The sequence below is a fragment of the Augochlora pura genome, chromosome 7, assembly GCF_028453695.1.
Source record: "Augochlora pura isolate Apur16 chromosome 7, APUR_v2.2.1, whole genome shotgun sequence".
Classification (NCBI taxonomy): Eukaryota; Metazoa; Arthropoda; class Insecta; order Hymenoptera; family Halictidae; genus Augochlora; species Augochlora pura.
The window spans coordinates 29649866-29712995 of record NC_135778.1 but is presented as its reverse complement, the minus strand read 5'-3'; the positions used below and the strand labels follow the sequence as shown (position 1 = coordinate 29712995).

General features: G+C 38.2%; 11 protein-coding genes and 1 pseudogene across 17 annotated transcripts; 5 read left to right on the top strand and 7 right to left on the bottom strand.

Annotated features, from left to right (window-relative positions):
- Positions 1-6298: 6298 nt before the first annotated feature.
- LOC144473842 (larval cuticle protein LCP-17) lies at positions 6299-8323 on the bottom strand. Its single transcript, XM_078188132.1, has 3 exons — positions 8246-8323; positions 7124-7262; positions 6299-6679 (listed from the first exon to the last, which is right to left on the bottom strand). The coding sequence occupies exons 2-3, from the start codon at positions 7133-7135 to the stop codon at positions 6299-6301; spliced, it is 393 nt and encodes a 130-aa protein (XP_078044258.1). The 5' UTR covers positions 7136-7262; positions 8246-8323.
- A 1430-nt stretch (positions 8324-9753) lies between these two features.
- On the bottom strand, positions 9754-10854 carry LOC144472607 (AA10 family lytic polysaccharide monooxygenase CBP21 pseudogene; annotated as a pseudogene).
- Positions 10855-12411: 1557 nt separating this feature from the next.
- On the top strand, positions 12412-16796 carry LOC144472754 (putative ATP-dependent RNA helicase TDRD12). Its single transcript, XM_078186088.1, has 18 exons — positions 12412-12515; positions 12586-12773; positions 12887-13155; positions 13229-13428; positions 13496-13631; positions 13704-13854; positions 13916-14080; positions 14187-14339; positions 14409-14561; positions 14634-14874; positions 14942-15088; positions 15161-15342; positions 15414-15539; positions 15617-15765; positions 15838-16008; positions 16079-16241; positions 16321-16500; positions 16564-16796. Exons 1-18 carry the CDS (start codon positions 12491-12493, stop codon positions 16780-16782), a joined length of 3018 nt encoding a protein of 1005 aa, XP_078042214.1. The 5' UTR covers positions 12412-12490; the 3' UTR covers positions 16783-16796.
- Positions 16797-17052: 256 nt separating this feature from the next.
- LOC144472755 (uncharacterized) lies at positions 17053-21576 on the bottom strand. 2 transcript variants are annotated; one of them, XM_078186090.1, is made up of 13 exons: positions 21207-21576; positions 20455-20725; positions 20253-20374; positions 20048-20169; positions 19835-19977; positions 19606-19747; positions 19118-19535; positions 18714-19051; positions 18305-18651; positions 17938-18240; positions 17684-17856; positions 17351-17623; positions 17053-17238 (listed from the first exon to the last, which is right to left on the bottom strand). In XM_078186090.1, the coding sequence occupies exons 1-13, from the start codon at positions 21342-21344 to the stop codon at positions 17053-17055; spliced, it is 2976 nt and encodes a 991-aa protein (XP_078042216.1). In that variant the 5' UTR covers positions 21345-21576. The 2 variants fall into 2 exon arrangements, with proteins under 2 accessions (XP_078042216.1, XP_078042215.1); XM_078186089.1 differs by having other exon boundaries at positions 19606-19774; positions 21207-21575.
- A 123-nt stretch (positions 21577-21699) lies between these two features.
- Positions 21700-23330, top strand: Ntmt (N-terminal methyltransferase). The gene is made up of 4 exons (XM_078186571.1): positions 21700-22115; positions 22186-22372; positions 22437-22545; positions 22606-23330. Exons 1-4 carry the CDS (start codon positions 21948-21950, stop codon positions 22826-22828), a joined length of 687 nt encoding a protein of 228 aa, XP_078042697.1. The 5' UTR covers positions 21700-21947; the 3' UTR covers positions 22829-23330.
- On the bottom strand, positions 22917-24766 carry LOC144473031 (heparin sulfate O-sulfotransferase). 4 transcript variants are annotated; one of them, XM_078186568.1, is made up of 8 exons: positions 24626-24760; positions 24312-24525; positions 23984-24213; positions 23824-23909; positions 23611-23749; positions 23443-23540; positions 23215-23372; positions 22917-23147 (listed from the first exon to the last, which is right to left on the bottom strand). In XM_078186568.1, the coding sequence occupies exons 2-8, from the start codon at positions 24442-24444 to the stop codon at positions 22936-22938; spliced, it is 1056 nt and encodes a 351-aa protein (XP_078042694.1). In that variant the 5' UTR covers positions 24445-24525; positions 24626-24760; the 3' UTR covers positions 22917-22935. The 4 variants fall into 4 exon arrangements, with proteins under 4 accessions (XP_078042694.1, XP_078042696.1, XP_078042693.1 ...); XM_078186570.1 differs by lacking the exon at positions 24312-24525 and having other exon boundaries at positions 24701-24766; XM_078186567.1 differs by having other exon boundaries at positions 24312-24760.
- Positions 24767-25316: 550 nt separating this feature from the next.
- Ap-2sigma (adaptor protein complex 2, sigma subunit) lies at positions 25317-26153 on the bottom strand. Of its 2 annotated transcripts, none has more exons than XM_078185591.1 (4): positions 26034-26153; positions 25732-25881; positions 25499-25672; positions 25317-25432 (listed from the first exon to the last, which is right to left on the bottom strand). In XM_078185591.1, the coding sequence occupies exons 1-4, from the start codon at positions 26034-26036 to the stop codon at positions 25331-25333; spliced, it is 429 nt and encodes a 142-aa protein (XP_078041717.1). In that variant the 5' UTR covers positions 26037-26153; the 3' UTR covers positions 25317-25330. The 2 variants fall into 2 exon arrangements, with proteins under 2 accessions (XP_078041717.1, XP_078041718.1); XM_078185592.1 differs by having other exon boundaries at positions 25732-25855; positions 26034-26134.
- Positions 26154-26493: 340 nt separating this feature from the next.
- On the top strand, positions 26494-33476 carry LOC144473111 (cilia- and flagella-associated protein 44). The gene is made up of 24 exons (XM_078186707.1): positions 26494-26689; positions 26755-26917; positions 26987-27126; positions 27211-27505; positions 27583-27727; positions 27810-28012; positions 28074-28316; positions 28382-28702; positions 28771-29044; positions 29123-29363; positions 29432-29702; positions 29773-29933; positions 30007-30219; positions 30296-30406; positions 30464-30644; positions 30703-30888; positions 30947-31144; positions 31221-31757; positions 31815-31986; positions 32067-32362; positions 32446-32642; positions 32701-32918; positions 32998-33140; positions 33217-33476. The coding sequence occupies exons 1-24, from the start codon at positions 26499-26501 to the stop codon at positions 33382-33384; spliced, it is 5268 nt and encodes a 1755-aa protein (XP_078042833.1). The 5' UTR covers positions 26494-26498; the 3' UTR covers positions 33385-33476.
- Positions 33477-33671: 195 nt separating this feature from the next.
- Positions 33672-35297, top strand: Tbp (TATA binding protein). Its single transcript, XM_078186505.1, has 5 exons — positions 33672-34305; positions 34379-34509; positions 34576-34819; positions 34896-35094; positions 35157-35297. The coding sequence occupies exons 1-5, from the start codon at positions 34021-34023 to the stop codon at positions 35231-35233; spliced, it is 936 nt and encodes a 311-aa protein (XP_078042631.1). The 5' UTR covers positions 33672-34020; the 3' UTR covers positions 35234-35297.
- A 461-nt stretch (positions 35298-35758) lies between these two features.
- Positions 35759-36929, bottom strand: LOC144472997 (exosome complex component MTR3). Its single transcript, XM_078186507.1, has 4 exons — positions 36704-36929; positions 36358-36611; positions 36123-36269; positions 35759-36057 (listed from the first exon to the last, which is right to left on the bottom strand). Exons 1-4 carry the CDS (start codon positions 36849-36851, stop codon positions 35785-35787), a joined length of 822 nt encoding a protein of 273 aa, XP_078042633.1. The 5' UTR covers positions 36852-36929; the 3' UTR covers positions 35759-35784.
- Positions 36930-37281: 352 nt separating this feature from the next.
- Positions 37282-38350, top strand: Nd-18 (NADH:ubiquinone oxidoreductase subunit 18). The gene is made up of 3 exons (XM_078188126.1): positions 37282-37486; positions 37627-37959; positions 38022-38350. The coding sequence occupies exons 1-3, from the start codon at positions 37431-37433 to the stop codon at positions 38197-38199; spliced, it is 567 nt and encodes a 188-aa protein (XP_078044252.1). The 5' UTR covers positions 37282-37430; the 3' UTR covers positions 38200-38350.
- Positions 38351-38438: 88 nt separating this feature from the next.
- LOC144473836 (sodium channel protein 60E) lies at positions 38439-62686 on the bottom strand. 2 transcript variants are annotated; one of them, XM_078188124.1, is made up of 21 exons: positions 60752-62686; positions 57412-57620; positions 55757-55977; positions 55223-55403; positions 54675-54752; positions 54448-54589; positions 53936-54070; positions 53145-53374; positions 52354-52907; positions 52134-52222; positions 50519-51909; positions 49667-49982; positions 48084-48200; positions 47844-48002; positions 47301-47597; positions 46320-46474; positions 45618-46104; positions 45081-45400; positions 44635-44994; positions 43921-44301; positions 38439-43309 (listed from the first exon to the last, which is right to left on the bottom strand). In XM_078188124.1, the coding sequence occupies exons 1-21, from the start codon at positions 61892-61894 to the stop codon at positions 42916-42918; spliced, it is 7359 nt and encodes a 2452-aa protein (XP_078044250.1). In that variant the 5' UTR covers positions 61895-62686; the 3' UTR covers positions 38439-42915. The 2 variants fall into 2 exon arrangements, with proteins under 2 accessions (XP_078044250.1, XP_078044251.1); XM_078188125.1 differs by having other exon boundaries at positions 52354-52904.
- Between the last annotated feature and the right edge of the window lie 444 nt (positions 62687-63130).

Sequence of the window (63130 nt, the reverse complement as noted above, 5' to 3'; positions counted from 1 at the left end):
TTTTTTAATAAAGCATCGCACGATGATCTACCTCAGCTCATTTGAAAGAGCGAAATCTCTTCTTTGAAATACCCTAAACGATTTTTATTTAAAAAATTTTTTACGCCCGGAATTCGGTCAAGCGTCAACGTCTATTTTTCCTTCGTCGAAGATTTATGAAATCCGATGTATTATAGAATTCAACGTGCTGCAACTTTATGAAGCAAAATTGAACGGCGATTAATGCCAGTTTATTATAAAGGGCGAAGTCTCTGCTATATTGCAGTGTATCTCTAAAGTCCTTGAGCTAATTTTTATAACAGAAATCAGACTAGAAAGCGAAGACGATCCACCGTCTCGAAAGATCATCGATGCCACAATATTGATAAAATTAGCGCTATTATCGCTTCGTTAAAAAACGTCCCGTTCGATCAACTGTAGCTCATTTTAAAGGTTGAAATCTGTTCTTCAAACGTCCCTAAAGCAATTTTCATTAAAAAATTGTCTTCGTACAGAATTCTATCAGAGTCAAACATGATTTCTCTATCGTCGAAAAATGGAACCGTAGCTTTACAAAACTCAATACGCGGTAACTTTTTTGCAAAACATGGAACTACGAGCTACCTAAGCCGATTTTAAAGCGTCGACCGTCGCGTTCAAAATAATCCCAGGTGCACCGGTTTTCCGATCATTGTTTCCGGAGCTACGATAAGACAAACGTTAGCATTATTGCAGAACGAAGTCTTCGAAATTCTCGAAGTCGTGAACAACCATCCTCGTTTAATTATTATTGCTGCGCTGTAATAAATAGAGGTTAGAGTCGTTAAGACACGAGGTCGGCTGAATCCTACCCCTCGGTTCTTTCCACAAAGATGGTACAACGGGAACACCGCGAACTTTTCGGCCTGGATTTCGTGATCTTTCCGCTCGATCCGTTCGTCCAGGGATCGCCGCACAATTCATTAAACTATCAAACGATTGTTACAGTGAACTATGCACAGCTGCACGGTGGAATCGGTGATTTAAATAAATGGCTGGCTGGATTTCATTTACGGCGGGAATATACATACCGCGGTTTCGTAATAATCGACGCGTCGCGGACGCGAATGAAAAATGTTCGATCCCATAGAATTATAATCCGCGTGCCAGTTATGACAGGCCGCGTTACTTAAGAACACCACGGTATCCGCCCTCGGATTTTCCATTCGTCTCTTCTGCCTATTATGAGGAACTATTACGGATCATCTTTCATATCTTTCACCTGAAACCATTATACACACGCTCGAGACGGTATGCACCGCATACCAGCGGCACCGTTTTATGCATATTTCTCGTGACACGATCGCAGCCTGCCATTTGCGTAGGAACAATCGTTTACGTGTTCATCTATCAATTAGCTTCAATGATTAACCCGTTCGTCGCGCGCCCGCGAAATTCGACGCGATACAACCGCATCCCACTTTCGAAAGTTCGACCAGCGTCGCACGGAAGCTGGTCTTGCTAAAAACGCGGCCAGAATCCAAGTAATTTGGTTAACCCTTTTACTCGCCTTTTGTTCATTTATTTATCCTTCTTTTACACCCATCAATTGCCACGATCCCCATTTGAGGATTTATTGTAATTAAATATCACACAGATACCTCTAAACTCATGCCGTATTTTACAGTTTTGAAAATACTAAATATAGTGTTTTGATTATCAAGATTTTATTTCGAGCAACACCCGCAATCCTACGATGTCAAGATTATGGTCGAAAAATGCAACGGGGGCGTACTAGACTTAACAATTTGTTAATAATGTTGCCTCTGTTTCTTTCGATCCCCCATCTTTCTTTTCAATTTTTATTCCAGTTTCGTGATTATTTACATAAAACCTCCCTTCAGTCCAAATCGAAAGAATCTGTATATCTTGGCCATGTTTTAATAGAAATTCGCCCGCCGCGTGTCGCGACGATTTTCACTTTCAGTCTCGTCCTCGGGATAATATAATATTCAACGATTCGATTTCGCCCGGATCCGATGTCGATTAAACGGCGCTCGAACCTTGGACGACGTGTATTGTGAGTACCGCGAGATCTTCTTCAGCGATTTTTCAAGGAGTATGCAAAAGGTTTCCCGAGGATCCAACACAATGGACGAACATACCGATCGTTCGCGGTATAATTGCGATTGTTAAAAATATAATAGATTCTGTATGAAAGCATCGTTTCTTCGAGATTCTGTTTTTTTTTTTTCATTATGCTATGCAAACGGCGTTACGAAACGGATCGAAGCGATTCGCGGCATTATCGATAGTCCGCATTGTTCGTCGAATGAAGATGGGTGGGTCGGCCAGCCACAAATCTCGAGTCGAGGCGTAGCATGACCTCTCAGTTATGCTGCGCGGGATTACCTAAGAAGAGCACCGTTGTCATAATCCGCCCTCGGATCGATGATCGTCGTCGAACAAGCGGTGCCCGATCGATGATCGATCGACAACCCACGAGTCGATTTAAACGGTCCTTGAACCTCGAACGAAATTCTTCGAATTCATTGTGCTTCAGCTTCGCGGAGAATAATCGAGCGATGATGTAGTTAGGCTAGTTTTAAAGCGGGAAATTTCCTCTTTCGATGGTCCTAATGTACTGCATCTTGTCACGAGGTGCAATTGCATAATGCATTTTTCTCAGAAATAGAAACTGGATCCAGTTTAATCCTGGGTAAAAAATTTGCAATGTTCAAGCTACTTGAACTTCGCGAAAGATAATCGAATAGTGGTGTAGTTAGGCTAGTTTTAAAGCGGAGAATGTTCTCTTTCGATGGCCCTATTACGATTTACTTTGTCACTAACGGGTTCAATAGTATAATACATTTTGGTCGATGGACAAAATTGGGTTCTGTTTAAATCCGAGTAAAAAGTCTCCGATATTCAAGCTGCTATAACTGTGGCAAAAAAAAATCGAAGGACAATGTAGTTAGGTTAATTTTTAAGCGTGCAATTTCTACTTTCGATATCTCTAAGCATAGCTATCTTTTATAGCGCGTTTGCGATAACGATCGAACGTTCAAGCGCATAGCGTACAAACAGATTGAATTTGTAACATGTTATCGGTGATAATATCGATCTTATCGATTACTATAGCATTACTCTTATGACGCCGAAAGGCGTTAGCGTGAATCCGATCCATCAGTTAGCCGAAGGATTGCAGAATAACACAGGAGATGACGAGGTGGAGATAATCTGACGTTTTCTCGTGACGTCTCAGATTCTAGAAAAAGGAGGTGGAAATCATCCATTCAGATTTTTATCCAACTATCTCTATTCTTTTGTTTACACGGAGCACGAGCGCAGACGCCGATCAGTAGAGCGTAGTGGTCTATCGTAAAAAACGTAATGACGAGTTCCACGACGGTGAATCTCGAAATTAGGCGCGGAGAGTTGCCGATTTTTATAACTCTTTCATGCTTCTAATTCTCATAATTCTATATTCAACAATTTTCAAAATATTTAAGTTTTATCAAAATATTTAATTATCAGATTTCTTGACTGAACAATTTTTAAATATTTAAATTATCCAATTTCCTGACTGCACAATTTTCGAATACTTAATGTGGGGATCTAGCTAAACCGTCCTTGGAAGCTCTAAAAAAAAGCAACGGCCACGGCCATTGTATCGACCTACGGCCGTTGGATCGACCCGTGTCCGTTAGGTCGTTACGCGTTTGTCCTCTGATCGAAATATCAACGGCGAAATGTCTGTACATACATATATGTACATATAAAGCGTTAGATACGGCAGTGCAGGCAGTGTAAAAACAACGGATGAACAAGGACATCGAAACGACGAAACAGCGAGACAGCGAAACGAATACAAACCAGAGTTTTTTCTTTGTATCTGGGCGGCCGAGTAAGCGACTTGTAATTCATTTTACATCTTCTGCTCAATAAACGGATATTCTATATTCTAAACCTAATTGCACCTAGCAACCATAAAGGTTAAATTCAATACATTCCCACATTAATTTATCAAATTACTTGATTTACTAATTGTTGCATCCTGAAATGTTTAAATTTTCCAGTTTCTCAGTTCAACCATTTCCGCAAATTAAAATCGTACAATTCCCTAAGGTTTAAATTATTGGATATCTATCTTGTCAAATTCATGTTATCTTCGTATCAGAATCCATTATATAGAAATTAACATAATAAATTAACATAATTCGATGATAACATAAAATAGATAACCTTAATTATTTACAACCGCCACAAACCTAAGACAAATGTACATGTATATGCTTCCCAATTATTTAAATATATTATTTCAAGGGATCCGTATAACATAAGTATAGCCTAAAATATTAAGAAACCAAAAATGAAAAATGTATTACTGCAAGAAGCATACCGCTACCCTAATTAACTTGGCGAGGAGATAATCCTCAACTGTAAATATGACTCAGATCACATTATTTACACTACCGCGTTCGGGCGCAGCGGTTGTATATTCGATATTCTCCGTCTTTACTCAAATTCGGAGAACTATTTCCTCGCAATATTTACTCGGTACATATAATCATTGGCATTTTCGGTCATTTGGTTATTCGGTCAGTATACCAATCGGTAATTTGGCCATTCGGTTATTTAATCAATCGATTATTTGATCACACGATTATTTGGTTATTCGAACATTTGGCTATTCGGCCATTTTGCAAAACGATTATTTGATCATTCGGTCATTTCGTTAATCGATTATTTGGTAATTCGATCATTTTACAAATCGATAATTTGGTCACTCGATCATTGTGCTAATCGGTCATTTGATCATTCGATCATTATACCAATCGGTAATTTGGCCATTCGGTTATTTGGTCAATCGATTATTTGGTTATTCGGCCATTGTGCTAATCGATTATTTTTTCAATCGCTTATTTGGCGGTTCGGTCATTTCGCTAATCATTCATTTATTTAATAGAATAATTGGCTAATTGGTTGTTTGTCTAGTCGATCATTTGGTTATTTACTCATTCTTCTGATCGGTTATTTGGCTATTGACACATTTCACCAGTCGATTATTTATTTAATTTGTCTATTGGCTAATCAATCATTTGCCTATTCGGTCATTTCTTTAATCAATCGTTTGAAATTAATTATGGGCTTGAGATACCAGAGTGTCCACGATGGACCGCTATTATCCGCGAGTAAGTCAATATTTACAGAAATTATTTTTCCTATTACTAAGTTCGTAATAATACTTAGTTACTGAGTTATTTGTTAAAGTGTTAGTAAGTAAACGAAATGCATTTGTTGGAAACGGAACCATAACGAATTCTGGTTTCGTTCTGACTCCCTCACGAGTTTCCACTCCAGCAACCTCCACGTGGTGAGACCTGGGCAGTCGATGTTATTTTCGATTTCCAATCAGCTGTAAATTCGTTTGCATTTAATTCGAAATCGACGATCAGATGGAGCTAATGGCTGTGAAGTGGCGACGTGTTCTTTTAAATATTAAGTAGAGAATATCAATTGGCTAAATATTTAAAGTTTGCGACTATTATTACACATTGGTAGGCAGCATACGTCAAGTAGTTACAGGCGGGCGTTTGAAATCGTTAGTATTGCCGCGTAAACCTCGGGTCGCGATTCTAAACGTATATGTATACCTAAAACTGATGGCCAGATCCGGGCCTCGCAGCTTATGAGAGCAATCAACATCTCCGTGTAAAAATGACGGCATTCCTCCCGAACTGGGTAAGTCCAGAGCGGCCGTCTCAATGAGTGGTTACTCTGCGGGTGGACTCTCAGGGTTTCACGCCGTCGTTGGGCTATCGACAAAAAATAGTATTGCGAAATAAACTAAAATCGTCGATTGTGGATAGGCTTTGCAAAAGGGTTTTTTTTTTAAACGAAATAGTGAGAGGTACTGGGCCTTGTTAGCATAAGGCTGTGAAACACCATCTCTGTGTAAAAAAAGACAGCGTTACTAGACCTCGGTCTCTATCCAGTGTGGATCCGACGCAATCAGATTTTAATATTTGTTCGCGAGTAGAAAACTCCGCCCTGGACTCAGATGCGCATCCGTCTAACTTCATCAGACGGGTAGATAGTGTGTAGCTTAGGAACCCAGCGTGGGTTTCAAAGGACTGGGACAGCCCTTGTCGCTAGACTATCTTCAAAAATATAGTCAAGCCTTTCTCATCTTAATTAAAAAAGAAAGATTTGAATTCTCGTCTTCGAAAATGAAAGTCTCATGAAAATATCTCACAGATATTTATTAGCGAACAATGCGGTAAACGTATGTACAGGTATCGACCATAAACGAACACAGGGGGTTGCGTGGATTATCTTAGAATGCTTGAGTCTCGGGTTTAGGTGGGTGAGCCCTGATATACTCGAGGGCTCTTTGAATGAGCGGCGAAACGGCTGGGATGTGCGCGCCCTGCGGTTGGTATCCATTATGATCGGCAACGTAGGAAACCGCGATCGGTGTACCATCGGGCGCTGTGTACTGGTATTGCCCCTGGCTGACGACAACCGGCGGGTTGGTTGGGTCCACGACAACAGGGTTTCCGCTTTCAGCATGGTAGATACCGTTCTCGGTTTCATAGGCGTAGGAGTAGGCACCATCCGACGATAAATCCTGCGATTGCTTCAGAATGGCCGTGGGATGTTGAACGATGGTCGATACGTCTCCTGCGACTACGGCCACCATGGCGAAACAGACGATCTGGGTGGGGGAAAAAAATTGTTTAAGCGTCTAGAAAAATTTGTCAAAATTATTTCAAGTAATTGCGAATTTTTCTTCTTTCATTTCAGGGGATAGGAAATTAATTACAATGTTGAAGACTGGCTGGACATGTTAAAAGAGAAGCTGTGCATTTGGAGAGAAAAGAACTAGACTTCCGGTAAATTATCTTCTTAAATTGTCGCCAGACTTTGAAACAAATAAATAAGAAGAGGAAATAAATAGAGTAAGTAAGAAATAATAACAAGTAAGAAATAATAATTAGGAAATAATAATAAGTAAAAAGTATTCATGATTAGAAGGTGATAAATAAATCCCGTTTTCATGTTCGTAACAATTGTATACTGTAATTTCACTTATTCAGAAGTATCGCAGACGAATATACTTGTAGAAATCCGAGATAAAAGTAGTATAATGAAGACTCACGACGAATTTCATTTTGGATTCGAGGTGGTTACTGTTGGTCAAGTCCAATGGAGGAAGCTGCTATGCCGAATATGATTCATTTGGGATCGTGATGCGCTTTTATACGGGCGCCGGAGACGCTACTTTCCCCAAATACGTCCTAAGTTATTCACGAAAAGATGAAATCAGAATTCGACGGAAGAAAGGGAAAAGAGAGAGAGAGAGCGAGAGAGAGGGGAGAGGAAGATGGTCCGGTCAAAAATTCGCCACTTTGACATTTCCACGTGGCCTAAATCAGTAGGTTGCATAACACGGTGCCAGCCTATAGATACGTATATTATGAGCATGCTAACGAAGATCGTTCCCCCGGTTATTTTCATATTAATTCCTCTCCGCGTTGATTATGCAATGCGCAACGCCTTGCGAAAATAGCCAAGTTTTTTTTCCAACGGACGAAAAGAAGCTTCATCGAATGTTTTTACGCACGGTTACCGGCGGCGTGCACCTAAACACGCACAACTGCGCCGAAGAACGACCACGTTGTAAAAGAGTACGCTAATTTACCCGTACCATAACCCAGGTAATAACAAAGAATAATATATAATAATATAATATAATAGTCTAGCTAATAATAAAAAATAATAGATAATTTCCACATAATATAACGCGAATGTTCGATGAAACTTTGCGTATTCAAATGCTAAGTTATGAAAGCCGGACTTGGGTCTGCATGGACCCCGAGACCGTCGCCTACGGCTATAAAGCGAAAACGTTCGCCGTGCGAGGTATACGAAATAAAATAAAACCCGGGACTCATCCTCCGCAGTTCTCGTCCATTTAAAATTGATCTTCACAGTCTCCGTAGCGGAGCCCTCGAATTTCAAGTTCAATTTTAAATGGCACCGCCTTGGAGCCCAGTGTGCAAAAGGTAAAATTTGTTACGAAGTTAAAATGCTGAAGTTTGTCCAACAAGAATGGTGAAATAAATCGAATCCAATCTTTGTTATAAATTTGATATACGAAGAATAAAAACAAAAATTGTTTTGCAGCGTCGATGTAGGATTGTAATTTGTGGACGAGATTCAAGATGCAAATGCTGTGGGATTTCATGGCTACATTACGACATCGGCCTCGTCTGTATACCTGGGAGATGAATCTGCGGAAGGTCGACCGTTTCCTCAGGTGAAAATAGTGAACTGTTACTGGCGTCTTTCGTCCTCGATATATGTATTATTTCTGTTGCATTTACTTTTGTATTCCGCTATTACACTGCGCTATCGAAAAAGCAATCCGCTGCAACGAAATGTCACTCGAGTTCGATTATATTGTTTCTGTAATGATAATGATAAAAAGAAAGGCTTTCGTAAATAGATTAGATAAACGATGCCGCTAATTGTTAGTATCGTCGGTTATGTCAGGTTATATTCAGGTCATTATTTTGTTTAACGGATCAGTCAGATCGAAAGAGAAATCGGAAAGAGAAGTTAACAAATTATGAGATCGGTGCAATTTCTATATTTTGTAATTCTTTGATCATTGCAACTTGCTGTTTATGCATGCCTTCGTAAGAAGACAATAACTGATAATTAAAATGCGTGATCCACTAATTGAGGCCTTCGGAGACACTCTTGGTCAAGTATTTCCGATCTTATCGCTCAAATAATTTCGCCGCTCAACAATGTCGACACGTTGTTCAATTTCAATTATCACCTATTTATCTTATCCCTTATCTGTTGACTCCTGCCATTTCTTTCTTCGAACCTTAACACGCAATCATAATTTTTAATCACAGAGATTAGTCTGTCAGTCAAGGTTAAGGAAATGCACCGTGTTAATCATTTTTTTAATCATCACAATTTTAATTAATGTCACTAGGAAATCATTTTTATGGATTTCGGAATAACATTCTTCCATCTGTGAGAATAAATTGAAAATAGCATTCTTATTATTTAATTTTTAATTTACTTACTTTATTTATAATTTACTTACTATATTCATTATTTTGAAAACACTGTGCATGTTTGTCGTTATTAATTATTTCCATTACGAAATGATGTCGCGCAATAACTACGGAGGGCTTAATAATATCATTTGCAAAAGAAATTCTCGTAAATATTAAACATCAAGAAGCAAATTTAATTTAAATTAAAATAATTTGAAACTAATAACCCTTTTTTAGCTAGGATTTTCAGATTATTTATTTATATATATATATATTGTGTATATTATTATGTGTATGCATTGCTAATTGGTCACTGTACTTGCTGTAATAGCAACAGTAGTTGTAGTAAAAGTAATAATAGTAATAATAAATAGCAATAAAATAATAATAGTAATAATTCATTTATTATGTGAAAATAATAACTTTTCCTGAAACGTGAAAACATGTACGTATTTGTATTATGGTCATATAGCGAACAAAATGGAAACTAATACAGTGACCTAGATATCGTGACCATCGATGCTGTGATCTTATCAGTCCAAGAGACATAAACAGCTTAGGTTTGACAAATGGTGAATAAATTTTAATCCGAGTTTGTATCATGTAAACATTTAATTAATCACTTAATATCGATGTTATCAATACATTACAAATTAATTTTTCAATACTAACAGAAACCATCATGTATAAATAAATTAATCAGATTGAGTAAGTTCATAAATATTTATTTCTCATTAATATAATAACTACTACAACACATTTTGAATTATCATCCACACAATATGCACGTATAACAATGAAACGATACATTTAAATAAATTTACAATATATAGATACGCAAGGAAATATTTTTCAACCTTACAATTTAGATGTGACGATTTATGCCACTTATTTGCTTCTGCATATTTTACAATTTATTCCCCATCGACCAAGGGCGGTCCCATCATCATTGTATAGCAAACGCTTAGACTCACGCTTAATTAAGAAGGTAGATCCATTACACCTACGACTAGGTTATGATTCAAAAAACGATCTATCAACAATTTCGCTTTAAACAACAGCCGCGTCCACCCTGTCTCTCCTCTGAATGCTATCAAAGGTCACGCTCTCCGGTATCGGCAAAAGGTCAACGACCTGGTAGAATGCGTTCTCAGTGTCATCAATGTCCCAGACGCTCAGCATCAACAGTTCCCGGAGTCTCTTCAGATCCTCGAACTTATCCTTGGATATGGTGCACATCAGAGCCAAATTTCTCGGCGGATATTCCCCGTGGAAATTCACCGTGCAGATCGGATTCAGATCCAGATGTTTCCTCGACAACGGCTCCTCCGTGTTGTAGCGCTCGTTACTGATAAAGATGCGAATAGTGTCGGTAGAATGTGGCGCAGTCATGGTCCAGTTATAGTAGAAGTATACGTTGCTGTCGTCGTAGCGACTCAACGTCGGAAAATCGACGCTGGTCCACCGATTTTTCCCGTATTCGTTCAGTTTAGTGAACCGTTTGTTGTTTCCGTTCGCGATCTTGCCGTCCGGAGGGCTGTTAGGCGAATACGGGAACCCTTTAGGTCCCTCGATGCTCTGCGGCTCGTATATTATCCCACCGCAGTTCTTGTTCACCCGCAATTGACATAATTTCGCTCTGCTCGGCGGCGACAACAAATATCCGTGGAAATTGCTATTCTCGTCCGACCATGGGCCGACCCCCATGCTCCTTACACCGGAAGTGACCGTAATGAGGAGAAGGGTTTTCAGCAGCATTTTCTGCGGCTTTTTGAAACTAGCGTGTGTCGCTGTGCTTCCACAGATAGCTTTCAGGAGACAACTGGACACTTCGTGAACCTGGAATGCATATATAGAGCAAGGAGCATCCCAAAGTCAATGATTTCTAAGAAGTTATCTTATCTGCGGAGAGATTAGGGTTGCGGGAAGACACATTCTCGGTCGAGATTAAAGCAAGGTTGTTCCGGCTCCTTGTGTTATTTATTTTTTTTTTATGAAATAAATAACTTACGTCAGTCAAATGACGGGTCTCACAGTTTTTAATTTTTATATTGTCAAAGATTGAATCTCTTTGTTCGAGCATGAATTGCAATAAAAATGCCGGATGGTTTAAATTTTAATAGTTTTTCCATCCTTATAACGCAAGTTGGATATTTTTAGGTATAGCTCCGTAGGTTTAGCGTTGCTGCGTGATCAAATAAAATCTCCGAAAAATAAATACTCTACATCGATCAGCTGTGAATCTATCGTATTTGTTGTTACGATCATGCATTGTCTGCCGGTAACGTTGCGAAATGTTTCTTCGAAATTTGAACCGAGCTCTTGTGAAGCACACTTGTTGTTCTCCACGATTTTACGGTATACTCTAAATCACTTGGCTTTACTTGCTTACATATTTCCGTACTTTCGGAGAAACAACGACGGGCATCGTGTACTTTGTTTTTTTAATATTGTACGAATCTGGGTGAATCATGTGCAATCAGATAAAAGACGGAATATTAATTTCTAAACCGTGCTTGGTTTCTACATCTTTCCGTGAGACGTTATTAAAATATTATGAATGAATTGTATTTAATGTGAGCTGTTCGTTTCTTTTGATTTTTCACTATTTTTTCAAGTATTTGATATTTGTTGAAACATAATTGAAACGTTTGAATAATGTCAAATAATGTCTCTTAAATCTGTACATAGGTATGAAATAAAAGTGATTGATTCAAATATAATCAGGAATAACGAATCCATCAAGAATTTCTCTTGTATTACTAGATAATTATTTTTGCATTTATTAATTGTTTAATTAGTAATAATAATTGTTGCGAACGGAACTTTTTGCGACGAAATTTGGAAGCTTTTTTCGAGGTCTGTACAGCGCCAATTCGTGCAGTGGCTCAAACGCTCAAACTGTTTGTCAAAATCAACTGTCGGTAATTTGGCTAATAGTTTCAGCGTTTTGCTACTATAATAACGAAAAACATTAATTATGGAAAAATTAGGATAATAACAAATCAGATCGCGGGGATGAAACTGTCCAAGGGAATGTAATGTAATATGCATAAGTATTTTGTAATGATTTATGAAAGCAGTAACACTTTAGAAGTAACCAAATCCCCACGAGCTTATAACGTGGGCGAATTTCTCCTTGTTAGTGTAATAATGAAGATAATGAAGATTCTTATGGAATAATACACTTTTATTTCTTTCTTTTGAAAATCAAATTCAAATACATGTACATACTAGAGAGATGTTCAAAAAAGTGTTAGGGGAACAATAAAGACAAAACTTTAATAACAGGAAAAGACCTATGGAAATACGCCCTCACTCTAGTTCCTAAAATTCCGCCTTTACTTTTGTCAGCTGTTGTAGTAAACAGTCTATACCATAAGATACATGTTGTTTTACCTTACCCATTTTTTAACTTTTTTTTTTTTAACAAAATAAGTAAAACGATGACTGATAGTGTCGGAAGCGATGGTCTAATTTTTGTATTTAACATTTTTCAGAACATGTGCAATAATAATACCATGTATTTTCTTGCTTACAGATGTCATTTTACCATACACTGCAATCACCGTTACGGCAACAAACATTGTTACACCGTATATGATAAGAATTTTCGAAAGAAACGATTACGAGAAAAAATTAAACGCAATTAACAAGAAGTTAATGACATTAGAAAAAAGAAGATTGTTTAAAGTTAACACAGAAGATACCGAACCAAATATTGGAGATGTAAGATTCATAATTAAAAACAGCAGTACAGATTTCTGTATCACAGATTATTATTATTATTTTCTGTTAATTTAGAAAGGTTTAATATTTCCTTAATTTCTTACTTTTCATAGACAGTTATAACACACGACAAACTCGATAAGAATGGTAATCTTCCTGCTTGGTTGTGCCGTGGGATTATTAATAAAATTATAAATACCAGGAGCACAGAGTATCATGTTTTCTTACCTGATTATGGAATTACAGTTAAATTACAGAAATATGATTTCTACATGTATTCAGTTAATTTGATTGAAGAAGGATATTTAACATACACTGTCGGCTTATACAATGTTTTGCCTACTACTTTACAAACTGACTCACAAGGAGATACTTCTCTTTTGTAAGTTTAATTAAAATTGTATAATTATGATTTTATTTTCTAAATATTAGTAATGCTTTTTGTGTGCCTAAAGGATTTTGAAAGAATGGGACAAATTAGCAATCGAGTACACAAAGAAGTTACTAGCTGCATCCAATACAATTTACTACGATCATATAGCATTGGATATAGATGGTAGGAAGTATGGTGAATTTTACCTCAATATCAGGGGCACTATAATAAAATTAAGTGAAGCTTTGTATCTCAATAATGCTGCCACTTATTTATCAAAAGGTATATGCCTTTATTCCCTACATTAATGAATTACAGTCACTAAAATAATTAATTAATTTTTCTATAGATACAATAAAATTTCTACAAAACCCTTTAACCCACGAAAAATTAAAAGAAGAAATAGTTAATGATGAAGTTGTATTCTATATAAACGTTTCAAAGGAGCACATGGAACAGAATAAAGATAATGAAGAGAAGAAAAGGTATTCTAGTATAAAAAAAAGTCAGTATTTTAATTTATTTTTGAATTGTTAGTATTTAATAATTTGTAACAGTTATGTAGAAAGGCTAAGGAAGTTTAAAGCGAAGAATCAGCTACGTGAAAATATAAAAAGGGAAAAGGAGAAAGTACTAATTTATGGAGAAATCAAATATGAACCTTTATGTAGCATTGCTGATCTGAGATTTCCTGCTGAAATACATAAGGTATAATTTTATAATAATGGCACGATTCAATTGTTTAAAAATAATATAAATTATGTTCAAGGCTTGGAAATCGTTAGTTAGATCTTCCTGGCCGAGAAAGATTCAATCTTACATTTTACCTGCAATCAAAAACGGTTTAGATGTGATAGCAATTGGACCAGCACAATCTGGAAAAACTTTTGCTTGTGGACTTGCCGTTTGTGGACTGTTGGCTTCAAAACCAAGTGTAATAATGTTATATCAACATGTTTAAGTACACATAGTTATATTGAAAAATGTATCTATATAATTTGTTTGAACATACTTATTAAATAATTTATAATTTGATACAGCTTCCCCAGGGTGTGTCTCCAGTTGCATTAGTACTATGCTCATCATCCTCTAATGCATTGGATGTTCACTGTTTGTGCACAGAGTTTTTCCAAAACTACAAAACCATAAGATCTGTAGCTGCGTTTAATGGAAAATCAGATAGATCCTTAGCAGTATGCAAAGTTCTAAAGTTCTAATAATGAACAAAGTAATCAGTTAATAATAATCCTTTATTTTTTCAGGCAGAAATGTACAATGGATGTCAGGTTTTGGTGACTACGCCAAGATTTTTGGCTGGCTTCATAGATCGAAACAAAAAATTATTAAACTTCCAAAATTTACAATATTTCATCCTGGAGGACATTGATGTAATTCTGGATAAATACTTTGATTCTGTAAATATTTATTATTCTTTTACAGCAGTAATTCTGTTTGTTCATAGTAATATAAAATTCACATTTCTTTAGATAAGTAAGTTGTTCAAAAAGCACAAAATCATTTACAATAGAGAACTAAGAGATATGAATACAACATTGCAAATCATAGCAACTGCTAAACATTGGACGCCTAAATTAAAAAAATTCGCGTTCGTTTTAATGGATTCTCCATATATATGCATAACATCTTTTATAGAAGCCATAGTTTTCAAGTCTGTGCTTCCGAAAATGTATATAGTCAATACAAAAAGTAAAAATAGTAAAATCTTAGGTAAATTTTTTTTTAAATGTTTCAAATAATTCTGCTTCATGTGGATAATAGAGGATGTGTCTTTCAGATCTGGTTAACACTGCATCTTGCAATTTAAGAACCGTAATAGTTTGTATAGATAGTGACGAAGCCGCAGCACTACAGGAATTTTTGAAATTGAGCAATAAAACCGTTCTTTTAGCACACGAAGATATGAATTTTGTTTCTTTACAAGGTACATAAATGTTTTGATTATGTTATGATGTAGATCCATATAGCATATTTTATCTAAAAAAATTTAATACAGGAATCAAGCAATGTTGGGACGCTTCCATAAGTGGTTCATATCCAATTTTAATATGTACAGACGAAGTTTTGTCAGATCTAAACGTGACGAATGCAGACTGGTTGATACATTATTCTATCGCCCTACGTTTCATGACCAGATTTAACTTCCGGTTTTCAACACTTTATAACAGTTTACAAGAAGTATGCTGCTTTTTAATGGACAGTTAAGTATCGTTATACTATATCCCATTATTTCGTCGAATCTCTTCCAGAAACAGCCGGGATGCAATGTGACCATCATAGTCGATGAAAACAACGATGCACAGTTTTTGAGTATAATAAAATTAATGCAACGCATGAATGTTGTAATTCCTCAGTGTATGATAGAAAACATCGAGGTACGCATAAATAGCAATGGAAATATTTAATTTGCCATTTACGGGTTATTTTAATTAGTATTTTGGACACTTTTCAGCTCATTCGTGCGAGTTTAGAACAAAAAAAGGAAAACTATGCTTTATGTAATAACATAAAGTTGTGGGGATTTTGTTACAATGAGCATTCTTGCATGTTGAGACACACAATTGTTCCAAAAATGGATTTACCAACAATTAATATTGGAATGTAAGTTAAAATGAAAAGTTTTCGACTCAGTTTCGACTATTTTCTATCAATATTTTGTTTCTTTTGCAATAGAAACGACAGAGTGAAGTTTAGATTAATCAGCATACACAACGTCGCCCAGATGTCTGTTAGGATTATATCGTACATTAAATTTGGCACGTCGGAGGTAGTAGAAGTGTCAAACGTGGATTACGTGACAATTACTGCAGAAGTTCAAAAGTATTATTCGTCGATAGACAACAGGTTTGTATATCAGTTCCAAAAATTAATTTTATATCTTTTTATTATTACTATCTACTACGATTATTTTTAGAAGAAGATGCGAATCAGTGAACCTGTCTGACATATGCGGTCTAGAGGAACCAGTAGATAGTTATAAAAGAGTACAAATTTTGAAAATTGAGGGAGAAGAGAAGACTGACCAGTATGCTGACGTAAACTGCATTGACAATGGAGTTATCTTAGAAAAAGTGAAGGTATATCACATATAGAAAATATCACATATAGTAATACATTCAATCAAAAACAGTATAATGAACTTATAACTTGCGACAGTTATATAAATTGCTACACATGCCAGAAGATTTACGGAAATACCCACCGCAAGTGACCGAAGTAATTATAACTGGCATAGCTCCACACGACGATGAATATGTCTGGAATAAGCACGCAACTGATGCTGTGCTCCAGTGGTTCAAAAACAATGTTGACGAAAGATCTTATATTACAGGAACGGTAAATTATATTTTTAAAGTATACATATAGTTCTTCTAAATAAATATAACATTTTGTTTTTAGGTAATTCTGCATTTAAAAAACATAATGTGGGTGAACACTTTGGAAGTTGGAACGGAATTAGTTGACTTTGAAGACGTAATTGGTTCATCCCTAAAAGCGGAATTATTAAAGGACGATTACGTTGTTGAGAATCATGCGCACTTGTTGAAAATATCTGAACTTTGCAAAAGGGCTGGTTTACCGGCAATTAACGACATTTCCATAAATAATCAAGCCTAAATGCACCCTATCAGACAGTTGTACAGTATTATCTCCAGCCAAAAATTACGGCAATTGTTAAAAAACTTAGCTAAAATAAAAAAAAATGTTTTGAAGGCATATGAATTATTGGAAACTTAATCATTTTAAACGAATTAGTTGATTTATTAATTGCTATTTATATTCTACATGCCTTAAAAACAGAAACGTTTTCTTTTACAATTGATTAATCGTATCTGTATGAACGATAATACTTACGAAAAAAGAAATTATATGGTTTTATGCTTTCGTTTATACAATAGTCAGGTATTCAGAGGCTAACTGTATCGGGTCCACGTGATAGGAAGTGACTAAACGAACTTTTTGGCCGTCTTGTGTGGTGAATTCGATTGCTTGCTCGTTTCCAGTGATCCCTGATTGCTCCGATTCTTCCATTTGATTGATTGTTGCGACTGCGTTCGCGTCTGTACTTTCGTCCTATTAATTATATTAATTTAAATATATTTTAATATCCATCTTATTATTAAAAGATACATCGTCATGTTCAAACAAGTCTACAGAATTGAACTTAAACTTTCAATAATATTACCTCTAACGCTTTCACGATTGCTTCCGCATCCGTTTGTACGTTCGAAATATTCTTTATTTTAACTTCCTCCGCGTTCGTAATGTCAACATTCTTCATATCAGAACCTTGATTAACATGAACACTCAGTGGTGCTGTTAAGTCATCTGAGATCACTCCAGGATGAACTCTAATCTCTTGGCTGTTGCTAAGTTGATTAACAAATTGGCTCTGGGATAGAAGTTGTCGGGCATCTTGTATCGAGAGGGGAATTGGATTGCCTTCTTCGTCTGTGATCTGCAAATACACTATATGTAATATTCCGATTTAATGAAATACTTATCGTTATAATCTTACTTGCAATTGAAGATCAGATTCTGAAAGTTCCACATTCATTCGTTCACTTGAATTGCTACCACCATTATTGTGAGCAGGGTTCGACAACATTTCGGTACTTTCTACGTTTATGTTAGGTAACGACTGACTAGCGTTTACCTTTTCCTCTTTGTTCCTTATCATGCCGGCATCAACTAAATTACGAGTAAAATACAGTTGCTATATGTATTAATTTAAAAAAAAAGGTTTCCTTAAATCTTAATGAATGATTCTACCGAAATGTAAAGTCCTAGACTGATTAGGATCATCAGGGTCCTGATACGACACGTAAATGATTTGCTGGATGCCATCACCTGATGCATCATCTGTCGTGATAACTTGAGCCATTTGGTCATTCAGCGATTGTTCATCTGACTCCTGAGAACTAGGCAGAATTTGCCAGACTTCTCCAATTGGTGAGCCTTCGACCTCGCCAATAGTTGAAATTTTACTCTCTCTGTGTACCTTTTTATGTTTCGTGAGATTTGAACAGTCAGCGAAAGCTTTCCCACATACGTTGCAGGAATACGGTTTTTCTCCTGCCAAGTCGATTTCCGATTAATAATGACGCATCATAAAATCGGAATTTAACGCAAAACATACCAGTATGAAGACGAAGATGCTTCTTTAAAGCCCACTGTTCTGTGAACCCACGATTACAGTGAGCGCATTGGAAAGGACGTTCCCCTTTGTGTCTGCGCACATGGCATTTCCAAGTGTCTTTGTGCAAGAAACATTTTGCGCAGAATTCGCACTTCCAAGGCCGCTCCCCAGTGTGTCGCTTGACGTGAAGTTTAAACTGCGAAGAAGTTGTGAATTTTCTTCCGCAGTAATCGCAACAGTACGGTTTCTCGCCTGTGTGTATTCGCATATGCTCTTGCAGGTTTCCATTCTGCGAGAAACTTTTGTGGCACACCTCGCAAGTGTACGGCTTATGACCCGTGTGCCACCTAAATACAAAATTATTTATTTATTTGTATATTATATTATTATTATATATTAAAGACTCTACCTGTAGTGCAACGTGAGACTAGTTTTATGAGCGAACTGTTGTCCACAAATTTCACAAAAGTACTTCTTCTCGCCAGTGTGTGTTGACTGATGGTTGATCAAGTTCGCTTTCGTCTTAAAGCTGGCATTACAAGATTTGCAAATGTATGGACGATCGTCCGAATGCACCAACTGGTGACGTTGCAGTAGTTGCTTGTGCTTGAAACTTTTGCCACACTTGTTGCAAACAAATCGACGGCCATTATTGTGCTCTGCCTCTTTATGGTAGACTACCGAGCTAGGATGATTCAGAACCTTTCCGCAAATGTCGCACGGGTACTCTTTTTCCAATTTATTTCTCTGAGAAACAGCAACTAGTTATCGCGTGCCAGTATAAAAAGAGTATTTAAATGTCGTGTTACTTACTTCGTGTATTAACATGTGGGCCTTTAAAGCAGATTGTTGTGCGAAATTCTTATTACAAACTGTACAAACCAACAATTTCTCGCATTGATGGTCTAATTTTGTGTGCGAGTCGAAATCTTGCATGGATTCGAACGATCTATCGCACTGTTCACATGAGAAAAGCTTTTGAGCATGGTCAGATGTATCTGATAATTTACTTATATTTGGTTCTTCTGGGGAAGGAGATTCAAGAGTATTCTCGACCCCATGAATCTCTTCGGGTGAAGGAGATTTTAATTTTGCCTCTTGAATATTTTGCTCGATATTCTGACTACAACCATCGTGGTGATTCGCTTTCTGGTGCAGACTTAGGTTTTCTTTACTTGTGAATAACTTCTTACAGTCTGAACACTCGTACTTTATACCTTTATGGAAGCTCCTATTCGTAAAAAGTATTTTAGTCATTTAAATCAAGTACTCAAATAATATCTACAAAAGTAATGACTCACTTATGTATAATGTATCTGCTCCGTTGTAAAAAGCCTCGACCGCAAAGCTGACACGTGAATTTGTTTTTTCTACGACGAACTTTAGGTCGACCCCGTCCTCTTCCCCGATTCACTATAATTAACTCCCCTAAATCCTTCCCCTCTTTGGATTCCAAATGACCAATTATCTCTGCATTAGGCGAAAGTTTATTGAATAAATATCTGAATTAAGTGTGCCATCGTTTCTTACCTTCTTGACTATCAGGAACAGACATATTCAGTTGCTCTTCGGAGTCCTCAAAATTATCCGGCTCTTCGTCGTCCTCTTCGTCGATTACTCCCTCTTCCTTGTATATTCTCTCTAATTCTTTGCCCTGAACTGCTTCCATGTATCTAAGCCATTTTATACTCTGTTATAAAAATGGCAGCAGTTACACTGGTTTATCTGGTTTCTGACAAATACCTTTTCGGGACTTTACGCTTCCTACGACGCCTCCCGTCACCGTCGATCTCATCTACCTCCTCTTCTTGTTTATCCTCCTCTTCCTGGCTTCCACCTTCTGCCACGTCCCCTTTTGCTAAATCCTAAATTTAAACTCAAAAACTGCTCGCAATTCATAACAAGAGTGTTTCTTAAAATAGCTGTACATCAACAATATTATACAAACCATGGATATGCTTTCTATATGAGTTTTCGGCGGTCGTCCTCTCTTCCTTTTTGGTTTACTCAATCCCTCCATTTGCAAACTCATTTCATGTTCTGCAGCATACATAGAACCATCTGGCATTACTACAACAAATGGGAATAAAAAAGTAGTTCATAATCTCTTCCACAGTTAAATCAATTAAAATATTATCTGAATATAATACTTTTTATTATAATTTGTTGCTCGAACTGATCCTTCTCATTATATTGTGAAATGCTGTCTAATTCCAACGTATCTGTAACTACTTCTGGAGTATCTTTTCCAGCACGAAATCGTTCCCGTTCAGCTTTGCGCTGTTGTTCTACCTGATGCTTCCACATCTCACGGATTTTCCTTTGACCATCGACCAGTAACTCGAAGAACTGAATCGTTGCCTCCAGTTGTATGTTACAACCAGGGCATATGGTGCGTGGTAATTTGCCATCATCTTGGATCTTAAATATGAAAATAGTTGTAAGTATAACTGAGGAACATTATCTTTTAGCATCATAACCTTAAAATAGAATACTGAAGTTTTATAACTACGCACTTGTGTGCCTACAAGCTCACGAATTTCAGTTTAAATTCCAAAAATTTGTGTACTTCTGTGCAAGTTGTTTTTTAATCAGAACATCGACACAGAAACTCACAACAACGCTAATAAAGATGTTAAAATGATGATGAATAACATAAGCGCTTTAATAATTCATTGATACAAATGAATCGTTCATTATCGCGTAAAACACACTGTTTCCGAGTAAATTCTTTACGGAAACACTGATGAATTTGTTCATAGAGCAACAAATTTTCGTACAACAAACAAATGTATGAAGTTACGCGAAAGTATTAAAAGGAAACATTGAACATTTGATTCGTGTAGTATTTATACAAAAAGCAGGAAGTCAAGTTAAAGACTGATATTTTGAAGACTTATACCTTGAGCGGCAAATACCGATTCACCATGGAACTCAAATCCGGATCGTCGTTGTCTCCTATGTAAAGCAATTCTCCATTCCCATTGTCTTCCGCACACAATCTACAAATTGTTGAATCATAAAGACTCACTTCTGCCATGACTCCAGATGAAGTGGTCGCTAACGACTAACATCGATTTTATCCTAACCAAACTGACGAATGAGTGCGTACATTTATGCCATAGTATAGATTTTCATTATAGCCAAATTGTTTCACTTCAGTATTCTCCGCTTGAATACTGAAATCAGGAACAGCTTTTTCGTTCGTAATTATTGTTCATAGATGCTATTATTTATACATTTTTGTTTAAGATAGGCTCTAGAGGTAATAATCGATTCACCATCGATATCTCGACATAATAGAACATTTAAATATATCGATCGATATTTTAGTATCGAGTTTTTGAAAAATGTCGATAGTGGAAAGCGATTATCGATAAAATGTCGATGATCGATACCAGTATATTTACAATTATGTTTATATTGAAATTTGATATGTGATATAAAGATAATAAAGAAGGGCTTTATTACGAAATTTTCACTCGAATAAAAATTTCATACTGAAATAAATATATTAACAAAAAGAGAATGAAGTTTGTATAGTAATTGTTCTGCTAGTAAAACACATGGCACATTTTCAGTATATTTCATATTATTACCTAGTTAGTAAATTCTTAACTTAATAATAACTATAATAACATTAATGATGGAAAGGGAAGAGAATGGAAATGAAGAAAGTGAATTTTATACTGCGGCTGCCAAATATTGGGAGCATATTCCACCAACTGTAGATGGTATGCTTGGAGGTTTTGGATTCATCTCTCAAACAGATATTAAGGGATCTACAGTGTTTTTGAAGGCTCTATTCGAGGTACGATAGTCTAAACATTGCATAATTATAAGTAGCTCAACAACATAGTAATTGTTTTGTTTAATTTCAGTCAAAGTATGCACCATCAAAAACATATGCATTGGATTGTGGTGCAGGCATAGGAAGGATAACTAAGAATTTATTGTTAAATCATTTCAAATATGTCGATTTAGTGGAACAAAATTCAAAATTTTTAGAGGCTGCTAAAACATATTTGAAAAACCATTCTATGAGAATTGGCAGCTACTACCCCATTGGTAATTTTTAATTGGTGCTGTTAACTATTTAAAAGACATTTAGTTAATTCAATAACATTTGAAGGGCTCCAAAACTTTTGCTTCACCAGCAAGAAATACGATGTCATTTGGTGTCAATGGGTTCTAGGTCATCTGAAAGATGATCATTTAATACAATTCTTTAAAAACTGCTCGTAAGTACTTCATGCTCATTATTCAAATAACCAAGTAACTACTAAATATAATTTTTTTAGGATGGGTTTAAAGTCCAATGGTATAATAGTAGTCAAGGAGAATGTAACCAGCACCAAGCATTTGGAAGTTGATTATAAAGATTCCTCTGTAACACGTCCTCTATCGCAATTATATCATATATTTCAGAAATCGAATTTAGTTTGTGTGAAAGAGGAACAGCAACACAAATTTCCACGTGGATTGTATCCTGTTTATATGTTTGCTTTGAAACCAAATCAATAAACAATTTCATTGTTTGTTTTAAAAAAAAAATTTTTCTTTATTTTAGATAGTTTTATATTTTCATATAAAGAGATGATAGAAAACTCTATTGATTTAAGAAACTAAATTTATTTTGGTCGTATTTTTTCGTACATAAATCGTTGATTCGCATCTTGCGGAGAGGCATTTATCAAACGTTTTTTCACGGCATGGAAATGCGTCAGAGCGAAATTGTACAATTCATTCTCCATTTTCCAGACAACAGATTTTTGTATCTTATCTACTGTTTCAGGCCGTGGATTGATTTTCTGTGTAGTCTGACGCAAATGTGATTTGTTATCTGTAATATTATAAATTGTAAACATTTTACGCAGCAAGCGAGATTTATTGAATAATTTTTTTCTTACTGTGTAAAAAAGAATTGTAGGCTCCTTTGAAAAAACGTGGAAGCACGATCTGTAAAATTTCAATAAATTCCGTTAATTCCTCTGTGACTCCCACAAGGAGATAATGTTTCTGTAAATTTCTTTTTGCTTCTTCCAGTGCCCAACTATTTCCGATTTCCCTGTGAAATAGTATTTATTTAAATATTAGTGGAAAATTATTAGTTACTTTACTATGTTGTTAAATCTTACCAACATGCAGGGTCATGACCACATAAAAAAGGTATTTGTAACCACATGTTGTTTGGATCACAATCTGGTTGACCAGCATCTATACAATCATCGAATGTCTAGAAATAGAACAAAAATATTGCTATTTTTTGTATGTACCTAGTATAATCATAAATGATGCGCACTAACCTTTGTATCTCCGTGTTTTTTCCTAATTAAATGTGGTCTAAAATTGTCTCCATATCTTAAAAAATAATAATAAGAAACAAACCTATCTAAAGGTTTCCTCAGAAGATTTATATACAAAGGCATTTGCTTCACACCAAACCTTAAAATACAATACTGAATTTAAGACAATAAGAAAATATACATCACAAACAACAAATATCTTTCTTTACTCACTTTTCAAAATTTAAAAATGCCACGTGTCCATGATAAAATGCTGGCTTTTTTGCAGTCCATTCACTTATATTATTCGCAAATTGAATCTGTAATTTCAAGTACATACTTTTAATGATTCTGTGCAGAATTAAATAAATAAGATAAAAAAATATAACATTACCTGATTGGGAAGAGTGAGAGTGTGCATATTGTTGGTAATATTAATGTGTAAAACATGATATTTGTTTTGTTTGCACAGATCGTAGACCAAACCTACGAAACTTGTTGATGCTGTTTTTGGTACCCTGTTGTAGATGATGACAACATCATCAAACGACAGTGATTTGTAAGATCGTTGGCTGCTGTCAACTCCAGTTTGAATACTGTTTTGATCTTGCGTGATGGCATTGTCTGGAAGTACGATACGATACCTATGTTATTCCATCACCTTTAACAGAATGAAATATTAAAAGGACAATGCTCTTTACGTTAGAAATTCGTAAAATTACATTCTCTATAATCACGCGTACGCAATAATTTGTAGTGATCCTCCAGCAAATTTAATTTCAACTTTAAGTAAATAATAGTGATTGTGAATATCACCACTAGAATCCATTGTAACAGGAAACTTCTATGTATCATTATTTCTTTATTCAAATAGGTTAATCTATCCGCATTATGTGTACCATGAGAGAAGGAACACTTCACAGATTGTTAACAACGCTAGAGTAATAAAAAATCAATATGAAATAATAAATAGCGATAATAATTTATATAAACACTGTCAACGTGATTCGAATATCTCTGATGGGCAGACACGTACTGAGGCATCTGTCATTGTTTATCGATAATACAAGAACAACTAATTTGAAGTTTATATCGATTGTTAATTATTTACACATAAAATCGAAATTTTTCACCCATCAAAATTATGCACTTCAATAAAGCCTGCGTTGTTATGTACCATATCGCAAATTTCGATAACTCGAATCATCGATTATCTCGACTACATAATTCAAATGTAATTCAACTATCGATTAAGAAATAAGAAAAAATTTCATATGTGAGACATTTAAAAATATTAATCGATCACGAATTATCATAAAAAATAATATACAATTGATTTATCAAGGGTACTTTAACAAACTAGAGCATATGTACATGTAATAATATTATGTTGATTGACGTTTAAGAATCGATCCTTTCAAAAATATCGATAGTGGGGCGTGTTGTAATATCGCAAAACTTGAATCATCGATGAATCGATTGTCGCACTTCGATTAATTGAGATCAAATAATCGATTGATAGATGTGAATAATTTGATATGTCAGTATCTTAAAAATACTGCCAATCGATTTCGAAATTTTAATAACAGATACTGAAAAATTGTTTCTACTTAATTATATAATTAAATAATCATATTCGACGATACGAATGCGAATTCACTAGATATTTAGTCATAATATAGTTTATTTTTTATATTTTTATGATGTGTTCAATTAATGCAACAAAGTAAATGGAATAACTTTATTCTAACGAGTTTAACATCAAAAGCTGCTTCAGTACTTTCGTTTGACTCGTCTCCCTTATCTCCCCTGCTAAAAACATTTCATCTACAACTGTGTATACCTGTAACAAAAATGTTCAGTATGAAGATTATTTGTATTTGTTATAAGATTAAAATGCAAACCGTACCTTATAGAAATTGAAAACCAGATCCAATTCACATACATTGTGGAAGTACTCATTTAATACTTCAACAAAATTATGTATCGCTTCTAAGTAGCATAAATTATTGTCATTCACATCAACGCAAATGCAAAAATATAAACCTGCATATCTTCTATATACAATCTTGAAGTTACGAAACTGAAATGTAAAAAGTTTAGTATCTTACAATATCTTGTAAGCTAATATAAGAATATTACCTCAACAAAGTTGGTGTGTTTGGCATCTCGAACAGTCACTACAGCATGGACATCTTCTATCAATTTTTGTTTCTCGTCGTCGTCAAAGTTCATGTACCATTTAGCTAATCTGGTTTTCCCAGCTCTGTTTTGAATAAGAATGAAGCGAATCTGTGATCAAATTTGGGGTTGTTTTAAAATTTTTGCGACAGCTTTCCGCTAATGGAACTGACAAGTTGTGTCGTGGGGATATAACTTACGGTAATGGAAATGAACAGTGAAAGGAAGCATATTTGATATCAATGTCTCACTAAATTACTCACCATGATTAAATTACTTAGTTACAATTGAGATTCGTATTCACTTGACAGTCGCTTAACAACACGGATACATGAGATTGAATGCCATTTGTTGCCACCCCTGGATTGTCAAGACAATGTTAGTCACATTCTATCTCATATCAAAATTTGTCCTCCGTAGTGTCGCGATTTCGATGTAATCTTTAACGCGCGCCCCTCTATCGTCACGATTTTTCGAATATCTCTATGCAAAGATCGTCCAAACCAATGAGGATTGAGAAAAAATTATCGTCACTGCTTTTTAAGAAGTCTTTCTGTTTTCCGAGCGGCGGGAAATTATGGAAGGAAAATTGTATTTTGCAGAAATTTAACAACCAATTGATATATAAACATTGTTAATTGAATAAAACTCTTTAAAAAACGCTTGTCTTTGACGTTTCGTACATTTCACAATACGTTGATGTTTTGATATTGATTCACAAAAACAACATGGCTGATGGTGGTAAAGATGAATTGAAAAGCTATACAGGAGAAAGTATTGATGATGAAACTAGTTCTAAACATGCAAAGGACGACGAAATTTCTAATGAAATCATTGATCGGGAGTTCATCGAGGCATATTCATCTCTTGCCAGAAAACCTGAACATGGGACAATACCACAAGATTTTCTGGAACTTTTGTATCCTCAATTAAAAAATAAATCCATGATTTATATTAGATGTATAATTTCTTAACATTGAATAGCTATTCTTATGCGTACGATTGTAAAAAGTACTTCAATTTGTGTGTGGTTGATAAAGATACTGTAGCTTTTACATCTGGAAATTTAATTCACTTTTTCAACGTAGTAAAAAATACAATGACATTCAGAAGGAGTACTTTGGGTGGTGGTATTGGCCACATAGCTGTAAGTATATACTTTTTAAAATAAGTATTTATGAACTCGTATGTTTACTAATCTTATAATGACTTATAGAAAAATCCAAAGAAAGAACATTTTGCTGTAGCAGAAAATGGCATAAATCCAGTAATAATTATATACAATTGGCCATCTATGAAAACTGTAACTATTTTGGAAGGAGGGACAACAAAACGTTATTTCCATTTAGCTTACAGGTAGACTATAGCTCACAGGTAGTGCTATAAATATGTAAAAAATTATATATTTTATTTAACTATAATTAAATATTCTAATTACAGTCCTGATGGTTTATTAATGGTTTCCCAAGGTGGTGAACCTGACTATTATATCTCTCTCTGGAATTGGAAAGAGTTAACAATTGTTTTGCAATGTAAATCACATGTACAGGATGTGTACAATGTAACTTTCTCTAAATATGTTCCTGGGCAATTGACATCAAGTGGAACAGGACACATTAAAGTTTGGAAAGTAGCCCGAACATTCACTGGATTAAAATTGAAAGGGCAAACTGGTAAATTTGGAAATACAGAAATTTCTGATGTCATAGCAATTCTTCCAATGCCCAATGAAACAGTGAGAGATCATAATTAGTACTACATATGTATTAAAATAATATAGTATGTTAAGATATGTGATTTTGCAAATTTTAGATAATTTCTGGTTGTGAATGGGGCAATATATTATTATGGGATGAAAATTTGATTAAACTTGAAGCTTCTAGAAAAAATGCAGAGCCAGCACACATGAACTATATTACTCAATTCGAATTCATTGGTGGAGAACTTATATCAGTTGGTAATGTTTAGAAATTTATCTAAATTTAATTAGCAAATTAGTTACAAAGTAAATTTTAATTGTCTGCATTCACCTTTTACAGGATTGGATGGATGGATAAGATTTTGGTTCTATGATACTATTGATCATGCAGATCTCCCTCAAGGAGAACAGTTTCTTGAAATGCAACCAATATATGAATTCCATATTACAGAAGAAGAGGCACATTTTCAAAAAGATGCAATGCTCATGAGTATCCAGAAGCAAGAACCAAATGAACCAGAGAAAACAATGTGGTATGCTCAGGTAAAGATATTGCATGACAAAAGTTTTTATTAGGTCTGTTAACAGAAATTATACTTTGTAGGATGCAAATGGTGGATTATGGCTGCTTGATCTTTCTACAAGTAAAAAAGACCAAATACAAACAAAGATATTTAGATGTCATGCTGGTCCTATAGTTGACATGGCTGTAGCAGACTGGGGACCATTCATTGCCACTATTGATGAAAGTGGCCAATTACATGTTTACAACAACATTGAAAAGAAATTAATAGTTGGTCACAGATTTCGTGATAGTGGTAGTCAAGTAGTTTGGCTTCCATGCAAGGTAAATATTATTCTTCTCACATTCACAATAGTAAAACCATTTCTTAACAGCTATAAAACGTTTAGGTCGAATCAACAGGCTCTACAATCGTGTGCGCTTTTCGAAGTGGTGTTATTAGAATGATAACAATAGCAATAAAGACAGCAGTAGTCGAGAGCAATATAAAAGGAAATTATACAAGACTAATTCAATGTGTAAAAGCACATTCAATGCCAATAACTTTAATGTATTACAATGTTTCGTGCAATTTGCTGGTAACAGGCAGCGAAGATGCTACTGTTTTTGTATTTAATGTGCAATCCACTGATACATATCCACAAATTACACCTATTGGCTATGTAAAGGTTCCTTCACCTGCTACTTGCATGACGTGGAATGCACAAGAAGTAAATATACATACCCAATTAATTAATTTAAATATTGTAAATAATTTTATATCGTTTACTATGACCAGAAAGCAACTTTGTTAGTTGGGTGTCTCGAAGGAGATTTCATGGAAGTACAGTTACCCATCACACCTCAATCGTACACAACTACTTCTTATGAATTAGTTAAGTGCAAATCAGCAAAATTCAAATTTCAATCAGTAAAGTCTTTGATACAGAGAGAAAAGGTAAAAAGAGAGTTCGAAGAAGAGAAACAGAAGAAAATTACAGAAAAAAAGAGAGAACTGGAGCAGTTAATGAAAGAGAACCCCCATATGGTGATTGATGAAGAAACATATCTTTGTAATGATATATTTCTAATTTGATTGAAATCAAATTATTAATTTAATTTGTATTATTATGTCCAATCTTTTATTATAGCTGAATTTGATGATATGAAGATAACCTTGCCAGAAATCTACATTCCAGAAATTCCAAATAAAATTTTAGTAATAGAATATGGTATTAACAACAATGTTTGGCTGTTTGTGGGTGGTTTCGATGCAGGATATGTTTACGAATACCCTCGTCCACTGTCTGGGAAAATTAAGGACACCAAACCAATTAAAAGCAGAATAATTAAAAGCGCGGAAGACGTAGAGATACACAATTGTTTATTCTAGTACGACAATGTAAAAATACTCTAAAAAGGAATATTTACTCCAAATTAATATTGCTTTTCTTTTCAAGCAATAACAAGAAATACTTGTTTTTGGGAACACAATATGGAGAAGTTTACATATGCAGGATGAATAGGGAAGACCCATTAGACTTTTCAGACTACTGGATTCTTCCCATACATGATTATTATAATGGACATATGTCCATGATGTTATTAAGCTACGACAAGAAAATGCTGCTGACAAGTGGTTATGATGGAAACATATTTGCTTTTACAATTAACTCTGACGTCGATGATGAAAGCATAGAAATACCCATCGCGGAGGACCCTCTACCTCTAGTAAATGATCGGTACCTTTTATTAATACCTTTACATTGACTATATGTTTTAATCGTGTTTATGAATACAGTCCCAAAATATTGAAGACATAGAAGATGATTATCCAAGCTTAGAAGAGATAATTACACAACTGGAGCAGAATCGAATAATTTCGACTGCAGAAAAGAAGAAAGAAGAGGTTTTACAGATTATACGCGGTTTAGTAGAAGAATATGTCCAAATTATGAACAGGTTTGTTTGATTTTGCTTTTAATAACAATTATGTGAAATTATTATTTTATAATGTATCACTTCACCAAATTAGAAATAGAAAACTTTTGCCGTCTCAACAAATAACGCGTTTCGAGTTGGACCCTAGAATTACAGAGGATTTAGAGCAATACTTGAAAGAACAAATCTCTCTAACACAGAGAAAACTAGAATTTCAATTTGAAAAAAGTAAATTGGAATTGGAGAAATTAACGGACCATTTTGTTACACCTATTACACGTTTACCTTTTGCAGTACGCAGTATATTGTGAGCATTATTATAGTTATTTATCTTTCATACAATGCATTACTCTTACTAAAATATACATATAATTCTAAATTAGGAACGAAGATAAAGAAGTACATTCCCTCAGGGAATTAAAACTGAATATTGATACTACATTAAAGCAAATAGAAACAGTGAAACAATTCGAAGAGCATCGTCACATAGACAAGTATAATTTTTAAAACTAAGTCTTGTAATTATTACTTACTTTATTATTTAACTATAGAACGCAAGAGCAAGAAATCGAAGACGTTAGAGAGGATACAGATGACGAGGAAATACAATACTTGGAGGGTCTTTTAGCTGAAGATTACAGTGATTTGACCTCTGGATTAGGAATTCAGATAAATCAGATGCTTTCGAAATACAAAGAGAAAAAAGCTAGCCTGATTCGAAGACAGAAAGAAGTAAATTAATTACAAAACAAACAATATCACAATAAAAACAATACATCATTTTTTTCAGTGGAAGAAATTACATTCAAGAAAGCCAAACTTAGCCAAAAGTCGTATGGAGGATGCAGTCTTCATTGAAAAAACAAAAAAAGAGATTGGTGAATATAATCTAAAGACAAGCACAGGTTTTAATATTAAAATGAAAAAACAGACAACTGCATTGAAGTATAAGCAGCTTCTAGATTGCAGACGTAAGGTATAAAGCAAAGAATTCGTAAAGTAGAATTAACATTTAAGTAAATTATTCTTTACAGCTTCATTACTTGCGAGAAGAATTCAATGAAAAGTTGAATGAAATCAGATTAAAGAAACAAAAACTACAATCAGAAGTCCTTGCATTAATACAGACGCTGAGAAAAATCCACGCAGAAATTCCTAGCAAAAGTGTAAAACCTATGCCGCATGTGCCGATATTAAATGTTGATATTGAATTTCCTGAACTGAAGCTCAATGTTAGTTAATGCTATCACTCTTTAGGATCGTACTAGACTATGAATAATTTATCTGCTTTCAATATCATTTTTACAGCTTGAGAAGTACGTGTCAATGACAGAACAAGTGCAACAAATGAAACGACAGAGGCAGTCTCAAAGCATAGATTTACCAGTGGATAAGTACGACTTGGAGTATGAAGTATTGCTTTGCGATGAGAGAACAACCACAACAGATGAGATCGAAAGTTTTTCCACTGTTTTGTCATCATCAAAGATGAAAATCAAAGGTCAGGTGTCCACACAAATTGATTTAATACGGAATTTGAATACAAGCGATGCTGTTCCGACGTTATGGGAAAAAGAAATGAAGCGCACAAGAATGTGGCGTAAGCTATACGAACAGGATTGTATTTTGCGACATATCGACGAGAGTTATAAAGAGATGGAACACGAATTGGAGGCGTTGGAAGAACATAGGCTCGATGTTATATACCAGAGTACTTATATGAACCTACATTTATTGACACTTTACGAGGAGTTTATCATTCTTAGGGAGTGTGAAGCAACAGAATTTATTCTCGAAGATAAAGTTAATTTGAAGTCTAATGAGCGAGCTACACTAATATCAAAGGTATTATCGCTATAAAGCTAAATATATGGATTTATTGATATAATACTGCTTGAATAGATGCAGAATACAAACAGCAAAATCTCGATTAGGGAAGAGGAGATTCGAAAATTGCAAGTAAAGATTAAGGATCTTACTGCTGAATTTTCGAAAGCTATTGTTGGAAACAAGTTCCATGACTTTCTTCAGAAAATATTTAAGAAAAAGTACACAGCTGCGAGGGAAAGAGACGGTGCCGATTTCTTTTCTCAATTATTCCATTTTTAAAGAAGTAGTTATCTCGCGTCAAAATTACTTGATTTGAAATTTCAGATTCTGAGGACACTACACAATCGTCAGATACCAGCAGCGATGAAACTGATAGTACAATAGATTCTGATGCCGGCCATGTTTTATTCGATGAAAATATTTGTCCATTGGGTTGTGATAAACAATTGTACGATATGGCATTTACTATGAGGACACAGCGATACGAACATGAATTACAAATTAAAGAGGAGCAGAGAGAGATTGAATTGCTATACAAAGAATTAGACCTGGAAACAAAAAGCTTGAAAATAGTTGAGAATAATTTAAAGAGCAATCAAGAGAATCTGGAAGCTTTTATAGTATTATAAATAATTTGATATACATGTCTCTGTGAAATAACTAGAATGATGCCTATTAATAATGTTCTTTTAATATTGATTAGGTGGAAAAACAAAAGAAACTAAATGACGTTGATGTCACAATTGTATTAAACATGCACCAAATGCAAAACATATCGGATTCTGGAATTGTCACAGAGATTCAGGATTGTGTAGTTTTTAATAAGAAGGAATTATCTAGTCTATATGCTAGAGTAGGAGAACTACAAAAGCAAACTTTGGATTTAATAGATAAAAGAAAGTAAGTTAAAATTGTTTGTGAAATAATTAACAAAAAAATAATTATTTATTATTTATAGGAAAAATGTGACACATCTTAAAAGGATAAAATTGGACTTGAAATACATGGAAACACAAAATAAGAGTTTAGAATTAGAAATTAAAGAAAAAATGATTCAAAAATTTGGTCGGAAAGTATCTCTGCTAAATTTGTATGAGACTATTTTACAGAGAATGATTTATGAAACCAAAACAGATATGCGGAAAATTATGAAAACTTTTTCTGAAGATTTAAAAAGTAACTTGAAGCTATCAAAATTGTATATAACTAATTTATTAAAAATAGATTAATTAATATTTCACTTCTACTTTTATAGACGTAAAAAGAGAATGCAGTGAAGGTCTCATTATTTTAGCGAATTTAATTCGAAACAATACTGAAAAAATAAGTCTGTTAACGATATTAGAAAAAGAAAAAACTAAGTTAAAGAAGATGTTAGAACAAGTTCCAGTTTCAGAAGCAAGTATTTTGTTACTGTGGTATTGTTAATTATTATGATGATTGAGTAAGGTTCGACGATACTTTTTCATTTTAGGAGGAAATGGTAAAAGTGGAATTCCAACATCAGGCAGATATATCTGTACTTGAAAGCGTTCTTCACAGTCAGTTACAACAGAAACATTTGCTTCAGTATGATGTAGAAAACCTTCGAAATGGACCAAAGAAATCTCTTTCGTCTTGTTTGAAGGAAAATTTATTCTGAAAACTATTTATTTTAAATTAACATTTACAAATTTAAGAATTTTGTTCTAGTTTAACTGTAATTTCTGTACGAGCTCTTGTAAACACTTAAATGCAATATATTTTTATTTGGAATATTTTAAAAATATTAAATGCACTTAAATCAACTAGAGTTCTGAATCTATGTTCATTTTGAATCAACCTGCAAACGACAAACGGTCGTTACCGAAACGACCACGAGTTTCGATTCTCACAAAGTATAGTATTTTATGCCTATGTATTACAGCACAGTCGCCTCACTACAATTTGAAAATTTATGGCTGTTTTCAAAGCAAACTTGTAAACAAACAAGCGGAAAGTGATGGCGAAAAAGTAGAAACAAAAGCTGTTACACATTTGCAGCTTCTCAAATTTAACCTATCATAAATAGCATAACACTTACATTTTCAGTAATTATAAGAAAAGTTTTGTTAACGTATAAATTCTAACCTATAATGTAATAGAGTGTTATTTTTTGAAACATGGGTACTACTGAGAGTATAAAACTCTTCTTCAAGTCCACAAATATTGAAAAATTCTTCGATTAACAAATTAATCTAGAGATCATTCGAGTCAAGGACATTTTTGTATCAAGTGTTGTATAGAGGCAGCGAAGAAAATGGATCAAATGCTACCAAGTCCAGGGTTTAGCATACCCAGCATTGGCACTCCGTTACATCAGCCAGAGGAGGATCAACAGATTCTGCCTAATGCCTTGCAACAGCAGCAACAGCAACAACCTCAGCAGCAGCAACAACAATATCAGTTACAACAATTACATACTATGAGTCCAAATATGCAGAGTGGTATGTTAATGATCGGAACACCTCAAAAAACAATGCATGCGTATGCAACTGCACCAACTTTTGCGACGCCACAGAGTCTTATGCAGCCACAAACACCGGTAACATTAAATATATTACTCAATTCGTTTACTATCATCATGTTATTTTAAACAAGAATTGTTATGTTTCCAGCAAAACATGATGTCTCCTTTAGTACAAAATAACAATCATATTGCACCTTCATCAATAGGACCATCCACGCCAGGTCCTATGACACCAATGACCCCAGCCTCTGCAGACCCAGGAATATTACCACAACTACAGTTAGTAAAAATTTAAGTTATGACAAATACATTATGATAGATGTCATGTTTCATGCTTAATTACAGGAACATTGTTTCTACTGTTAATTTAAACTGCAAGTTAGATTTGAAAAAAATAGCTCTCCATGCAAGAAATGCAGAATATAATCCAAAGAGATTTGCAGCAGTTATTATGAGGATAAGGGAGCCAAGAACTACTGCCTTGATATTCAGTAGTGGGAAAATGGTTTGTACAGGTGCAAAAAGTGAAGAAGACTCGCGACTAGCTGCAAGAAAGTATGCAAGGATTATACAGAAGCTTGGATTTCCCGTTAGTAAATATTTGATTATTATTTTTTATTGTTTCTGTGTGATGGCAAGTAATACGATTTTGTTTTTACATAAAGGCAAAGTTCCTAGATTTTAAAATACAAAATATGGTGGGCAGTTGTGATGTGAAGTTTCCAATCAGACTAGAAGGCTTGGTGCTCACTCACGGACAATTCTCCTCATATGAGCCAGAACTCTTCCCTGGATTAATATATCGAATGGTCAAACCTAGAATTGTACTACTCATTTTTGTCTCAGGAAAAGTAGTCCTAACTGGTGAGTATTTAGTATAAAATATCGTTCTGCCAATGTAATTTAACAAATCGATGTTCAAACAGGGGCGAAAGTTCGACAGGAGATTTACGAAGCATTTGATAACATCTATCCGATCCTGAAGAGTTTTAAGAAACAGTGATTTGATTTTATATGTTAATGTTATACCTTTCAAGGATAAAGTCTAATTTTTGTTTCTGAAATCAGCAAAGTACAGTTTAATTATCAGTTTCTTTAGTGTAAATTCCGAACAACATATTAAAGTATTTTTTAAACGAACTATATGAATTATCCAAATAACTTTTTTTTTATGAAAAGATACATTGAAGTGTCTTCTCGATATAGTGCAGTGCCTTGATCGAGGGATAGTCAACCTTTTTGAACTTGTTCGTAACTTATACATATTTATCTAACTTAAAGTTTATGTAAGTAGAATTAGTTCTTCCTTAGAGACAATGCCAAGTGTAATCTAACTTTTTTTTTACGTTGGTGGAAATTGTTATTACTTTATATACAAACAAAATTCTAGGCAGCTCGTCGATTTTGTAAAAATGTTCAACTGCATTTTGATACATTGTATATGTATTAGCTGTTGTAAGAAAACGTGGATTATATAAATATGAAAATTATACAATTTTCTATTGTAAAAATATATATTTAAATGCATTAAATATTATTTATTGTTTTAATTAGTTAGCTATGTAATTTCATGATAGTTTTAACTAAACACTGTTGCACCACAGGGCAGATATCTTTATTGATCTCTGTCAGAATGTCAGTTGTATGTATAACTGAATCCGTATCAATATTTCCAACTAGAAACACCTCTGAAATTTGACCATGTTGAGGAAGACTAGCAAGTGTTACTATCCCATGATTAAAATCATCCTCTTGATCTGGATGTGTATTACACAGTACTTCTTCCGTATCTGTGGGATCTACTAAGAACTTGTCGCCATAAATACCCTGCATTTTAATTTCATTAATTTATCAGAAAACAATATCTTATTTTTATATTCAATTCTACTTACCATGGTAGAAGCTGTAACTAAACCAAACATAGGAACACCTGCATTAGCTAAGGCAATGCTAGCTGCCATGATTGCTGCTGCCAACGAAGATCCAGCATTATCTAAGACCATTGCATACACATCTACTTGAAAATTAGGAAACTCGTTCTACAAAAATATTTATTATATGTGGAGAGCCATACAGAGCATACAATTATGGTAAACACTTATGACTGATAATTATGCTTGTATTTACCAAACAGACTGCTGGTTCCAATGCCTTTTGCATAATTAGGCTATAATGTTTTTCGTCTGCACTTTGTTGATGCATTCTACGCTTCTCACACGAAAATGAAGCAAACTTAAACTCACAATAGATCTCTCCTTGTACACAGTAGCCACTCTTATTTGGTACTTCTCTGGGATCAAATACTGAACAGACAACTTTTGTGTTTCCCATTTCTATGTACGCAGAACCTTTGGCTTGACTTATAATACCAGTTTTCAAAACTGTAAATATGACAAAGAATTTAAGATGATAACTAGATTCACAATTTAAGTTTGTTAATATATCAGAAAATTGGTATTATATAAAACCTTACAAATTTTCCTTAGTTCATTGTCAGTGCGTTTATCTTTTCTTTCAATGAGATTATGCTTCATTTTGATATTTCTATCACCGATATCAGAATAAATGTGATACGGAAACGACGCCTCTGGGCCGTTAATACGTTTTTGATCGACAGGCATTATTAATTAAAAAGTAATTATTCTTTGATTAATATCTTCTTAAATATTGTTTATTATTAACCTTACAAGCAACGCTACCAAAACAAAACCACGTGATTTTGATACGGGTCTACTGTCACGAACTATATATGTACTCTTTACAGACCTCCATAAAAATTACGTTTCAGAAAAATTAAGTTACATGATGAACAAAACTACTATTAAACAAATATAAAACATATTACTTTATGTATGATCAGAAAACAATTGTCTTCCCATACTTTTCAATGAAAATTTGATTTCCTTATGGTTTGAAAAATATATCGAAATGTCACTAGACTTTTTAAATTGAATTCACGCCAATTCTTGCGTGCATGCGCACAGAAATAGTGTTACCTGAACATGGTTCTATGATTTTGTTATACATACATCCACACTGAACTTTCTAAATTTACAAAATGATTAACGCATGCGCAAATACGTTTTTATGTGTGTAATTTTATCTAAGAAAATGTGTTAACCTGGTCAAATTGATGCAAGGAAATTAAAGTGGGAACTGTGATCGTATTATTTGTATGTAATTAACCTTTATTGTACAAAATGGCACTTCGTTCGCTATCGATTCTGCGTACAAATGGTGATTGGAAATTTTGTGCGTAAGTGACGTCTCCTAAATTTGTTTTATGAAATTAGTTTTCAAGCCTATAAGCCTACAATTTTGTAATTTTACATTGTTAACCAAGTCTTTCAACTATAATGAATACTATGGAAATGACAAGTTTGATTTCATTTGTAGGATCCCAGTAAGATATCTTGCTGACTCTACTAAAACAGGCAAAGAAGTTGTTATCAAGCACGTAACAGTCTCCAAAAGTTTGAAAGAACTGGTCATGAAAGATGAGGAGAAATTATATCAAGAAGCTAAGAAAGGTCTGATCAGTGTACCAGCAATTGAGGATGTTGGACTTACCACTGGCATCCCAGAAGAACACATAAAGAGTCGTAGAGTTCGTATTTACTCTCCTGCAAAGAATGCTATGCAGTCAGGGACAAATAACACTCATGTATGGGAAATTGACTTTGATACCCGCGAGCGATGGGAGAATCCGCTCATAGGCTGGACTTCGACGTAGGTACAAATATTTATTTCTTCAGTTTGGTTGATTTATTAATCTTGCCTTTTCTAATTAGGGGAGACCCACAGTCTAATCTCAAAGTGCAATTCCGATCGGACAAAGAAGCAATTGCACATTGCGAGAAAATGGGGTGGGATTACTATGTTCAAAAAAAGAATGTCAATAATCCAAAGCCTCGCAGTTATGGCACCAATTTTGCATGGAACAAACGTACCAGAGTTTCAACTAAGTGAAGTATAAAGGATTTTTAGACATGAATTACTGTAGTTCTGTATATAATCAAGTACATTATCATGTATTATATGATAATATAACTATATACGTAATATGTATGCATAGTTCTTTTTTCGAGTGTAAAGCTCTGAATAAATTTTTATAAGTACATATGTTAGACAAGAGAGCTTGGAATATTTTATAGTATAACATGTTGGAACTAATTTCATCGATAAACTCCAGAATTTATTTTTTAGGAATATTTATATAATGTCATTCTTACATGGGTTAACATTCTTATTATTCATCTTTTGTTTAGTATTATTATTAGCATTTTTATTATAACATCAGATTTGATTAGATTGTGTATTTTAAAATTCAATGGTTGCTCATAGTAGCTTATAGACTATATCGAGCATTGTTGCTATTCGGAAAATACACTTGACTAAACGTGTGGATTAAAGATCAAAGAACAAGCGTTACAGTTTCGATGTAAAAACATTGATTAAGGAATAGGTAAAGACTGAAATGTGTGTCTGTGAAATACCGTCAATGAACTCATAGAAGAAATATCGTGATATCATAGAATAATAATTTACTGAAACGTACACGATCAAACAGAATAATTTTACATATGTATATGGAAGAACAATGCCCGACTCTTTGTTCGTAAGTATATGTGACGAAACAATCGATCTTGCAGACTAACAAGGATTGTTAAACTATTTACAAGTTCAAGTTAAAGGAACGTTTTACTGCTCTTCGAATTTTTCCTCCATATTTGATGAATTATTACAATGCTAATATATTTTCTGCTCTGTCTGTTTGTCCATCTCTTTCTGTTCTCTTTTTTTCTCCTGTTGAATTTCATTCATATTCTGTCTTGTTAGTATCATTGTCAGACGTCAAAATACAAAATTTATACTTTCTCATCTATGATGAATCTCTAACAAGGATATAATTTGAGTATTGTGATAAATTATCATTGATCGAAGACAAATCGATACCGATTGTTCTGACATAGCATTGACAAGTATATTATTTAAAGATAAAAGAAAGAAAAATGCGGAAGAAGAGAAAAAAGCTATTCTCTGGTGAGTTCACGATTGTCATTGACCCTGTACTAACGGGCGTCTATCTTCCAACATTCTCCCCCAATAAACCTTTGTAACTTCATACATTTACATACACAGTTGCTCACAAAGTTCAGTGTTCACTGCAGAATTGTTATTGTTCAATTAACAATTTCTTTATGAATCAAGTGTTTTGTATGCAATTTCAATGAACTGGTAATTATTTAAAAAACAATAATAATTCATTCATGTTATCAATTATATTATAATGAAGCTTAGAAGTATTCTTGCGAAGAACTCTTGGTGGGCAATTGAAGTTGTTTATAGCAGCTGCTAAAATCATGTCAGACCATTTAACAAACCATAGTTATCATTCGAAAGATCTAAAACTGCTATTAATTGAACAAACAAGACTTTTACATCGTAAGTACTCAATTTTGTGGGTAACCATGTGCTTCCTGTGTTTGTATGCGTGTTAAGTATTGTCACTTTCATTTTCAGTGTGGAAAATATATGAAACGAGGACAAACAGTTTAATTAACCGACTGCAGGTGCCAGTGTGGAAAAGAAAAGCCATAAATTGCGAAGGTTTATTTTGAATAATTCAAGTGTGTTGTGTCTCGATACGAGTAGGTTTGAGCAGGTGTTGTTTTATCGATTTTTTTTCTCTAATCACACGCACGCACGCAAGCACACAGACACGCAGAAAAATGCGCTATCTGAAAAATTATAATCTAAACAATTTCGGACTCCTGAGGAGTGTCCGAGCGTGATTGTACAATTTTCTTTTTGGGAATTCCGCCGTAGGCGGAACCGCGTGTGTCCAGTCTCTTGTGTTTTGGTATAGTTAATAAGTACTCGTAATATCCTAGACCCATTACGAATAAAGTACCAATCTATATGCCTTTAATTGACATGATACATAGCTTTACGATGCGTGCCTTGCAAGGATCAATCTCCTGGAATTGGATCGACTTTGAAATTCAAGATTATTTCTCTTTAGTTGTTCTTCGATTCGTTCCTCTTTTTTTTCTTTTTCTTTTTTAAATCGTATTCTTTCTCGTGCTCCTCGATGCTATGTCCTCGAAGTTTTAACGCGCGAATAAAACAGATTTGATCAAGCATCAAGCTTTAAATGCTAAACTCTAAAAGTAACGTACGCGGTACGTTCTAACGAGAAAATTTATGTAAATTCAAGTCGTACACTCTGTCTCCGTACGAATACTCTTCTTTAACTGTGAAAATCTAGTAAACATGTTTATATTCTTTTTCTTTCTTTTTTTTGTCGTTTTGTATACGTATATTAATTCGCAATCGTTTTTTCACTAATAATAGGCACTATAGGTCGACGAGAGGTCGTGGCGTGTTAATGGCAACGCGTATCCGTGAAAAGGAAAATTGAGAGAGGATAGGTGAAAATCTATTTTGTAGTCTAACCGAATAACTTCCATGTTCTTATTTCAGGGACTCAATTACCATAAGCACAGTGCTGGCCATGGCAAGCCCTTTGAGTTTCCTACACTCTCTGTTTCTTCTCAATATATACAGTGTAATTGCTGTAATTGCAATGCTGTGTTATGGGTCGCGCTATGTAATAAGCACATTTCACAGCACAAAAGAGGATCGTTGAATCCGAGTAAGTTTCTACCATGGACAGCACTGATGTAAATGAACAATGCCCTCGATGAGTCATATTGTTGATAGGATATCTGATCTTATTTCATTGACTCACAGGAAATGATAGCATGTTTTGCTGCTATGTACACGCTGGACGAGGATCAATCACTCGTATAAATTTATGTGATCAGGGTAGGATCATGAACACTAGCAACAAAACAGTTCATCGAGAGGTATTGGACCAATAGGGTTACCATAAAAATTTAACTAATTGCTACAAAATTCGTTGTTCCTTTTTCTATGTAACTCTTTCTCGGTTTTGTCTCTACCTCTTTCTCTCTTTCTCTTTCTCACCTTGTTCCCTTCCAGTTCTTTTCTCCTCTCCCTTTCCTTTTGAAATCATTGTTTGATTGTTACTTGCGTGTTACATTATGTGGGTATTGTATTTGTGATTGTGGTCTTTCATATGTTTCTGTAAATATGCAATTTTTTTTGTGTTTCGCTTTACTTTTGCGTTAATAATTCATATACTCGGAATAGAATCGAAAATTGAAAGAGCTTAGAATACTTTAATAAGAAATAAAATTAAATGGAATAAAAATTACATCCTAATTCTGATAGAAATAGTCTATCAGTATTATTGATTGATTTCTCAATTGATTGTCTACTAAGTCTTAATTATTTACTTAAATGTGAATTACTTATTTACAGCATTGGTAAACTAACAAGCAAACATATAAAAAAAGTTTGTATTCAGAGCTGAAAATTTCAATAGTTTTTAAATGTCGATTTTTTTACTTTTTATATTTTCTTTCTGTTCTAATCTCCAAATGCTTTCTTCACCTATTAGTTCTAGACGAAAACAAACTCATATTACCATTTCAGTGTCTCGTGATCTTTTGGTCCACAACCGAAAAAGAACGATTCTTTCCATTTTATATTTTAATAATATTTAAAATTGACAATAATAACGTTAGAATGTTAGAAAAAAGTGATTATATAACAGTAATTATGAATCAACTGTGTGTGCAATTTGTAATATGTATGTAGATAAATGTTGATGTATTTGTTCAGAAAGCTTTGCTATCTACATTTTATAATAAAATCAAAGATTTTATATATCAAAATTTAAATTTGAAATTGGCGCCATTAAACCGCGTCGATTCTCGCGCATACATTGCGCGCGCAATTCAAATTTGCATAGTAATTTGAAATAACGAGTGGAAACACTACTTATATTACGAATTAAATAAGAATACAAAAAACGACAGAACTTTCTGAAAAATAGTATGATTAGATAGTAAAATCTCTGAATAACGATGATTCACGTGATCTAATAAAAAAATCCAAATCGCAAATATGGGATGTTATGAAACTACTCTAAAGGTGGCAGAAAGTTTATGTACTAAAAATTATTTTATATCTAAATGAACAACCCTTACTTCGAAACCCTTGTTGTATTCATAAGGGGTAATTTTCGAAAAATTTCATGCTAAGTCTTCTTGCTCCTAATAACTTGCAAAACGAGAAACAGCAAAAATCCTATTCTAGTCGGCATACTCATTCTTGTTTCTTTATTAATAGACATTTGTCACAACCCTAAAAATATTTAGCTATTAATAACAACAATAATTAACTTTCTGCTGTCGATCGTTTTGCAACCAAGTTATGAGGACATGCGCAAACTTCAAACCAATGGAAGTTTTCAGAATGAATTCATCCCATCCATCGGTTGTAACCTAGTACGTTATATTTACAATTTTCCCTAGCTATGTAGAAACATAGCACCCTTCCCAGTTACGAAAACCGAGTAACCGGCCAATAGGAAACAAGCTACCCAGAGAAATTTCGTTTTTATGAGACCACGGAAGCATCGAAGCAACCGTCAGCAAAGAAGAATGGTGCCAAAGAAAAGGGGAGAGGAGAAGCAACCGGAAAAGCGTCGGGGTTTCCTCTTGAGGTGATATTATAACAAAACTAGTGGCTCTCGGGCCAGCCTCTCGTTAAAAATGATTTCGGAAGGATGCCGGGCGTAACGATTTAAGATCAACTGGTAGTATCGTCGGGCTGGGTGTCTCGGTACTCCTCGCTCTCCCTGTGGACGAGGACGTGAACGACCGTGGCGGCGGATTGTCGTCTAAGGAGTGCCGGCCTCGTCGGCGGCGCTGAGTTCTCTGGACTGGGTTCCGTGACGAGTATGCTTACGTCGGTCGATTCGATTGGCAGCGGAACTGGTTCGGGAGCTGGTTGATGTTTCTTTCGAAGGCTACCGCAACGTCTGCTAAATGCTTCTTTGATGTCACGGTGCAACGTGTTTAGGGAGAGCGTCGTCGCGCTCGGTGGGAGCGATCTGCGCTTCGCAGGAAGACTTGGTACTTCCTCGTCGGGGTAACTCTCGACAGCGTCCTGCCGACCGAGGGTTGGACCACCGAATGATCTGCTGTAAATGAAATCTACTGTGAGAATGGACATCTTATATCCCTCGTTCGATTTATCAAAGTTCTTCAAAATCCAATATGAGCTAGCGTATGTAAGATTTGAACCGAAACATCCGCGTTTCTCGAGTTCGTAGTGCGCATTTGTGTCACCAGTTTGAAATAAATTCAAAACTTTCTCCATTGCGCATGCGTATACAAGTTCAAGAAACGAAACCCGCGCGTTTTCAAATACTTGATCCAGAATGCGCATGCGTCGTTAAATGGACCAACTTCGAATTAAATTCAGAACTCTATTCGAAAAAGACGATACATGCGCACTTCCTGATGCCTAATGACTCAAAAACATATGTTGTATTCAATGTGCTTGTTTATGCTAGGTTTAGGATGAATTCCGCACATGTTTGGAATCCCAATCACTGGTACGCATGCGTACATTTCTGAAACCGAAATTCGCGCGTTTTCGAAGACCCAATCTGTAATACACATGCGTTTCCAGAGACACAACGCGCATGCGTGCGTAACCCGACACACTGAAGGTTGGGTTTCGAAAAGAACTGAGACTTTGCACCGTATGAACAGAAGAATCGAAGAAAAGAAAGAAGATGAAGCATACCTGGTGTGTAGATCGGAGGATGTAGGGCTAGCAGCGGAGGCCCCAGCAAACGATTGCTGTTCGGTGGTCGGCGAGGGACGGGATACGGTCAGAGCGGGAGGAGGCAAGTCCTCATGAGTACCGGTGGCGCCGGAGAGCAACAGCAGAGGCAAATTCGGAAAGAGCCACGCCGAAGCGGCTCCAAGCTCGCTGAAATCGCTGGCGTCGCTGGCCCTCGAGGACTTGCGGCTGCTGGCTCGGCTGCCTCTGTGCACATGTAGGAAAGCCGATACCTTGCCACTCCATCCACCCCCGCCCCTACCCTCATTCCCAACACCGGGGCTCGACGTTTGCGTCTGCGAGTCCACTTCCTGGGCCATTCTCTCGCGTTCCTTCTTTGCTCTGCAATGATAACATACTCTTTTCCAGTAGCACATCTAAGCGTCCGCTTCTGTGGCCAAAATTATTATCGAAATCAATGAGGTCACCAGCACTTTTTATAGAAACTATTTTCTCTTTGCAAGTTTTTACGTTGTAATACTTTTTCAGATCATCAGAATATTTGAGAAATTGAGATTTCTTCTAAAATTGGATATGAGTTTTTATAGACCGTCGCGTTTATCGTAAGCGTCTATTCGAGATTGACTGTGGACGTTTATGTGAGCGCTGGTTTGTTCCAGCTAGCCCATACCTCGTTAGGATAGTAATAACTTTAGGTATGAAACGTTTACTCACGCTATGAACTCCCTAATGGTGCGTTGAATCAATCTGGCCGCTTTGTCCTGTCGCTTCCACATTCTTGTCGAAGAAACAATTTCCAGCTCTTTGCGAGTGGGAAATTGCTTCTTAAACTTGATGTCCATCTGCTCCTGCAGCTTACGGAAGTCATCAGACTCCTCCACGTGCCCGAGAACGTGCTTGACAAGTGCGTGCAGAATGTCCAGACAATGAATCTTGTTGCCTTTCGCGATAGGAAGATTGAAGCTGACCAACGCGACCATGTTGGGCTTCGATATTCCTAATGGCGGGTCTAGGCTCGCTATGAAGTCGCTCAGTTGCGAGAAGTTGATGAATTGCGTAGCGTGCGGATCATACCTAGGATTTCACAGTTTTCATCAGAATTAGAATCAGCCAACTATACTTTATTTTTTAGGTACGGATATCGATAAAACGATAATTACTTGGACCATCGGATGTAGAACATCTCTAGGTCGTCTTCGACGATGCCGATCTCCTCTTCCTGATGGGCCTGATTGAAGTTTTCGAGGATAATAGCGATGTACATGTTGATGACGATCATGTAACTGATTATGATAAACGAAGTAAAATAGGTTATCGCCAGAAGAGGGTATCCGCAGTTTCCGTTCAGTTGGCGACTGGTAGGGGTTGGATCACACTCCGGCGGTTGCACCATCAGAGACTCCAACACGTCGTTCCAACCGGCAGACGTCATTAACCGAAACAATAATTGCATGCTTCTACCGAAAGTCTCGAAGTTTACCTGGTCGAACAGAGAACAGGATGGAGAACGAGCTGAGCTAAGCTGTGAAGATTGCGCTCCGGCAGGAAGGTCGTTCTGGGGTCTTCTCACTTTGCCAGGAAGCTAACTCCTTTTTGCAATTAAAACTGTCGAAACTAATGGAAATCTAATGTTCCAAATGTATACATATAAAATAAGAAGACCCCATTCTCGTTTTCCTATGGGATCCCCTACTCACCATGTCGTCAAGAGCCCCCTGTTTTCTAACATGCCCGAAAACCGACATGCCAATGATCGCGTAAATGAAGGTAATCAAGGCCAGCAATGCGCCAATGTTGAACAGCGCCGGAAGACTGACCACCAGAGCGAAGAGCAGCTTGCGAATTCCTTTCGCAGCTTTGATGAGCCTTAAGATTCGACCGATTCTGAACACTCTGACTACTCGCAGGAGCGTCGGGGACACCGGGAAGTCTACCATGATATCCTCCATTAGAATCCCGAGGATCGAGGCGAGTACCAGCAGGAAGTCGAACAGGTTCCACGGGACCGTGAAATAATGGTAACGGAGTCCTATGATCTTGACGATCGCCTCTAAGCCGAAAACCGTTGTGAAAAACGCGTTGGACACTTCAAGGACGAAGAAGATCGGATGCGGCTGATCATAATGCTCGATCCCCATCGTCAGCATATTCAGGAATATCAAAATGAAAATTGCTATTTCGAATCTGCAAATATCGTAGTCGTATTCAGCGCCTCGGCTCTCTCTTATCTTTCTATCTCAACCGAAATATTATTGTCTCTTTCTCTATTTATATATACATATAATATGCTCTTATTTTGTCGTGGTGCAAGGTGTGCCAGGATAATTGTACTTTTGTCATTGTATGGTGAAACGTGTGCGTTTTTAAACAGTATGTTAGATTGATTTATGGGGATTTACCTGCGCGAGTTCGACAGGTCGTAAAACATTGCGAGGATCTGATTCATCGGACGCTTTATCACCTTTTGCGGCTTTTTACGGCCGAGCTTTTTCATGGCAGTGTAGTAGTGCTTTTGACTTTCGGTCAAAAACATTTCTAACACTCCACCTTCGTACTGGAAAATAAGCAGAACAATCGGAGAAAGAAGAAACGGTTTTTGCCAAATGGTTTTTGATTAGGAGATCTCTGCGTTCCGTACCGCGCGGGTCACTGGTAAGCCACGCCAAAGTTCCCGTTTAGACTACTCGTATAATTGTTCTGCAGCGGGCAGAAGTATACCAAATTGTTAAACTATACAACTTCTTCTTACGTAAAAGTTTTTCGTGAAATTGTAACTTTTGTTTCCGTTAATTGTTATTAATTCATTTTCTTTTCTATTTGCAGTTTTATATAAAAACCGCCTGCTGCAGAATTGTGGCAAACACTATGCTTGAGAGTCTAAACTTAATTACTAGTGGAAAGCGAAAGCCCTCATCCATTTGTGCCGAGATAGAGAATTAACTAAATCCTGCGGTCATCTCCATAAGCTTATTATACTGAAATCTGATACTGTGGCAAAGTTTGTTACTGCTGCATCGTGCTTCCTTCATGCAAGAAATTAATCAGAGAGTTCCATAATATTTTTACGAGTACTACAGTATTTTCGTACGGCCTACAATTTTTCTTTAAAGTTTACAATTCTTATTCATGACTTCAAGCATTTTTCATTACAGGAATATTTATTGGAAAGCTATAAAATATTTTTAGAGGTTCCAGATTGGTTACTTAAAAGATTAGCAAACTATGAAATATTTCTGTAAGTTTTAAAATGCTAATTATTTTCATTATAATTTCGGGCACTGTGGGAACAGCGTAATTTATCAGCAACCCATGCAACAGTGTGTCGCAGACTGATCGCGGCACGGGACGCACCTCTGAATCCCCAATCACGCCTGTCTTACCTTTTTCTTCAACATATTAAAGTTGTCTATAATTACTCCGATAAAGAGGTTCAGTGTAAAAAACGAGCCGCAGACAATGAATATCACAAAGTAGAAATACGCATAAATGTTCGCTTCTCTCTGGGGCTGTAAATCGACGCCTCTGGCGTCCACCGCGTCCTGCATCACCTCCATCCAGCCTTCGAAAGTGGCCACTTGGAACAGAGCCAGGTAAGCTATCCCGACGTGATCGAAAGTGATCTTACTGTTCTCCCAGGAGTAATTTTTCCTCAAGCAATCGTCTCTCGTGTCTACGATCTAAGAGTCAATTGTTCAATACGTCAGTCCCCTCATCCCCCAAACTTTCTGTTTTAACTCTGAGGATCTACAGTAGGGTGGACCGTATCTATCCTTGCACTGCAATGACCCCTTGAACGATCACACGTCAAAGATAGTTTCTTAAGCCTTTCAAATATCTTCTCTTTTGCCAACAAGTATGACTATGGTCCACCCTAATTCGTAGTGTAGATGCATCTTTGTTTTCGGTCATCGAGCGCCACTTACCGACACGTCCAACAACTCGCCGTATTCGTCGATGCACTTGAAAAATTTCCCGCCGAAAAATTGCACACCCATTATAGAAAATATCAGCCAGAACACGAGACAGACGAGGAGCACGTTGAATATACTGGGTATCGCATACATCAACGCGTTCACTACGATCTAGCAAGAGAAACAGAAGCAATACTTCTAGCCTTTAGGGGGTCTCTACGGGGTTACGGGATTCTACCAGCACGGACTCACCCTCATGCCTTGCCACCGGGAGATCGCGCGCAGCGGCCTCAGAGCACGCAGGGTCCTCAGCGACCTTAACACTTTTAAGTTCTCATTCTCCTCTATCAATAGACTAAAGGTCGACACCTGTTCGAGAAAAGAAAAAAGAAGAAGATAGCGATATTCGGTCGTTCGGGGCAAAGCAGCTTTGCCTCTAGACTTCCGGAAGCGCTTCATGCTGCAGTGCGATTAACGAGATTCCTTGTGGCTAAGTTCAATGATCGTGGTTGGCTTGCAAGCTAACGTAAGAGAATCAAAGAAAGGTGATGGAGATATGTACACGCATGGGTGGGAAATTAGAATCGCGATGCTGTCACTGTAGCTAACCTTTCCCTGTCAGTCGTAACACTATCCAACAAACTTTTACATTTAAATTAGGATAGAAAAGTTGCTTTTTCAAGTTTTAGAATCGTTTGTTCTTCGACCGCGAAAATATTTGTATAGCTTTCACGGTTACAGTGATATAAAGTTCACAGGGTAGCGAAATTGACGTTGGACAGTGCAATTGTCATTAGACTGCAAATCTTCTCTCATTATACATTTACACTTTCATTATACAAGCAGTACCGTACATCGCGTTTCGTGATTGTGCACATACTGTATGAAGATCTGCAGTCATCACTGTGTCATCTATTTTGTTGGCAGGTATAATTTCCAGACTCAATCTTCAAAAATGCTCTCGAATTAATCCGCTTTAAACCAGTATAACTAATATATTAATAATCAAGTCAATCGAGATCTGTGCCAAGTTCCAATCCTTCAGCTAGGTGTGCAAGAAGTAGTGAAGAAAATTTCGAAGGTAAACGAAATTTCCAAAGTGTCGTTAATGATTAAATAATATTCATAATTAAACGTATTAATAAGGTATAATTTATTGGTATAATTTATAAAAAAAAAATCAGCGTCTACTATTTGTGCACATCGATTCCAAATTGTTTATCTCTTTTCAATTTTGCAGCGCTATGAAAGCGGTGGTCATCCCAAAGTTATTTCTTCAACGGTAACATTTCTTTCATGAATTTCTCCATCGCGAAGAAGGTAACGCCGAGAATACAATCGATCACAGTATAACTTTAAAATGACCTTGGTTTTGAAGTTTCAGGTAGAAAGAATAAAGAATAAAATAACTGAAAATGGCAGAGTCAGGACACCTTGGGCAAACATTTGCAGTCGTTCGGAGAGCTAAATATTTGATGGAGGCTCTAACAAAGCGGTTACTTGGCCAGGAACGAGAATTGCTATTGACATTCGCCGCGAGGCTCTTTAGATGAACTTTGGGAGCCGAGCTGTGCGACAAGGATCTAGGCAGATTCGGATGCAGAGTAGCAGCAACAAATTGATTTGGCACGTACCTGAATCCGTAAGGCGCGACACACATATAAAGAATTCAGAAAGAAACGGGTCAAAAATGAATGAGAAGAAGAGTGAGAGAAAAAGAATCCATGCAGCGACGATGAACGCGACAACAGCGTTCACACAGCCAGCCGCGCAACCAGCCACTTACGCGCGTACGAACAATGCCAATCTGATGGCGGGCTCGTGTTTCTACTTACGAAGACGATTATAAAATCCAGGATCGTCCAGAAGCTGGTGAAGTACTTGCAGAAGCCGAGGGCCAGCCATTTGAGTAGCATCTCGATACTGAAAAGGGCACAGAAGCCAAGATTGGTCCAATAGAGTATTTTCTTCAAAAAAGGATTGTCATCTAAGTAAATGTCTTCGAAACAGAGCGTTATGGAAGATGCGAAAATTAAAACTAAGATCATCCATTCGAACGCCGGCGTGTCGACCACCGAGAGCACCACGGTGCGTAGGCGGATCCACTTTCTCCCAATGGCGGTCGCGACGCATCGATCGATGCAACTGCATCTGCACACAAACAATAACAGACACATTATTGCGATCCCGCCACCGGTCGATACACGCTTGTCTAAGATCTAGCTGAGTGATTATGAACGGCTCGTGTACGCCACATATGAGCTATAGGGATAGATTGTCGATTTTAAGGGTTTGGGGGCTCCTTTGTTGTCTGTATGTACGGTTGATACATAGGATGGCCTGCGGAGGCGTGGCTCTGTTTTGCGATTTGGTAGGGCGTGGCTTAGCTACCCTCCCGTTCAGATTGTACTCAAGGAGCGTGGCTCCAGTGATCTTTCTATATACAATAGGCGTGTCCTCGTTTTCTTGCAGAGTGTCCTAAAAAATTATCTCTATTGATGTGTAGGATGACCCGAAGGGGCGTGGTTTTGTTAAGACCTCTGTGTAGTGATTTGGGAGGGCGAGGCTTTGCCACCCTCTTATGTAAAGTGTTTTCAAGGACCGTGGTTTTATTACCACTGCTACTGCCTACCTAACCTTCATGGTTACAGGATCTCATAGCACAATGACAATTCCAAAATCCTTACTTCTGATAGCACTGCTTGGGGAAACAGTCCAGGGGTTCCTTTCTGCGGTTGTGCCTGCCGAACCCTGGGAAGGAGCCCAAACCATCTAAATATTTCCCTTTGCTGTCCCTCCTCCCTCCGACTGTCAGCTCGTCCACATAGCTGACCAATGCGTGCCAAGGCCGTTTCGGTACCCGTTCTTCCCGCTTAGTGGTAGTCTCTTCCTGATGTAACATAGCCGTCCTCTCCTCTGACGTTTTGCCTGACGAGTACTTCGTCTGATCCTCGTCCTTGGCCTTTTCCGCGCTTTCCTCTTTTGTTTCGGCCTGCTTCTCTTCATCGCCGACCTCCTCACAGTGCGACTCATCGTCCTTGCCCTCTTCTTGCTCTTCCCATTCGTGCTTATGCTCCTGCTGACCGTACATGGGATCGTAGGTGAACACCGGTTGGTTCAAGCTCTCTTGGTAGGATCTGTTGTACACGTTGTCCTTCGGCAGGCTAAGCACCGTCTCCTGAATGGCGTATTTAGTTTCGCTGTCAGATCTATCCATCACCTGGCGCACGATCTTCTCTAGCCTGGGATCCTTGCCGTTGCCCTTGCCCTGACCCATCCTGGAGCACTTCTTCTTTTTGATAATCGAACGTAGTCGATCGAACGACCTGGCCAGTTTGGAGTCCTCGCCAACCTCCTCCTTTTTTTGTTTCAGCTCCTCCGAGTTGAAGCTGTTGAGCAACAACGCCAAGAAGAGGTTGAGTACCATGAAATTGCCCATCACCAACGCAGGCAGAAAAATGGCGAAACAGGCACCTGGCCCGTCCTCCTGCTCAGCACGCATGCAGTCCCAGAGAGGCTCAATCCACTCACCGCACAGTATGCGAAAGATCATCATAAACGAGTGGAAAAAATCATTGAAGTTCCACCGCGGCACCGGGTCGGGGTGAAACTTGTCCAGCGTATAATCTTTGCTGAACAGCTGCATGCCGATCACAGCAAATATATATATCACGATCACCAGGACCAAGGTCAGATTACCGAGTGCGCCGATAGTCGAGATGATTATACTCAGAAGCACCTTCATCGTCGTCCAGGACTGCGCCAGCTTTAAGACTCGTAACAGCCTTAGTCCCCGTATTACGGAAAGGCCGTCTACCAGTTCGAAGGTCAGATCTATTAGTGATGCTGACACTATTATCAAGTCGAAATTGTTCCACCCGTTGGTGAAGAAGTCTTTGCTCAGCGCCAACAGCTTCAGCAAGCATTCGAAGGTGAAGATACTGGTAAACACTTTATTACCGATGTTTAGAGCCTGCCGGATCGACTCGCTCATTCCGTGGTGCTCCATCGCCAGGAAACCGGTGTTCAGCACGATGCACAGTGTGATCGTCAGCTCGAACAGCGGGTCTCTCACTACCTGGATTAGAGCCACTTGTCAGTCGAGGATACTATAAAAAATTATGCAGCCTGACATTTTTTCAGTAAGTAGGACTGCATTAAATTCATTATACATTCTTCACTGTACTATGCGTTTCTTTTCGTTTTAGGGATATAATAGTAATGGAACTAGTACTAAAAACTATTGCAGTCATACGGAACATGCACTACTCTGGACCTCGCGTTTACTTCTTCGGTACCTACCTTGTACAGGCAGTTCTGAAATCGTAGCCAGCCTTCATAATCGATGCAGCACTGTATGCACTTCTCGCAGTTTCGATCCGGAAGATCATCTGCATGTAAAAAAAATTCAAAATTGGTTATTTATGTTTAAGCACACAAGGGTAGCTAACTAATCTTCACAAATTACAGTATCCAAACTATTTTTATATAATACTGATATGAATTTCTTTTGCGGGCTTACCTAGTATAACAATATGCGACAGATATTCGGGTGGGAGGGTGTACATCTGTTTTTTCGTTTTGACGCCGTTGCACTTGAACACCCTAATCTCTCTAGTGGTCCCGGGACCGCCGGGAACGTTGGTGGCAGCTCGTAGGTATCCGGAACGGGTCGGCAGTGGTTTATCTCGTTCGCTTTCAACGTCGGCCTCGGTGTCGTTGTCGATCCGTCCTCTGCTTCGGCCATGCTCGTGCTCGACGTTCACGTCGGCGTTGCTGTTGCTGGGGCCCTTGTCCTGCCACTCAGCCCTCTCCCTGTGGTCGCGCCTGTCGTGCTCTTCCACCGACGTGACGTCGTCGGCGTCGTGATCGTCGACCACCCCCGAGTCATCCAACGACGACTGCTGGTTGCTGTTGTTGCTAGCCTGTCTCGAGTGCAGCATCCCTCGGTTCGGAGCTAGCCTGTGGACCGTGCTGTTCTCCGCCGTCCTCGGGCTGACATTCTGCAGAAGCAGATGGGACGGTCGAACGTTGGAATGTCTCGGACTTGGACTTGGGCTTGGCGTCACCGATCTGCTTAATGAAAATGGTGAAAGCAACTATTCAGTTTTACTATATGCCATTGTTATTAGTGTCAATAGTCCTAGCTAAATGATTAGATTATAGTCAGTGACCTATAGGAGATGCAGATTGGCGGTCACTGACCCATGTGGAAGCTCTCTAATGAAGATAATTGAAACTACGGTCAGTGACCAGAATATATTACTGGCATGCGTAATTGCTGACTATATGGATATTTTAATCTGCACACACCTGCTTATTACAGAACCAGATTTTTCTTGTCCGGCAGCACCAGTGCCAGCATTGCTTCTTCCACGTCTTCTTCTCCTCGTCTTTTTGCGCGTGTAGCTACTTAATAGAACGCCTTTTCTGGCATCCAACTTTTTCTGTTTTTCCTTGGCAAGCGTCTTCACGTTGATTTTTGTCGGGTCGAAACTAAACGTCGAGTCCTCGCGATGGTCGGTTAAATCTTTTCTTCGTTCCTGTCGACACCAGATAGCAATTTATTAAAATATTGTATAGCTGGCACGGAGCATTTGATTGGAACTAGAGTGCGCGACCGAAAAATTTATTGAACTCGCAGGCTTAGCGACCGGCAACGTGCCAGATCTAGTTTCTAGAATTTTTTCCGTGCAATTCAGCGGAGAAAATAGACCGGAATCCAATAATTCGATTTTTCTCTGTATCCACCCTTTCCAATCGAGGCAAAGGGTTGAAATTTGATAAAAAATGTTTCTTCCCAGGAAGCTATCGAACGGCTCGGTTTAATTTAGTTCAAGGTCGCTATTGACTCCCTTATAAAATTTCCTTTATTCGGGCTGTGAAACAATTTTATCCGGCATTTTGGATTTGTTTTTTCATGTAGAAACAGGCAGGTACAGTCAGCCACAAAAGTCTGTCCACAGCGAATTCATAAAGTGTATGGGTCAACGTTTATTACCAGTTTTAGTATGTTAGACAATTAGTTTAGAATGTTCGATTGGAAAGTTATTTTAATGTTCTCAAAATCTTATGGCAATTATTTCATTGAGTATCATTAATACCTCGTTCGTAATTTCAGCTTCCTCTTCGTAACTCAATGCGACAACAGCAAGCATCAAGTTAATTAAGTAAAACGAGCCAAAAAACACGACCACCGTGAAGAACGAGACGCTGATAGGTCCGCACGCCGACAACACCTACGCAATCATAATTCAGAGTCACTGAATAGTCCTCTAAAAGAGTAACAGTTAGCAGATTGTTGATACTTTGATAAACATAAATGACTACATCTAATCACCAGTACAAGATGTCAAGAAGATGTATTCACCTGTACCAAAGGCGATATTTAATCTATTAGATGGACACTTGAAAAAAGTGTTTACAGAACTGTTTATAACTATAATAATAGATGATACAATGTATTCGTTTTAGTTATCAACGTATTGGTATCTGTATCAATCAATATCATTCTATATAACGATTTTTTGCAGATGTCCATCCCAGATTCGTATAATGAGGAACAATCTGTGCTTATGATTGCCAATTCCTTATTGGCCCGGATCGGACGGGATACCTTATTGTAGACATCTTCCCAGTAATCCAAAGTAATTAGCTGAAACGTGGTGAGCATGGACCATAGGAAATTATCGAAGTTCGTGTAGCCGTGGTTTGGATTCGGGCCAACGCAAAGGCAGATGTAGCTCTCGTTGCAGTGTCTGCGAAGGCAAAGTTCCGCCGTGTTAAAACCGAGATGTCATTCGAGAGGCAACCGTGAGAGATAACAAACAAAGTTTAGCGAACCTGGCGCCGGTCGCGTTGCCGCAAATTATCGGCTCCTCGGCCTCGTTGAATGCCCAGTTGGACGAGTTCCAAGTCCACCTGTGGAAGCCGGAAAGTATCGTCTAAGGTTAATGCCTTTCGAGAGACTCGACTCGGGGGCTCTATCATGGCCTGGTCGATACACACGAATGTGTCGCAACAGGGTGCAAAGAATCGCCCGTGCCAATGTTTCCGAGCACGTACTGAGCTCGTCAAAATAAGAGTGGCTTAATGGACCTGGCCCACAAGTATTCTTCACTTGGGAAACCTGTTTTGCAACGGCGGACGCGGCAAAGTGACATCCGCCGATCTCGATGCGACTTTACTAGAACCTATCGACGAAAATGGTACTTATTTCTAAAGGGGGGCAGGGTGCAAGGCTAGGGTTGAACCAGGATGGATGACATTAATAGACCATCATTCGAGAAAGTATCCTTTAGAGTAAATAAGTGGGGTTGAGATTTTTAAGCCTGCAGAGCCACTTAAGATGCAGCGGTGGCGGAAGCGGATCATTATACGATAATACATACTCGTTCCAGTCGATCTGCGTGTTATTCAACTCGATAGTCTTTACGCATTTGTTGCGGAGCTCCCCCATATAAACTTGTAGCGCGAACAACGCGAATACCATCAGGCAGAAGATAGTGAGCGTCATGACCTCGGCCAGCTGCTTAAAACTATGTAGTAACGCGTTGATGATGGTCTTTAAACCTGCAAACATAGGATTAGCACATTAACCAGTTATCAGCATATTGATTCTCCAAGCATTCATTCTCAAATAATTAGAGGGCCCAAAGTGATATATAATTCACTGTTGAAGATTCAAGGCCAGAAAATGATTTCATAGTGACTCGACATGAAGTCTGTAGCATGCGATACTTCACAGCTATTTTCGCCTGTCTTTATGCACTCTGAGTGCGTGCAAGTATAGTTACCAGTTCGCACAGCAGTAAATTAGGCCGTAAAAATCGATAACCCCATAGAGGTGTCTTATTGTTAGTCTATCGTTTACGAATGCGTCTAGAAATGAAGGAATGAGCTGATATTATAATGATCAGTATTACCAGGCATAATTGAAACGGTCTTCAGCGCCCTGAGCACTCGGAATGTCCTTAGGCCAGCCAGGTTGCCCACCTCCATACCTATGGTGGCGTACCCGCTGGTGATTACGACGAAATCCAGCCAGTTCCACGGATTCCGTAGATAAGTGTACTTATTCAGCGCGAATCCCTTTGCTATCGATTTGATCACCATTTCGGCTGTGTATATAGCTAGGAATATATATCTGCGAAGAAGAGAGAGCCACGTCGCCACGACCGTCTTCGGTAAATATAATGCTCCACTTCAGCACCCACGAGCACCTCGAGCACTTGACTTTCTAACTAAATGAATTTTCTGCGCCGAGACTACAACGTTCAAGTGACGTTTTCGCTGCATCAACAGGGAGAATAGGAAATTTATTGTGGTCGTGATCAAGAATTTTTTAAGCATTCATAAGGAAATCTCAATCTCACCGGAAAAATATATGAGAGAATGAAGTAACAACGTACTGTTGCTGGTGAAAAGCCTCGAGGGACTAGGTTCGTATTAAAGAGCATCTCTACTTCCATTGCCATGAGTCGTCTCTTCTTGGTAACGAGGAAACTTGTCATTTTCTTATCTACAAAGATTCAATCAGTAGCGGATGTACGATATTTTGTAACTCTGTCAAAGGGAATTGCATGATAATGTACCTAAGCTGATTTGAAAGGCCGAAATCTCCGCTTTTAACGCGCCTAATTAATTTTGTTAAAGTGTCGACCGATATAAGTATCAAAACAGCAGACTCAATAACAATAATTTACAACAGTTTAAAGAAACTGTAAGATTCTCGAAAATATCAGCATTATAATTTCTCTCCAAGATCAAAATTTTCTATTTCGTGATGAACTCTTAGCACGTACGATATTCCATTACCATTTTATTGCAGCTTGAACGTAAGCGGTGGCGCATTGATGCAACTATCGGCTCAGAAGCACCCTAACGGCGAAGTATAGTTTACAAGTTATTAGAGTGGTAAAGCCACTTATGAGGCGTTCAGATGATTAGCCTATAGCTCTAGTCGAAGAAATAAGTAGGGCAAAACGAATATTAAAGGTGAACAAATCGGATAAAGGTCGATTCGGATAACGAATCCAGGTTCAAAATTGGATGGTGACGAATATAGAGAAACTGCATAAGATACTTTTTCGCAGTTCGAAAGAAGACTGGAGAACGTGTTACTGTTTTTCTCATAACAGTCTTGCATCTAGTCACACCGAAATAAATTTCCAAAATTCCTATTTGGGTTTGCATAAATGTTTAGATTATTGTGTTTAATCGTTTTCAGTGACACCCCATTAATTTTTGTTAATACACACGTTTCCTTCTATTTTACAGATCCGCACGTGCCACAAATGCATAAAGATCGCAGATTGCAATCTATAATTACACAGCATACTGCATAAACTACAATTTAGCCAGAAATGAACTGTTCGGATAATATAGCATTCCGGTGATAGAACGTTTCGATAGCATGTATTTTTAAAATGCCCTGATAACGGAACAACCACTCTCATCTGTGTATTCATTAGTGAATTAACAAAAGGATTAATTGTTAATTAAGATGATTCTCTTGAAAAATCGCCGTAGTGCCCGGCTGCTCGTGGGCGACAGTGTTTTGTAATTAGATTGAGCTTACTCTGCTTCCTCGATGGTTTCCGTCATGGCGAGGAAGGCACAATTTAATATTATCGTAGCCATGACCATGTAATCGAAGTACTGATTCGTACTTAGGAAGATACAATACCGTCTTATAGGATTCCACGGTGAGAATATGAACCAGCTGTTCGTCGCTGTGAACCTATGGATGTAGTTCTTACGAAATCTCTTCGAGACCACGCAAAACGTCTGGAACAGAAAGAAAAAAAAGTACCATCGGGCCTCTGTTAATTCTCTCGAAAAATATTTAGAGCGCGTTTAGTTGGTCACGTGACGGGAACAATGAAATTTCGCGAATTCGTCGCGTTCTCCATCGTTGCAAAAACATTTTGATTTCTTAATTACGATAAATCCTACTCTTTGTTAATTACGAAACAGTTGACACGTATTCTCGCTTTATGTTCGTTTTTTAATTTTCTAATGAATTCTGGAATTTGAGAAAGTTCGCGTCGAATCTAAATTCAGAGTTGGCGAGATTAATTTCTTTCGGAAATTTCAAGCGCGGCACTGCGCCACCGAAAATTATTTGCGAGATTAGGGTCCATTTATCAGCCTCGCCGCGGGACCAAACAAAAAATTCGCACGACGACGCTTGCCACTCCGTGTCAAGGCCGCGATTGATAATTAATAAAAAGCCTCGTTGGTAGATTGACCCACCGGGCCACCGTCGCATCGTGTCCCGAAATTTTTCTTTGGCAACGCGAAACGAGGAGAAAGCAAAGCGGAAAATTATTTAGTGCGGCGCCGAGCGTCTTTCGTCGTTGGAACTGCACGCTAATGACTTAACGCTTCGCGAACCCGGTAATTACTATTGTACACGGTATCTGCGTGAAAAAATACGTGGAAAACGAGCGTTGAAACTTGTCGATACGACCGACCGTTTTCGAGATAATCGACGCTTAAAGACGCGCCAGTTGGCATTTTCACTCGGCATCGACCGAACATTCGGAATTTGTCTCCACGAAAACGAAGGCTTGTTTGGGAAAATTGTTGCCTCCAACTTTTCGCCCCAGTTTTTCATGGAGAATCACCCCCGACATCGATTTTACCCGCAGCTACCCTACAGCCAGCCGCGAAAGAGCAAATACAGTGTCCATGCAGACGTAAAATTGATTTTTCAATGATATTTTTCCGCGATACCGTTCTAATTATTGCGCTCGGATGTTTCGGAAGAATGGCGGAACGAAATAGGAATGAAATTCGCGTGGGTGGATCCGTGAGGGGTGCTCTGCTGCACATCGAACCGTTCTTTCGAATCGAAGCGTGCAACGGTGGACAATCTTCTAAAACAAACTCGTCTTATTTCTGTGCCAATTTCAGCGGCCATTTTAGATCCCGGTTATCGGACATGGTTGTCAGGCTCCGGCACACGGCCTAATATTGCTGACCGCGAAAGTATTGGCGCGGGAAACACGTCCGCAACTGGAACCGCGGATTTTATGTATTTACGGCGAATGCAAATGCACCAGACGTAATAAAACGTCGATTCCAGGCGTCGGTTAATGAATCAAGTTTTCGATCTTGCTCGACTCGCCAACGGCTAATTCCGAACGCCGCAGTTTTACCCGAAACTACTCTTTATTGCATCATATTTCGGCCATGCGAAAAAGAAAATTTACAAATGGAAGAGTAAATTATTTTTCAACGCAATTTTAGTTAAAATTGGATATTTTGTTAATTATTCACGGTTGAATTTTATTTTGATGGATAGTTTTTATATTGAGTTCAGTGCATGGAATAAAACAAAGATACTATACTATATAAAATGCAGTAATAATTGTTGAAAACGTTCCGGCAGTTGTCCTGGAAAGAGATTCTCAAAGATGCACTTGTAGGAACGCGTGAACGTTTAAGTAGTGTAGGCACGCGATAGGTCAGACAGACATCGGCGACAGCGGTGAGAGACTTGAGAAAAGACAGATTTAAAAACGCAATCGTTCGCATTGCAGGCCTCAGGGGGCGGGACTCCGATTATCGGGCTTCGAGAATTAGGGGTGAGAACACTGGTTTTTTCTTTTTCGTCGGCAGATATTCCTCTGGCACACGAGCGTGCAAAAATTCCTACCGAAGAGACTTGCTCTTCCCGATGGAAAACGGAAAAGAAAAGAGTCCCCTTTCCCCGCTGTTATCCTTGAAAACAACGCGGAGACTCGGTAAATTAACTAAAAAAATACCGTCGACTCTTGCGAAACACTGTTTGCGATGGCAAAACGAAATGTAAAACGCATGGTACGGTCGGTGAAAGATTTAACAACTTTATCGAGGAATGGTATTATTTTTGACACGAATATTTTTGTTTAATGTGTTCCGTCTTGATAAACATTTATCTCGATTTTAATTGCAATTTTAGTAAAATGTTTTTGCACGATTCGGAGCATCGTTGTTGCAAGGTTTCGTGAAAATTAGCAGGAAACTTATTGGCGTTCGTACGTGTTATCCAAGTTCTCCCATTGTTTAAGACTAAATAATTCTATTCAACGACGTGTCTTGCGCCTCGTATTCGACCTGTACCGACACAATTCGTTAATTTCCTTCAAATAAAAACGCCAGACATTCATAATGTATGGATCAATACTAAGATTACAAATACCGAATATTCCGTGAGCCACGACCACAATGTTACACGGAACCATTAACTGTGCCAATACATTATAATCCAGAAGTTTCTTCCATTAGACGCGTACCAACTTCGAATTAGGTTGCAGTGTCACAAGAAACCAAAAAATGCACGACCGCTACAGCAATATTCCAATAATCTCTAAAACAAACACGTATCAGCTACAGTGCATCTGAAAGCGTGTACAGTCAGTCACAAAAATTACCACACGGTCATCGATTTAAAGAAGACACATACATTTATCAAAAGTTTAAATATTCCTATCGATTATTTCAGAATCTTTTTCTCATTATCTTTATCAATTGATTTTGTCGTGACATAGTTTATTCACGGTTGACAAATCTCGACTACTCAATCAATGTTCTCAGGCAGTTTGGTCGGTTGTAAATTTCCAAGTTTTCTTGAATAGTTAAAAATAAAGCCCGATTTGAAAAGAGTCGGAATTATTCAGTACCAACGTGACGCTAGAATTCGAAATCACCGAACCCTCCGATTCCACTCCCACAACAAAGAAAGGATTACCAGCCCATCCCCCAGACACGAGCCATCATCCCCAGCCCCCAAGAATCCGAAAATCTCAATAATAGCCGCGTCATTATGCTTGCAAGCGATCCGAATAGGGTATCGGATTCAGGCCACCTATTTCGGTGTGAGCGGGATCAAGCCGGTGAACCGAGCATCGATTAAAAAAGCCAGGACGAACCTCGTCGTATATAAAGTTGTCGATCTCCTCGAGCGGCCTGCCGTAAAGCTCGGTGGGGAACGGTTCGAATTTGTTTGGAAGCACCGCGCCGTCTTCGACGGACATCCGCCTCTTCGGTTGAAATCCATAGTCCCTAACAAGCTGCACAGTCCTGTTCTCCAGCCTGTCCAGACTCTCTTTGGTGAACAGTTTCACAGTTTGCTTGCCTCCGGTCGGCGTTTTAACGCTTTTGCCGCCATTGTCGTTGCCAGTTCCTCTGCCGGGCTCGGGTAAATCTCCGTTGGCATTAGCACGTGGCGTGCCGAGTGGATCGACTTGAATCTCCGCGCTGCCGGAATCACCGGTGCCCGAATCGGCAGAGGTGCCCGCGACAGCGGTCAAGGGGGGCCTGAGCCTAGCTACGTCCCTGGCCCTGCTAGTCTCCCCCCTCTCCGCGACCGCGTCGGGGTCCACCGAGTCCCTGGAGGGGGCAACGCGCCTGGAATCGGCAACCGGCGGTGCTCTCTCGTCGGTCGGTCGGCCGTCCTCGCGAGGGGCGAATCCGCGGCGGGTCTCCTCGGCGTAGGAAGCCAGAGGATAGCTGGCGAATATGGGGGAGGGTGTTTCACAGCCGTCGGATTCGTGGCCCGGATATTCGGGGGGACTGAGGCCCGAGAACCCCGGCGGCGAGGCCTTGTCACCATCTTGATTGGCGCCGGTTTCGCTGGCCGGCGAGATAAGGATCGAGGCGGACGCCTTCCTGCCGCAGGACGGCGGCGCATCGGCGCCCCATGGTTGTCTGTCGCTAGGGGCGAACGGCTCGCTCCACTGGTCCCTGGTCCGCTGGGACCCGACCCGTCTCGCGAACTCGTACCTGGGCCCGGCTGGCTCCCCTCTTCTCGTCGGCTGGGGCGTCCGCGAGAGGCCGATCCGTTGCCGGTCGGAGAGCTCGAACTCCTCGGCGGCGACCGCCGCCGGCAGGTTCAAGCTCCGCTGGCTGCCAACGTCGCGGGACGATCGAGCGCCCCTGTGAACGAGCTGCTCTTCTCTGGAGAGGCGGCTCGCGTACAGGCCCGCCACTCGAGGCCGATTAGCGAAGCCATTGTCCTCGGAGCCGTCGCCCGGAGAGCATCCCTCGCGGCCGCCTCCTTGCGAAGGTATCATTGGGATCTGTGGGTCCTCGGCTCATCGAAGGTTTGCGGCCCGAGCATCGACGGGACTCACGCGACTGGGTCCGCGGGGCCCGCGCCCTCCGCCTGCTGCTGCTGCTTCTTTGGCTGTTGCTCCCCAGGCCGCGAACGGAGCCCCGGGGACGATCGTCTCAGCCTAGACATCGTATCCCCGTCGCCGTCTTCCGAGGGCTACCTCGAAATTTCCGAAGAACGGGATGATGCGGTGTTTCCGAGCTATCGACTGAGCGCGGCCGAATGTGTGTCGCGCGGGCACGGTATATAGGCTCTTGGCTTTTCTCGTCGATGACGCCGCTGCGACGCGACGCGCGTTCCGCCTCCGGTGTCGAGACGGTGGTGGATCGCCAGGGGCCTAGTCTGGCCTGTCTTGCGACGACTCCTGCGTTGTTTCGGCGACACGCGATCCTACGGCGATTTTCATCGTGCACACTGGCACGGGCACGCAGGAGCTCGTTCGAAACGGGGTTGTTTCGCACGGGGAATATTCCTCGGGCTGCCCCACTCACTCTCTCTCTTCTTTTCTGTCTGTCTGTCTCTCTCTCGCTCTCTTGCTCTCTCTCACTCTCTCTCTCTCTCTCCCCCCCTCTCTCTCGCTATTTCTATCTCTATTTTTCCTTTTTCTCTCGCTCTCTCTCTCGATGTTAGGGGTTTTACTCTTGGTTCCGTCACTCGCCACGCACGCACACACACAGACACCACCTGTTCTAGCCGAGGACCGCTGGGCAAAACGTGTGCCCGATACTACTCGGACGATGAGATGACAACGTCGTCGTGCCGATGAATACGGCCGCGAGGAGGGGCGCGGGCGGGCTGACACAGTGACGAGTACAAAGGGAGAGCGCGCGAGCGTGTCCGAGCGGAGACGCGGGGGAGAAAGTGGCACGTAGCGGGGCCGGGAGAAGGAGAGACAGCCCCGCGGCGGTCTGCAACCCCTCTCTCTCGCGCGCGCGAGTCATATAGCTCGATAAATCGTCTCGCGCTCTCGCAGGCGGCTCTCTCGGCGAGGGTGCGAAATCACGGACCACTCTCCGGACGAGAACTGTGACGACGCGTATAGGAGCCGAGCCGAGTCGAGTCGAGTCGAGTCGATCCGCCTCGCTTCGCGCGCGCGCGCCTATCGAACGCAGGCTTTCCCGTTTTAGGGTTGCAAGAAACTAAACGGTAACGTGCACACGCGCGTCACGGGTTATCGCTGCCGCGAAACTAAGCG

Excerpts from the sequence above, each read along its gene's own strand:
- LOC144472754 (XM_078186088.1), top strand. The coding sequence starts at position 12,491 with ATGACTGATAGTGTCGGAAGCGATG. Across the intron at positions 12,774-12,886 it reads CCGAACCAAATATTGGAGAT|ACAGTTATAACACACGACAA; the intron begins GTAAGATTCATA and ends TACTTTTCATAG. Across the intron at positions 16,009-16,078 it reads TATTCGTCGATAGACAACAG|AAGAAGATGCGAATCAGTGA; the intron begins GTTTGTATATCA and ends GATTATTTTTAG.
- LOC144472755 (XM_078186089.1), bottom strand. The coding sequence starts at position 21,344 with ATGGCAGAAGTGAGTCTTTATGATTCAACAATTTGTAGATTGTGTGCG. Across the intron at positions 18,241-18,304 it reads GCATCTTCGTCTTCATACTG|GAGAAAAACCGTATTCCTGC; the intron begins GTATGTTTTGCG and ends TCGACTTGGCAG. Across the intron at positions 17,857-17,937 it reads GTCTAGGACTTTACATTTCG|TTGATGCCGGCATGATAAGG; the intron begins GTAGAATCATTC and ends CTCGTAATTTAG.
- Ntmt (XM_078186571.1), top strand. The coding sequence starts at position 21,948 with ATGATGGAAAGGGAAGAGAATGGAAATGAAGAAAGTGAATTTTATACT. Across the intron at positions 22,116-22,185 it reads TTTTGAAGGCTCTATTCGAG|TCAAAGTATGCACCATCAAA; the intron begins GTACGATAGTCT and ends GTTTAATTTCAG. Across the intron at positions 22,373-22,436 it reads TGGCAGCTACTACCCCATTG|GGCTCCAAAACTTTTGCTTC; the intron begins GTAATTTTTAAT and ends TAACATTTGAAG.
- LOC144473031 (XM_078186567.1), bottom strand. The coding sequence starts at position 24,444 with ATGATACATAGAAGTTTCCTGTTACAATGGATTCTAGTGGTGATATTC. Across the intron at positions 23,910-23,983 it reads CTCTCACTCTTCCCAATCAG|ATTCAATTTGCGAATAATAT; the intron begins GTAATGTTATAT and ends TTGAAATTACAG. Across the intron at positions 23,148-23,214 it reads CTACAATTCTTTTTTACACA|ATAACAAATCACATTTGCGT; the intron begins GTAAGAAAAAAA and ends ATAATATTACAG.
- Ap-2sigma (XM_078185591.1), bottom strand. Across the intron at positions 25,673-25,731 it reads AACACACCAACTTTGTTGAG|TTTCGTAACTTCAAGATTGT; the intron begins GTAATATTCTTA and ends TTTACATTTCAG. Across the intron at positions 25,433-25,498 it reads TGGTTTTCAATTTCTATAAG|GTATACACAGTTGTAGATGA; the intron begins GTACGGTTTGCA and ends TTTTTGTTACAG.
- LOC144473111 (XM_078186707.1), top strand. The coding sequence starts at position 26,499 with ATGGCTGATGGTGGTAAAGATGAATTGAAAAGCTATACAGGAGAAAGT. Across the intron at positions 26,918-26,986 it reads GTGGTATTGGCCACATAGCT|AAAAATCCAAAGAAAGAACA; the intron begins GTAAGTATATAC and ends AATGACTTATAG. Across the intron at positions 32,363-32,445 it reads AGAATCTGGAAGCTTTTATA|GTGGAAAAACAAAAGAAACT; the intron begins GTATTATAAATA and ends AATATTGATTAG.
- Tbp (XM_078186505.1), top strand. The coding sequence starts at position 34,021 with ATGGATCAAATGCTACCAAGTCCAGGGTTTAGCATACCCAGCATTGGC. Across the intron at positions 34,510-34,575 it reads GGAATATTACCACAACTACA|GAACATTGTTTCTACTGTTA; the intron begins GTTAGTAAAAAT and ends GCTTAATTACAG. Across the intron at positions 34,820-34,895 it reads TACAGAAGCTTGGATTTCCC|GCAAAGTTCCTAGATTTTAA; the intron begins GTTAGTAAATAT and ends TTTTACATAAAG.
- LOC144472997 (XM_078186507.1), bottom strand. The coding sequence starts at position 36,851 with ATGCCTGTCGATCAAAAACGTATTAACGGCCCAGAGGCGTCGTTTCCG. Across the intron at positions 36,612-36,703 it reads CAATGAACTAAGGAAAATTT|TTTTGAAAACTGGTATTATA; the intron begins GTAAGGTTTTAT and ends TCATATTTACAG. Across the intron at positions 36,058-36,122 it reads TAGTTACAGCTTCTACCATG|GGTATTTATGGCGACAAGTT; the intron begins GTAAGTAGAATT and ends ATTAAAATGCAG.
- Nd-18 (XM_078188126.1), top strand. The coding sequence starts at position 37,431 with ATGGCACTTCGTTCGCTATCGATTCTGCGTACAAATGGTGATTGGAAA. Across the intron at positions 37,487-37,626 it reads GGTGATTGGAAATTTTGTGC|GATCCCAGTAAGATATCTTG; the intron begins GTAAGTGACGTC and ends TTTCATTTGTAG. Across the intron at positions 37,960-38,021 it reads CTCATAGGCTGGACTTCGAC|GGGAGACCCACAGTCTAATC; the intron begins GTAGGTACAAAT and ends TTTTCTAATTAG.
- LOC144473836 (XM_078188124.1), bottom strand. The coding sequence starts at position 61,894 with ATGATACCTTCGCAAGGAGGCGGCCGCGAGGGATGCTCTCCGGGCGAC. Across the intron at positions 49,983-50,518 it reads CCCAAGCAGTGCTATCAGAA|ATGCAGTTGCATCGATCGAT; the intron begins GTAAGGATTTTG and ends GTTTGTGTGCAG. Across the intron at positions 45,401-45,617 it reads AGGGGGCTCTTGACGACATG|GTAAACTTCGAGACTTTCGG; the intron begins GTGAGTAGGGGA and ends CTGTTCGACCAG.